General features: G+C 54.6%; 1 protein-coding gene and 1 non-coding gene across 2 annotated transcripts; one reads left to right on the top strand and one right to left on the bottom strand.

Annotated features, from left to right (window-relative positions):
• Positions 1–20455: 20455 nt before the first annotated feature.
• CD40 (CD40 molecule) lies at positions 20456–33007 on the top strand. Its single transcript, XM_056121811.1, has 9 exons — positions 20456–20506; positions 25790–25868; positions 26155–26280; positions 26508–26654; positions 26929–27022; positions 30491–30552; positions 32226–32312; positions 32405–32433; positions 32861–33007. Exons 1-9 carry the CDS (start codon positions 20456–20458, stop codon positions 33005–33007), a joined length of 822 nt encoding a protein of 273 aa, XP_055977786.1.
• A 19794-nt stretch (positions 33008–52801) lies between these two features.
• On the bottom strand, positions 52802–52921 carry LOC130030905 (small nucleolar RNA ACA64). The gene has a single exon (XR_008793564.1). It is a non-coding gene; the product is annotated as a small nucleolar RNA ACA64 (small nucleolar RNA).
• Between the last annotated feature and the right edge of the window lie 290 nt (positions 52922–53211).

The following is a 53211-nucleotide window of genomic DNA, read 5'->3' as shown; positions in this document are numbered from 1 at the left end:
GTCAGAGGAGCCAACAACACACACACACACACACACACACACACACACACACACGCGCACACGCGTACACACAGAGAATGGAAGAATCGCGCGTTAAAGAATACTCAGGAGCTGGAGTGATAGTACAGCAGGTAGGGTCCTTGCCTTGCATGTATCAGGCCTGGGTTTGACCCCCGGCACCTCATCTGGTCTCCCGAGCACGACCAGGAGTAATTCGGTGCAGAGCCAGGAGTAGCCCCTGAGCATTGCTGGGTGTGTGTCCCAAACAAAAACTAAACAAAATAAAGAACATAGTCAAGGGCTGGAGAGACAGGACAGTGGGTAGGGCACTTGCCTTGCACACGGATGATCCTGGTTTGATCCCCAACACCCCCTGTATTCTCCCGATCTCTGACAGGAGTAATCTCTGAGCACAGAGCCAAGAATAAGCCCAAGAGTAAGCCCTGAACACAGTGAGATGTGACCAAAAGAAAGAGAAAATTAAGAGTGTAGTCAGCTACTGGTAAGGTGCTTTTCTAAGGAGCACTGGGGGGTGAGCACATTCTGAACCAGTCTCAGACAGTCACTGTTGAGGTGAGGACTTTGTATATTTATTTAGTCCTCTCAACACGCTAGGAGATAGGTATTATTCATACCCCATTTTATAGATGTGAAAATTGAGGCTCAGAGGGGTGGTTAAATTTACCATGGTCACAGAGCGGTATACTAGTGGTGGAGTTAGCACTTTTTGTTATTGCTTGTTTTTTTGGGGGGTGGGGTGGGCTCACTTCCCACTCCTGGCAGTGCTCAGAGCTTACTTGGCTTTGTGCTCAGGAATCACTTCTGACGGGGCTTGGGGGACTGTATGGGGTGTTAGGGATCAAATCTGGGCCAACAGCATCATATCCTGTCCACTGTACTGTCTCTCTCTGGAGTTCGCACTTTTACTTTTTTTCCTTTGGGGTGTGGGGGTAGGGAGGCCACCTCCAGCATTGCTCAGGGCTTACTCCTGGCTCTGCACTCCTGAGTGCAGCCTGGGACCATGTGGGATGCTGGGGATCGAACCCCGGTCCGCCGTGTGCAAGGCCAGCACCCTCCCCTCTGTACTATCACTCCAGCCCGTGAAGTTAGCACTTTTTTTTTTTTGCTTTTTTTGGGTCACACCCGGCGATGCTCAGGGGTTCCTCCTGGCTCTGCACTCAGGAGTTACTCCTGGCGGTGCTCAGGGGACCATATGGGATGCTGGGAATCGAACCCAGGTTGGCCGCGTGCAAGGCAAGCGCCCTACCTGCTGTGCTATCTCTCCAGCCCCCGAAGTTAGCACTTTTAATGTGTGTCTTGCTTCCAGATAAAGCCCCTTCGCCTCTCCACCACCCTGCAATTAGGATCCCATGCTTTGTCCTCGTATGGATGCGGAGACTGAGATTTAGAAAGATTATAGTTATTTTCCCGCCCTTCGTTTCAGTGACATAGTCAGGATTCAAACCCATATCTGTCAGGCCCCCAGGTGACCTGCAGAGTTAATTAAAGGTTCTATGGTAGGTGATTTATGTGGAGTAGGGCGAAGAGAGAGGCAGCGTTGAGAAAGGCGTCTACCGTGAATCTCTCGACCCACCTCAGTCACCGGGGAACTGCCAGGGAACTGTCTGCTCTGAGCATCAGCACAGTGCCCAAATGACGGCTCACCAGCCAGGGCTCATTCATCTGCACCTCAGTTCCACTTGCTCTCCTCGGCATAGGAAATGATCCCTGCCACCCCTGCTTCTCAGGGAGCTGGAGAACCAGACTTGGAGCCATAGTACAGTGGATAGGGCACTTACCTTGCATGGCTCCCTGCTTACCCCCGACCAGCCTGCCAGGAGTGACCCCTGAGCACAGAGGCAGGAGTAAGCCCTGAGCGCCGCTGTGTGTGGCCCAAATAGCAGAAACAAAAACCAGAACTCAGGATGGAGTCAGGAGTTCATTGCAGGCCGGGTGTCTTTCTTCCCGGGAGTGCAGTCCTGCTCTGGGCCTTGGAATCTGCACCACAGAGATTTCCCGGGTTCCTTGGACGGGCCCCTTATTTCAAAGGCCTCCATGCCTTGGGCTGACTTAGACCCCAGCCTGGGCTTTTCCCAGTCCAGGTGAGCAGGGCCCATGTCTGTCTGTCCAGGCTCCTCTTCTGTGGAATGGACATATATCTCATATAGAGAATTAGATGGTTTACTCAAGTACTTTCTCGTAACAGCCAAAGTGGCATCATAGTCAAAGCAGGATCAGTCATTACTATAAGAAAAACAGTATTAAAACAGAGTCTTGAATGGGGCTGGAGCGATAGCACAGCGGGTAGGGCGTTTGCCTTGCACGCAGCCAACATGACCGACACAGGTTCGATTCCCAGCACCCCATATGGTCCCCTGAGCACCGCCAGGAGCAATTCCTGAGTGCATGAGCCAGGAGTAACCCCTGAGCATCGCTGGGTGTGACCCAAAAAGCAAAAACAAAAAACAAAAAACAAAAAAAAAAAACAGTCTTGAAGAGTGCAGGGAGCTCATCTGAGGCTGAGTGGGAACCTGGGTGCTCTCTGTCTCACTGTGTGTGTGTGTGTGTGTGTGTGTGTGTGTGTATGTGCGTGCACCCACCACATCGGAGGCAACCTACCCTGGGCTGGGATCCTTCTAGACTCACAGGTGGGATTGCAAGCCGAGTCGGGGCAACACAGTAGGACTTGCTGTGAGGGTAGAATCATCCTCCGTCCACCCAATACTGTAGCTGTAGCGACAGGATCCCACTAAAAATTTGGAAGGAAGTTCATGCAGCCAAGAAGTGGATATTCTGGTTTTTGTTTGTCACTCTTTTCCCTTGGGGTGTGGGCCCACCCAGCGGTGCTCAGGGGATACTCCTATCTCTGCACACAGGAATCGCTCCTGGCTGTGCTACGGGGGAGAACCCTCTAGAATGCCAGGAATGGCACCCTGGTTGACGGCGTGCCAGGCAAGCGCCCTATCCTCTTGTACTATCTCTCTGGCCCCTGTTATTTACTCTTTTTTTTTTAAAATTTTTATTTATTTATTTATTTTTGCTTTTTGGGTCACACCCGGCAATGCACAGGGGTTACTCCTGGCTCGTGCACTCAGGAATTACCCCTGGCGGTGCCCGGGGGACCAAATGGGATGCTGGGAGTCGAACCCAGGTCGGCTGCATGCAAGGCAAATACCCTACCCGCTGTGCTATTACTCCAGCTCCCTCTCTTCTTTTTTTTTTTTAAATAAATCTTTATTTCCTCAACCTGTGACCATATTTCATTTGATTGGCTCTTTTTTTGGGGGGGGGGGGTCACACCCAGCATTGCACAGGGATTAGTCCTGGCTCATGCACTCAGAAATTACCCCTGGTGATGTTCAGGAGACCACATGGGATGCTGGGAATCGAACCCGGGTCGGCTGCATGCAAGGCAAACACCCTACCTGCTGTGCTATTGCTCCAGCTCCCCTGTTATTTATTCTTAATAGTTTAAACCGAGGGCTGGAGCAATAGCACAGAGGGTAGGGCTTTTGCCTTGTAAGCGGCCAACATGGACGAGCCGAGTTCGATTCCTCCGCCCCTCTCGGAGAGCCCAGCAAGCTACCGAGAGTATCTCGCCGGCACGGCAAAGCCTGGCAAGATCCCCGTGTCGTATTCGATATGCCAAACACAGTAACAACAAAGTCTCACGATGGAGACGTTACTGGGCCCGCTCGAGCAAATCGATGAACAACGGGAGGACAGTGACAATTTAAACCGTTACACACAGCCAGTGCTTCCCACATTCAGACAGCTCAGGTCCAGAGAGGAGGTGGGACAGTGAAGGAAAGACGCTCCCAGGGCCCCTGTCCTCTCCCCTAACCCCTCTTTGCTCCTGGCTCCTCTCCAAGAGCTCAGCACTCCCTGTGGTTCTGTAGAAGGACAGGGCCTGTGACAAGCCCTGCATTTCCATGCACCCAACCAGGTAAAACCACCCCCTTCGTGATGCCCGACTGAAAGACAAGCAAGCATTCCCGCTATAAATAAAGCTGAATAGAGATCCCTTACCAGATAGCTCTCATTGTTCTCTATCCCCTTCTAAGGCTTCACGTTCATGCTGAGATAATTTCCAGCTTCTCAGATCCTCAATGCTTATAAAACACCCCATTGCCTCATTTTCATTTCATTAGATTCACAGGTCACAGGACAACTTTCATCCTTCCCAAGGTCCTCATTCATGGTTTCAGAATAACGACTCTCTCTCTTACAGCCCAACGTGGAACTTCCTACCTGTCTGTTCTTTTATCTTCTGCTTCCTATTTTTAACTCACTGTCTAAACAATAGCCATTAATGGAGTTTTCCCGAATGCAGTGTGTATTTCAGATTCTCAAAGCTGCTCTTTACCTCTCTGTAGCCCCACAGCAAAAGCAGTTCAAAGTGTTATTTCTCAGGGCTGGAGCGATAGCACAGCAGGTAGGGCGTTTGCCTTGCACACGGCTGACCCGGGTTCGATCCCCAGCATCCCATAGGGTCCCCTGAGCACCACCAGGAGTAATTCCTGAGTGCAGAGCCAGGAGTAACACCTGTGTATCACCGGGTGTAACCCAAAAAAGCAAAAAAAAAAGTGTTATTTCTTTCCAAACCATCTAATTCTGATGCATGGAAAGGGCTGATGGAAAGAGTTGCGTCTCTACGCATATGCTCACTCCAGGCTAGTTTTTGTGGTACTGTGGTGAACAGGGAGCCAGGACCCTTGTTATGTGGATTAGGAAAAGTGTTTTCTGAGCCCGAAACCAGCCCCAAAGCAGGAAAAAAGGCCTCTGAGACACAAGACCCACCTTGGAGGAATTTGAAGTCTTTGTGTTGCAGAATTCCATGTGCAGCAGCTGCATCCCTGGGAAGAGGGCCACCAGATCTCAGGGACAAAGGCTGAGATAAGAACTCAAGATGCGGGCCAGAGGGCCTGCACAGTGGACAAGGCTGTTGCCTTGCTCTGATTGTCCTGGCTTCAATGTCCTGGGCCTAGGTCACCCAGACCCCACCAGGAGTGATCCTTGAGCAAAGAGTAAGCACAAAACACCCAGCAATGCTCAGGGGTTACTCCTGCCTCTGCACTCAGCCATCACTCCTGGTCTTGCTTGGAGGACCATATGGGATGCTGGGGATCAAACCCAGGTCAGCTGCTTACAAGGCAAACGCCCTATCCACTGTACTATCGCTCCAGCCCCAGGGGTCACTTTTGGCTCTGCACTCAGAATCACTCTTGGCAGGGCTTGGGGGAATCCAGGGATCTAATCTAGGCTGACCGTGTACAAGGCAAGTGCCCTCCTGACTGTACTATTTCTCCAGCACCATGACACCTCTCTTCTCCCCATTCCACAGAAGTCACCTATAATATAACCAAGGATTAATGACTGATGTTAATCTTTTTTTTGGGGGGATAGGGTGGCTTGGATCATAGCTGCCTGTGATTCTCAGGGCTACTCCTGGCTCTGTGCAGTGCCAGAGATCAAATCAGGTTAACTGCATACGAGGCAAGTACCTTAGTCCAACTCAGGCAGCTTGATTTTTCTTTTCAGGGGTTGGGGGTTTGGCCAAACCTATCAATGCTCAGGGCATATTCTCGGCTCTGTGCTCTCTGGATCTTTGGTGGTGCTCAGGGGACCACACAGGGTGCTGTGCTATGTCTTTGTCTCCCCAGACAGTAGAACACCCACCTCTGAGTTATATCCCATAGGGGACTAGTAATTTTAGACTTGTGGGATTTGGGCCTTTGGGTGTTTTATTTGGGGGTTATAACATTCAGGTAATGACATTTGCAACTGTGTCTTTTGGGATTCCTGTTGGAACTTGGATTGCGCTTAAATGTTCTTTTTCTTGTTTGATTTTTGGGGGGCACTCCCGGTGGAGCTCAGGGGTTATTCCTGGGCCCGCTTAATGTTCTATAGCAGGAAACTAATGAATAGTGCCATATAGGGAATTTCCTGTTGCCAACCTGAACCCAGGATGGTTAGTCTTTAAAGCAGGTATGTGGGTGGCACCAGCAGGTACAATTGGGCAGCTAAGCTGATCTTCAACAAGCATGACAGATTAAAGAGTTAACTTCCAGGTGATCTAGAAGCTTCTCAGTAGGGTTGGTGCTTGGTCTAGTTTGACTCTAACCACAACACGACACACAGTAGGTGTTCAGTGGATATTTTCATTTTTCTATTAACCACAGCGCATGACACACAGTAGGAGTTCAGTGAAATATTTTCATTATTTATTTTTTAATATTGTTTTGGGGCCATAATGGCAGTACTCAGGGGGTTCCTCCTGGCTCTACAGAGGAATCACTCATGGCTTGCTCGGGGGACCATATGGGATACTGAGGATTAAAACTTGGTCAGTTGTGTGCAAGGCAAGTGCCCTACCTGTTGGAATATCTCTCCTGTTCCTCTATGAATATTTTTTAAATGAATTCATAAATGAATGAACTTGATGAGAATTCGGGGGAAATAAGCAATGGAAACAAGTATGTATGTATGTATATGTGGTTAGCTAATAGAAGAGGAAGTGCAAATGGTTGGTGAACGTTAATGGGATGTTCTATTTCACTAAAAATTGGGAAAATATAAATTAAACAGCAGTGAGTCATGTCTCCATGCATCGAATTAAAAAATAAGTGATATATCTAGCCATGAAAAGAAAACAAGAAAGATCCATTAATACATGCAGATTTTCCAAGTTTTTTTGGGAAAGGATCTTGAAGATTGCGGTTACCTTATGCTTATCTACAAATTCCACTTCTAGAAACTTCTTTTCTAGATGTAAATAGAAAATATTTATTTTCTGGGGCTGGAGAGACAGTCCAGGAAGTTGGGCACTTGCTTTGCTCTTCGCAGACCTGAGTTTGATCCCCAGCACCCTATATGGTTCTTGGAGCCCTGCCAGGAGAGGTCCCGAGTGCAGACCCAGGAGTAAGCTCTGAGCACTGCTGGGTGTGCCTCCCTCCCCAAACAACAAAAACAAAAGGAAAAATACCTGAATGTATGTATACATACATATATTTTGTGAAAACACACTTTGCAGTGGTAGAACTTGGATGCAGCCTGAAGCCTGAATAGAGTGGTCATGCCAAGTGTAGAATTTTGCACTATTACTAAAAATTGGGATGGAGCAATAGCACAGCGGTAGGGCGTTTGCCTTGCACGCAGCCGACATGGCCAACCAGAGTTCGATTCCTCTGCCCCTCTTGGAGAGCCTGGCAAGCTACTGAGAGTATCTCGCCCGCACGGCAAAGCCTGGCAAGCTCCCTGTGATGTATTCGATGAGCCAAACACAGTAACAAGTCTTACAATGTTACTGGGCCCACTTGAGCAAAATCGATGAACAGGGATAGTGACAGTGATAGTGACCACAATGACTGGGCTGGAGTGATAACACAGCGGGTAGAGCGTTTGCCTTGTACGCGGATAACCCGGGCCGACCCCGGTTCAATACCTCCACCGCTCTCGGAGAGCCAGGCAAGCTATTGAGAGTACTGCACCCGCAGGGCAAAGCCTGGCAAGCTCCCTGTGGTGTGTTCAATATGCCAAACACAGTAACAAGAAGTCTCACAGTGGAGATATTACTGGGCCCGCTCGAGCAAATCGATGAACAACGGGAGGACTGTGCTACAGTGCTACTAAAAATTACCATGTCAAGGCCAGGGAAATGACTTAAAGGGTGCCACGAAACAAAAATTGTTGTATCAGATCTGTGCCTAAAACCTACAATGGTATCTATAATAGATTATTGAGAAAAGTGCTGAACATTTACAGGTATTTATGAGTTGAACAAACATCCTTAAATTTGTAGGAGGAGTCTTACCCATTTGTTATGAGGAAAGAGAGATGTGAGGACTATAATAATATATATGGCATACCTAAAACAGGACATGAATAGTATTCCTGGGGGAAAAAATCTGAAAGTGTATAGGATATACTTTGGGATGAGAATATTAGGTGATAATACACTGATTTGATTTTGTGATAGAACCATGAATAATATTTGATCTTAAAACACATTCCAAGGCTGGAGAGATAGTACAGTGGGTAGGGCTCTTGCCTCACATGCAGCCCACCCAGGTTGGATCCCTGGCATCCCATATGGTCCCCCGAGCACCTCCAGGAGTCATTCCTGAATGCAGAGCCAGGAGTAACCCCTGCATATTGTCAGGTGCAGCCCCAAAACCAAAGAAAATAAAAGTAAAATAAAATAAAATGTACTCCACGTATGTGTATATACACCTGAGTGTATCCTCATGGTAGCAGCTGTCTTCCCCAGAAGGTTTGATGGGGGAGGGAGAGAGGGAGAGAGAGAGACAGAGACAGAGACAAAGACACAGAGAGAGACACAGAGAGAGAGAGATCCTTCCCAATAATATCCCGTTATATCATTTAAGGTCACCATCTTGTTAGGACAAGAAGAACCAGTAGAGCAGGTGCTACTTTAGAAAACAGCAGTGGGGAAGGTGACTTGGTAGTGGAGAAATTTATTTTATTTATTTTAAAACTTTAGTTATTTGAGTTTTGTTTGGGCTCCACCTGGTGGTGCTCAGGGCTTACTCCTGGCTCTGAGCTCGGGAATCGCTCCTGGTGGGGCTCCAGGGGTCCCTGTGGGGCTCCAGGGACCAAACGCAGGTGTCAAGACAAGCACCCAGCGATTGTGTTCTCTCTCCTGCCCAGAGGAATTCGCTTTAGATAAGCTGAGCAGCTTTGCCGACTTTAATTTGCTCAGAAACCGGAAGTGGTAAAGGAGAAGTAGCAGATTAGGGAGAATTTCTTAGTCCCCTTCGAGAAATTCCAAGCCAGCTCTGTGAAGCAGAAAGGAAAGATTTTCTTTTTCCGCCTTGGACCTGGAAAGTCCATCGAGAGAGGAGGGTCCGCTTGGGAGTGTGGGAATAAGTGGTCCTATGTGTGTGTGTATATATATATTTTTTTCTTTTTGGGCCACACCCAGCAATGCTCAGGGGTTACTCCTGGCTCTACACTCAGGAATCACTCCTGGCGGTACTTGGGGGACCATATGGGATGCTGGGGATCGAACCTATGTTGGCTGCGTGCAAGGCAAATGCCCTATCCATTGTGCTATCTCTCCTGGTCTTATGGATATATATATATTTTTTATCTCATTACTTCAACATTCCACATGGACTCACACACTCTTCTTGGCCATAGTTGACTGTGTCTGGGCTCCTTGTAGGCACCAGGCTCTAAAGACTTCCCTCTCTAGCAATCAAGTGAGGGGACAGGTCTGGCTGAGTCCAAAGGTTCATTGTGTGTTAGGAATTGGCATGGTGGTCAACAACCAGAACCAATAGGTCCTGCGGACCTTACATTCCAAAGGGGAATCCAACCTTTCCTTCCAAGGCTTACTGACGCCGGGCTGAGCTGATCCCATAGTCACCAGCTAGAATTTCAGTGTCCTTGTGTGGGAAATCATCCCCCTAACAAAAACTCTCAAGGTTGGCATATTCCCCTGGGCAAAACAGTTTAGTTCTTAGAAAACAAAGGATATGCAAGCGTGCACCTAAGAAAGGATAGTACTGTAGCACTGTCGTCCTGTTTTTCATCGATTTGCTCGAGCGGGCACCAGTCACGAACATCTCCATTGTGAGAAAGAATAGAATAGCAGGAAAGAATAAAATAAATGACAAATCTCTGCCAGTAGGCAAGCATAGAATAAAAAAAGTTATTGTTATTATTATTATTTATTATTGTTATTATTATTATTGTTTGGCTTTAGGGATACATGAGCAGGTGCTCAGGGCTTACTCCTTGCTTAGGAATTATTCCAGAGGCAAACACCCTAACCTACAGCCTTACCTGCTGTACTATCTCTCTAATCCAATTTAAGGTCTTTTTTTTTTTTGCTTTTTGAGTCACACCTGGCCATGCACAGGGGTTCCTCCTGGCTCTGCACTCAGGAATCATCCCTGGCGGTGCTCAGGGGACCATATGGGATGCTGGGAATCAAACCAGGGTCGGCCGCATGCAAGGCAGATGCCCTACCTGCTGTGCTATTGCTCCAGCCCCCAATTTAGGGTCTTTCCTTTCTTTCTTTTTTTTTTTTTAATTTTTGGGTCACACCCAGGGATGCTCAGGGTTTACTCCTGGCTCTGTACTCAGGAATTACTCCTGGCGGTAATTGGGGAGGGACCCTGTGGGTTGCTGGGAATTGAACCCGGGTCGGGCGCGTGCCAGGCAAACGCCCTACGTGCTGTGCTATCACTCCAGCCCCTACGGTCTTTTAGATGTAGAGGTCAACCTGGACAAAAATAGAATAGGATACTGGAAGGATTTTATACCTTAAGGGCGCCCCAGCAGGCTACAGGAAATACCCAACCTCTGCTCTTCATGTATTGATGTGCTCGGTAGCTGGCCTTCATGTCCCTGTGGGAGCCTGGGCTGTGGAGCGATATGACAATGAATCGATGGCCTGCCTGTGAAATCCCTGAGCACTGCCCAGGCGACCCTAAAGCTTGGACAGTCCTGCGTGTCTTTGTTAGTCTCATTCTCTGTGACCAGCCTTGTGGGCGGAGGCCGAAGGTGCCAACCTCTTTTCTTTTTTTTTTTTTTTTCTTTCTTGCCTGTAGGGCTGGAGCAATAGCACAGAGGCAGGGCATTTGCCTTGCACGCAGCCCACATGGCCGACCGGAGTTCGATGCCTCCGTCCCTCTCGGAGAGCCCGGCAAGCTACTGAGAGTATCTTGCCCTCACGGCAAAGCCTGGCAAGCTACCCGTGACATATTCATTATGCCAAACACAGTAACAATTAGTCTCACGATGGAGACGTTACTGGGCCCACTTGAGCAAAATCGATGAACAATGGGAGGACTGTGACTTGCCTGTAGGGTCACACCCAGAGATGCTCAAGGGTTGCTCCTGGCAGTGCTTGGGGACCATGAAGGTGCCAACCGCATTGACATTTGACAGCCTCGTCAGTCCTGAGATCCTCTAGGCTGGTCGGTTACTTCCTTTAATTGGGAAGTAGAATGTGTGTGGTGGAAGAAAATCTCACCCTCCCTCTTTAACTTGGGGACCCCGTGGAGGTTGAAGATCCTGGAGTGCTGTTGGCTAATGGGGGTCTGCTTAGCACTGGACTGATAGTCTTTCCCACCCCTAGCAGGATCCTAGTCTCGTCGTTACCTTTGGATCATGACAGCATTTGTCTATGATCAAACTCTTAACTTATAGTTAAGAATCGTGGCACTTTGGCCTGGCCCATTTCGCTGCCAGGGTAGCTCACCGCTTGCCCTGGGTCCATTCAGTCCCTCGTCGGGACCCTGCTTTTGGGGCGTTAGGAACTAAGGGCAACTGAGGCTTAAGTCGAGAAAGCAGATGCCCAGGAGTGAATAATATTCAAAGCCAATTAAATCCTAAATTACAAAGCATAATGTTAATGGTCTTCCTGTATCCATACAAAAAGGGCATTGCTTTAAAGTAAACTGTTCAGAAGACATAAGGAGAGGAGAAAGGCAATATAAACTTACAGTATAAGTTCAGTGTCCTAGAAGGATGAGACCTTACAAATTGGTTGGGGAAGAGAGCATTAAAGAAGTAGTTACAGACAAACAAAGGAATGGGAGTGACTTGGGAGCACTGTGATGGGTGCAACCTGATAAACCTAAGCTCCTTGTGCTCCAACAGGGACTCGCTAATATTCCTTTGCTATCAGAGCTAGGGAGACGTGAAGTGAGGAGAGGGAGAGGCTAGGGAGGTGTGGGTTCCTTTGGGCCAAGTGCACTGGCAGTAGATAGCCTGACCTTTTTTTTTTTTTTTTTTGCTTTTTTTGGCGGGGGGGGGGGGTGGGGTCACACCCAGCAATGCTCAGGGGTTCCTCCTGGCTCTGCACTCAGGAATCACTCCTGGCATTGCTTGGGGGACCATATGGGATGACAGGGATCGAACCTGGGTTGGCCACGTGCAAGGCAAATGCCCTACCTGCTGTGCTATCGCTCCAGACCCTAGCCTGGCGTTTTGATAGTCCAGCTCGGACTGAGCAAGAGGGAGCCTCCAGTGGCAGGGCCAGGAGGGAAAATTCAAGCTAGAACTGGGCTTTACTGTGATTTTTTTTGGGGGGGGAGGGAATTGGGGGTCATGCTCAGCTGTGCTCAGGACTCTACTCCTGACTTCGTGCTCTGGGATCAGTCCTGAATCAATCTTTGTGGTGCTTAAGGGACCACCTGGGGTTCCAGGGATGGAACCCAGGTCGGCCTCATGCAAGATGAGCACCTTACCTGCTGTCCTTCTCCTTCTGCTCCTAAAAGATGGCATGCAAAACAAGCATCCTACCCGATCTATTATCTCTCCGGCCTCAAGCTTGAGCTGGATATTTCCTGTTAGAGAGCGGTGCAGTAGAGAAGGCTCTAGAACCACAGGCCTGGGGGCCAGAGTCTTAGAACAGTGGGGAGGGTTTTTGCCTCGCACACGGCTGACCCAGGTTCGATCCCCAGCCCTCCCTATGGTCGCCTGAACCCTCCGTAAAGCTTGCAGCCTTGCATGCGACTGACCTGCGCAATCCCTGCACAGCCCCTGAGCACAGAGCCAGGAGTAAGCCCTAAACCCAGCTAGGTGTGGCCCCAAACAAAACAACAGAACCAAAGGTCCATGACCTCATGAGAAGCCGGTGCTGGAAGCAGGTTGAGCGGGGATGCAGAGTCACTTCCCAGGGAGGTGCAGGACAACAAAATCCGTGACGTTTGCTCTTCTTCTACTCGGTTTCATCAGGGGAGGTGCCGGGGCACGTGGTTCCCCCAGTCCCCCTCTGCCAATTCACCCAAGCAGGCAGCGCTCCTGCTGGGGTCAACCTTGACTGAGTCTGGGAGAAGATAAAAATGAGATCTAAATTGACTCTGGGAATAACGCTTTCAAGCATGGAGGTTGGGCAACGGAGAGTGATGGGAGCTAATGCAGTCTGCAGGGAGGGCTGTAAGGCACGGAAGGGGCCTTCTCCCAGCAGGCCTGAGGGCAGAGATTAGGGGGAGCTGCATAATTACACCCCCTCCTCTGGGGGCCTCCATAGGGATGCAGAGAATAATTGAAATCCGGAATGGCAGGGGTTGGAGGCTTGCTTAGGTGTGACCCAAGATGTGGGGGTGTGAGGGGGTTATTGGTTGAATGTTCGGGGGGGGGGGCTGTGAAAGAGGGCTTTGGGCGGTGGTGGGGGCGGGAGGGGGCACCTGAACTGAACCCTGATGGGTGAGAAGGAGCTAGACCAGATGAAAACGGTTTAGACAGGGGTTCCAGATGCAGGGGCCAGCAGGGTGCGTGGGGTGAGGTGGGTGCTGGGACACCGAGTGAAGGCCGGAAGGGAAGGCAGTAAGAAGGCAGGCCTGGGGCTGGAGGGATAACACGGCAGGTAGGGCGTTTGCCTTGTAAGCGGCCAACCTGGGTTCGATTCCCAGCATCCCATATGGTCCCCCGAGCACCGCCAGGAGTAATTCCTGAGTGCATGAGCTAGGAGTAACCCCTGTGCAATGCCAGATGTAACCCAAAAGGAAAAAAAAATAAAGGCCTTGAGGGTCAGTGTGATAATACAGCAGGTAGAGTAGGGAGCTTGCATGGGACCAACCTGGGTTCCATCCCCGGAACATCATATGGTTCCCTGAGCACCTCAAGGAGTTAATTCTCAAGAGCAGAGCCAGGAGTAACCTCTGAGCATCGGCTGGTGTTGCCCCCAAACAAAATGCAAACAAATAAAAAGAATTCAGGCCTTTAGAGCAAAGATAAAACCCTTTAAAAATCTGTTTTCGGGGACCAGAGAGATGAGTCAGGTAAGGTGTTTGCTTTGCATGAAGTGGACCTGATCCATTCCTGACACCCCAAAGGGTCCCCCAAGTCCTGCAAGAGTGATCCCTGAGCACTGAGCCAGGAATAAGCCCTGAGCACTGCAGGTGTGGGTCAAGAAACAGTGTGTGTGTGAAGAATTGATCTTGACATTCAGTTGTTTCAACACCATATGTTAAAAATTTCATTTTATTACACTGGGAAAAAAGGAAGGAAGGAAGGGAAGGAGGAAGGAAGGAAGGAAGGAAGGAAGGAAGGAAGGAAGGAAGGAAGGAGGGAGGGAGGGAGGGAGGGAGGAAGGAACTAAGGAAGGAGGGAGGAAGGGGGATGGAGGGAGGGAAGGAGAGAGAGACAGAAGGAGGAAGGGAGGGAAGAAGGAAGGAAGGAAGGTAAGAAAGAAGGAAGGGAGGAGGGAGGAAGGAAGGAAGGAAGGAAGGAAGGAGGGAGGAAGGAAGGAAGGAAGGAAGGAGGGAGGAAGGAAGGAAGGAGGGAGGGAGGGAGGAAGAGGGGATGGAGGGAGGGAAGGAAGGAAGGAAGGAAGGAAGGAAGGAAGGAAGGAGGGAGGAAGGGGGATGGAGGGAGGAAAGGAGAGAGAGACGGAAGGAGGAAGGAAGGAAGGTAAGAAAGAAGGAAGGGAGGAGGGAGGGAGGAAGGAAGGAAGGAAGGAAGGAGGGAGGAAGGAAGGAAGGAGGGAGGGAGGGAGGAAGAGGGGATGGAGGGAGGGAAGGAAGGAAGGAAGGAAGGAAGGAGGGAGGAAGGGGGATGGAGGGAGGGAAGGAGAGAGAGAGGGAAGGAGGAAGGGAGTGAAGAAGGAAGGAAGGTAAGGAAGGAGGAAGGAATGGAGGGAGGGAGGAAGGAAGGGAGGAAGGGAGAGAGGGAGGGAGAAGGAAGGGAGGGAGAGAGGGAGGAAGGAAAGAAATGAGGGAAGGAGGGAGAGGGAGGGAAGGAGGGAGAAGGGAGGGAGGGAGGAAGGAAGACCAGCTCGGCGGCCCTAGACCCGCAGCCTTCCGCACTCAAGGCATTGCTAACTCTGAGGAGCCGCTCCGAACCTGGGACTAACACAGCCTTTTGCGTCCTAGAACCACCTGGTCCCAAGGGCCGAGCACCGCTGTAGCTTTTCATTTTCACTTTTCATCTTCGAGGGAGGACGGGCGCAACCACGGCCGGCTCAGGAGACCAGATGCGGGACGGAAGGAATCTCGGTCTGCTGTACAATCTCTCCGGCCCCCTTAGGCCCTGCTCTGGACTTGACTGACGCCCAGGCAGGCTTCTCTCTAGAAACTTAGTCCTGAGACCACCCCCAGCCCCCAGCCCCCACCTCCCGCCAAGAACCCCTTTCCTCTGACTCCAAGTGCCTCCGAATATCCTTTGCTGTGCTCCCGGGGCTGAGCCCGCCACGGCTCCGGCTCCCTGTCTTAGCAGAGCGCTGGCATCGTGCCTCTCTTCCCATTGATCATCTTCCTGCTTCCAGCATCTTCTTCCAGCCCCGAGAAGATTCTGTGCCTTCCCTGGGTCTGTGCCCGCCTGCACACGTCTGCTCGGGATCCGCAGTTACTAAAATATCTTTCTTTTATCTTCTCTGGTCTTCGCCCCATGGGGCAACCCGAAGGCTACTATTTATTCGTTCACACATTAATTGAAGCGGCTTTAATTGCTGCTATGATATGTTTTATATAATATAATTAATGTTTTAATTCTGTGTACTTGCCTCCCAAGGCAGCTTTGTGAAGGGCCCAATTTTGGAATCAGGCAAATAAAGAATAAGTAACGGCCAAAATTATAATCGGCACGCCTCGCCCCTCCTCCCCGAGGGATGGAGACGGCGCTTGTTTTTTTTCAGAGGTGGGTGGAGAAGGAAGATGTTTTCATATGCACTTCGTCCCGGGTATGTTTCAGTGGTTTTCAGGAAATGCCCCGATTTCAAATGTTTCTGGGGTCTGACTCCAACTCCACGGCGGTGTTGGGAAGGCCTGCTGGTACCTCTTTCTCTCTCTCTATTCTTCCAGTGAAAAGGAGTTTCTGCTAAGAACGAGAAGTTACTGGGTGGGAGAGATAGTACAGGGGTTAAGGCAGGTGCCTTGCACATAGCTGACCCAGGATCAATTCCCAGCATCACGTGTGGTCTCCTGAGCGCCGCCATCAATGGCCACCATTAGCATCGCTGAGTGTGGTCCAAAGACCAAGAAGAAGAGAACCGTAAGTTACCCAAACATCCCATTTTATCTTTTGTCAGATGTGTCCTCCTATGTGCCCTGGGCTTGGAGAGACTCAGTCCTGCCTTCAAGAGCTGCACCGTGCCTTGGGCCAGGCCTGGGGAATCCAGCAGAGGAATGCTGTGGAACCAGAGGGGAAGCTTTGGAGGGTGCAGAGTCTTCCTCAGTCTCGAGAGAAAAGAGGAGGTTTCACTAAAGAAAGACTATGTGTCTGGAAGACCCACATATGAGAGAGATAATTCTGTACCTATCCTTCTTCTTCTGACTTCACTCAGCACAATATTCTCAAGATTCATCCATGCTGCAGCAAAATTATATGACTTTGTTCTTTTTTAGAGCTGCATAGTATTCCGTGGTGTATATATTCTACAACTTTTTTTTTTTTTTTTGCTTTTTGGGTAATACCCGGCAATGCACAGGGGTTACTCCTGGCTCTGCACACAGGAATTACTCTTGGTGGTGCTCGGGGGACCATATGGGATGCTGGGAATTGAACCCAGGTCTGCCGTGTGCAAAGCAAATGCCTGTGCGCTGTGCTATCACTCCAGTTCCCTACCACAACCTTCTGAACCACTTATTCGTAGTTGGGCCTTTGGGTTATTTCCATCTCTTGGCTAGTAACCTAAATAATGCGATGAATCTTGGTGTGCATATATATGTATATATACATATACATATATATATCTCCTTTTGAATTAACGTTTTTGTCTTTGGGGATAAATGCCAAGACGTGGTATTGCAACAAAGGGACCAAGGCAACACAACGGGAGAAATAATCCACACAAATGAGCTTGTAGTGATGCCATAAGTCACTGGTGACTTGTGTGAAGTGGGGAAGGAGAGGCGGCAGCTTCAAGAAAGGAATCTGCCATTTCCTCTCTATCCTCCTCTGCCATCCAGGAACAGCGGGGGTGGGGAGGCAGGAATCTAGGACTGATACGAGTCTGCCATGAGCCTTGTTCTTTGCAGGAAAGGACAGTCAGCCTGAGCCCTTACTCAGGCCTTTGGGAGGGGTTTGAAAGGGAGCAATGTCGGAGTCTTTGGGGGAGGGGGGTGGTTTGGTGTTAGAATTATTTGCATGGAAAACTATCATTAACAGTATTGTAAATCTCAGAAACTCAACCGACTTAAAAAGTTCTTAAATTTTATTCTCATAAGGTTGTTCACATTATTTACATTCACCATTTCAACACCAACCCCACCACCATTACACCTTCCTATCACCATTATTTCGAATTTTCCCACCACCACTCAAGCCTACCTGCCACCAGAAGATGCTAGATAATTTATTTTCTATTGCTTATATGAATATTCTGGAATTCTAAAAATTATAAACAGTTGGGGCTCAGAGACATCTCAGTCCAAAAACTCAACTGATTTTGGGGCTGGAGCAATAGCACAGTGGGGAGGGAGTTTCCTTTGCACGCGGCCTACCCGGATTCAATTCCCAGCATCCCATAGGGTCCCCCGAGCACTGCCAGGAGTGATTCCTGAGTGCAGAGTCAGGAGTAACCCCTGAGCATCTCTGGGTGTGACCCAAAAAGCAAAAAAAAAAAACCAAAAAAACAACAAAAAAAACCAACTTAACTGATTTTTTAAAAAAGTTAAAAAAGTAAAAAAAGAGACTGGTAGGGCTGGAGAGATAGTACAGCGGGTAAGGCTCTTGCATGTACCTGACACAGGTGCGATCCCCGGCATCCCAGATGTTACCCTGAGCACCACCAGGAATAATTCCTGAGTGCAGAGCCAAGAGTGAGCCTTGAGCATCATCAGGTGTGACCTCTCCCCCCGCCCCCTCCCATCTAAAAGGAGATTGAGTTTAAACTGATTTCATGGAAGGGAAAGGAAGAAGGAAGACAGGGAGACAGTGAGGGATGGAGTGTGTGGGAAGTGGGGAGCAGGTGATTGTGGCCACGTCAATGTTCCCTGGGGCAGCACAAAATTCAGGGTGCACGGAGACAGAGCTGGGCCTGAGCCCACCAAGGTTTGCTCACCCTGAACATCCTGAGAGGAACCCCAAGAGTTTGTTTGGGGGTCCACACCTGTGTTCCTGGCTCGGCTCATTGATCACTTCTGGTGGTGTCCGGGCTGGCAAGGGGATCAGTTGCAGCAAAGCGAGTTCCCAACCTGCTGGTCTATCTCTCCAGCCCTCAAAGAAGTTTTTTTTTCCTTCTCTTTTTTCCTTGGTTGGGTTTTTTTTTTTTTTTTGTGGAGATATATTCGGTGATGCTCAGGGGTTACTCCTGGCTCTGCCCTCAGGAATTACTCCTACTGGTGCTCAGGGACTATATGGGATGCTGGAGATTGAGCCCGGGTCGCCTGCATGCAAGGCAAATGCCCTACTCTCTGGACTATTGCTCTGGCCCCTCAAAGAGATTTTTTTTGGGGTCACACCCAGCAATGCACAGGGGTTACTCCTGGCTCTGCACTCAGGAATTACTCCTGGCGGTGCTCAGGGGACCCTATGGGATGCTGGGAATCGAACCTGGGTTGGCCGCGTGCAAGGCAAACGCCCTACCCACTGTGCTATCGCTCCAGCCCTCAAAGAGATTTTTAAGCAAGAAAGTGCCCTGAGCAGATCAGATCTAGGGTTTACAAAGAGAACTGCAAGGAAAGAGGTGGGGGCAGAGAGGGAGAGGAGCTAGGGCAGCTCAGAGAAGGAATGGGAACCTCTGAATTTAGAGTCACCGGGGAGGCGATGGCAAAGGGAATGGTTCCCAGAGAAACTCCACCAGACTGCAGAATGCTCTAGCAGCCGAAACCAGGAGGGCGGGTTTCCCCTGTCCTCTCCCCGTCAGCTTGGCCTTTTGACTGACTACAGCAATTCAGTAAAAAGTAAAAGTAAAGTAAAGGCCCTCCCGTTGATCATCGATTTGCTCGAGTGGGCCCAGTAACGTCTCCATTGGAGACTTCGTTGTTGCTGTGTCTGGCATATCGAATACTCTCGGTAGCTTGCCGGGCTCTCCGGGAGGGGCGGAGGAATCGAACTCGGGTCGGCCATGTTGGCTGCGTGCAAGGCAGACGCCCTACCCGCTGTGCTATCGCTACAGCAATTCAGAGGTGGGAATTTTCACTCCCACCATGTTGTAGTTCGAGTCACTGGGGTTTCATGGGTGGAATACTGCAGCTTAAGGGAGCCCAGGCAGAGCCTGGCTGGGGACACAGGTGTTGGGAGCAGGGGCACCACAGAGTGCTGACTTGGCTTTCGAGAACCCTGGTAGACCTGAAGCACGGAAATGTGTGCGCCGTTCAGTGGGATGGGAGGGTGTCCAGTCTCTCAAGATTCTCAGGGGGTCCTAGGACCAGCTCCCACAAAGGCTGCTGTGCTCTGAGTTTCTCTGTCCAGGCACTGGATGGGAACTGAGACAGAGCAGAATCTGATGGAAAGTCGCAGCTGCATGGATGGACAGATGGATGAGCGGATGGATAGGAAGATAGATGGATGGATGGATGAGTGGGTGGATGGATGGATGGGTAGATGGATGGATGGGTGGATGGGTGGATGGATGGATGGGTGGGTGGGTGGGTGGATGGATGGGTGGGTGGGTGGATGGATGGATGGATGGATGGGTGGGTGGGTGGGTGGGTGGATGAATGGATGGATGGATGGATGGATGGATGATGGATGGATGGATGGATGGGTGGGTAGATTGATGGATGGGTGGATGGGTGGATGGGTAGGTGGGTGGATGGATGGATGGGTGGATAGGTGGATGGGTGGGTGGGTGGGTGGATGGATGGATAGAATGGTGGGTGGATGGATGGATGGATGGATGAATGGAATGGTGGGTAGATGGGTGGATGGATGGACAGAAGGATAGGAGGATGGCTGGAGCTGATGAATGGGAGGGGCAGATGGATGGGGGGAGGGTCTGGCGCGCAGCATCTACTGGAGGGTATTTCTTTTGAAAGAGTGAAAATGAGCCCAGAAGCCTTTTTCTTGAAATGTCTTCCCAGATCTCTCCTCCCTCCCTAACTCAAAGGCGGCCTTCCCTTTTTCTGAGGTGCGGGGAACTTCCTTAGGCCTCCCCATCCTCGGTGGGGGCGTTTTCGGTTCTGCTGGGGTTCCCGGAGGCGGCGGGGGGGGGGCCGAGAAAAGTGGACGTCTTGGGGGTGCGTCCCAGCACCCTCGCGGGTCTCTGCTCCTTCCCTTCGCCCCCCATTCGGGAAGCGGGTCGCCTCGTCGCTTCCTTCAGCGTGGCTTCCCCAGTCCCAGGGAGGCGGAGGAGGAAGGGCTTTCCCCTTGGAGCGCGTCCCCTAAACTTCCCAGGGGAGAATCAGACGCCCCGGGAGGGTCCTGGGGGAATCCCCGGAGCCCAGGGCGGCCGGAGCCCCGCCCCCAAGCGGGCCGGGCTGCGATTGGTTCCTGGAGGCCACGCCCCTTTCCCGGGCGGGCCAGGCCCGGGGCGGCTGAGTGAGTGGCGGCGGCTCCCACGCGCTCTGCTCCCGCGCGCGCTTCCCACCTCGCCATGGTCCGTCTGCCGCTGCAGGGTCTCTTCTGGGGCTGCCTGCTGACCGCCGTGAGTTGTTGCTGCCCTGACCCGATGGGGAAAGTTGGGGACTTGAGGGCAGGGAGTGGGAAGAGCAGTCCGACTTGGGGCGAAGGGATGCTCTCCTCCCTAGCTGATTTGGAGTGGGGTGCGAGAAAGGGGGTGGAACTGGGTAACCCAGGGCCCGGGCCAAGGAGACCCTCCTTCCTTCCAGGTGGGGACTGCAGTGGGGGAAACGTGCCCAGTGGGCACCCGTGGGGCTGGAGTGTAGGGAACCCCGAGCCTTCTGTGGGTGAGTTTGGAGAGCGAGTTTGCTTGACTTCTGGCCAGTGCTGGACTCCCGGGAGTGGGGAGAGGCCGGGCCAGGCAAGGCTGGGGCTGGAGGGTTTCCTGTCTCTTTCCCACTGAGCACGCAGCCTGCCTCTGGGCCGATTATCATCCATCTCTCTGCCGGCCGGGTTTCCCTTTCTTACAGCGCATCACGTGGTGACAAGGAGTGGGTGCAGAGTCGCAGGTGCTTCTCTGGGAAGACAGGGGGGACTTTGAGCACCCCATCTGCCCCCGGATCTTTGATGAGCCAGCAGAGGAATCCCCAAGGCTGTGTCTGTGCCTCAGGGAAGCCCCCGGGGGACGTGAACAGTGGGTGGAAGGCTGGGAAGGAGAGGGGACCAGCTAGGGTATCTCCGGCACCAGCAGGACCCAGATATGCTCCACCGAGCGTGTCTCCGGGATTTTCAGAAGCTCACTCTTGACTCACTTTTTGCTGAAATGTATTCTTGTAGTTCCTCATTCTGGAGGATGGGAACCCCCTGTACCTGCCTGCCTGCCTCCCCCTCCTTTCTGGGGCTGCACCTTCTCAGTGGAGTTTGAACCGGAATGGCCTGTCCCGGGATGTGTGTGGAGTCAACAGCCATAGGGAGGCGGCGGGCGCCCAGAGCTTTCATTTTCACTCTAGGCAACTGGTCTCCGGGAGAAGGGAGGCAGGAAGAGGGTGGAGTCGCGGTGGGAGAAGAGGGCCCTTGTGGGAAGGGGTGGGCAGAGCCGGGAGCTGTCCTGCAGGCCAGAGGAGGCTTCCCAGGCACATACCTCTAATTTCGACTCCAGGTAGGGATGGGGGCAGTGTGACTGGACTGAAACGGGGCTATTTATGGAGAGCTCCTAGGCATCATGTGTGTTCTTGGTCTGCCTTATGTGTTTAGGTCAGCTTTCTCTCGCCTCCCCCATTACACAGAAGAGCAAACTGAGGCTCAGAGGGAAATGCCTTCCCATAGGGCTCCCTGTCGGGTGGAGCCTAAACAAATCTCTATCTGCCCGATTCCTGAGCTGGCTTCTTGGAGGGTGACAGTCTCCTGGGTTCAGAGCCCCTCGGCATGGATTGGAAGGACCGGAGCTTGGAGTGGGAGCAGGACCTTTGTGTTTGTGGGACAATGCACAGGATTGCAGGGAGAAGGTTGAAGGGGGTGGAGTGCATTGATGTGCTGTGTGTGTGTGTGCGTGTGCGTGTGTGTGCATGTGTGAGTGTTTTGTGCATATTTGTACAAGCGAGTATGCACGCAGGTGTGTACGTGCATGTGTGTATGCATGATTGTGCAGGTGTGTATGTGTGTGCGCATGCAGTTGTGAGCGTGTGTGCATGTGTGTGAGTGTGTGCGTGTGATTGTGCGTGTGTGCATGTATGTGTGTGTGTATGTGCGTGGCAACTTTTTCTGTTTCTTTGCCCTCTGGGGTAAGATCACTCCGTGCTTTGCCCTCCGGACCACATGAGAGGCCTCCGTGGGCAGGAAGCGGGCAGCCCGTTCCTCACAGGCGGGCTGGTGTTGCTGCTGCTGCAGCCGACACTGTCTAGACACACCGGCTCGTCTTCCCATCTTCACAGCAAAGCGGGCAGTAGCTCTCCCGGTGTGGAGGTGCGGAACTGAGGGTAGGAGAGATGAAGGAACCAGGCTGGGGTCTGAAGGCCAGGCTGTCGTCTTGTTGGACTCTCGGACCTGTGCTCTGCCCAGTTTGGGTGACCTTAGGGAGCACAGGGTATGTATGGTGACACCCATTCACTCTGCAGTTCTTGGGAAAATCCTTCTCATTTTTTTAAATAATTTTTTTATTTTATAAAGTAGTTCACAATATTTTATTACATTTAATGTTCAAACACCAATCCCACTACCATTACACCACCATACTTTGGGTGTTTCCACCCCAAACCCCAATCTCTGCCCCAAAGTGGAACCGAAATTATATGTTTTGTATTGTTTGTTATGAAAAACCACTGAAAATGCTACAAAAAGGTATCCTTAGAGGAAAAGGGTGAGGGGTGTTGTATTCCACACAGGGGCCATTAAGAGATAAGAGATATAGGAGATATGGTATAGGAGATCACTAACAGGTTGTTAGAAATTGAGCCTTGTGTGCACATATATATATATATATATATATATATATTTGTAAAAAAAACTTCCCTCCCACTCTACTTTGAACCCCATCAAATGTGGTGCGGTACTCTTGGAGTATGGGTGGGGTGTGTGGTGTGAAGTGTGTCCAGGAATAGGTTCACTCATGGGTGAGGCTTGGCCCAAGCGTGTGGGGAGCTGCCGTGAGCATGGCGGCGATTGAGTTCTGGGGGTTTTCAGCTGCCGGGGCTGGGTCCCTTGGGGCGGGGATAGGAAAAAGTCTCTGGTCCTAGAATACACAGCAAATGCCTCTCCAGGGCTCACTAATCCTTTTATTTATTTTTTAATAAATGGACCGTAGGAGTCATCAGGCCTACACCTGGTGGCGCCAGGGACCAAGCCTTTGCACATGCCATACTCCTGGTCCCCTAATCCTCCCTTTTAAATTAAATTAACTTTGGTGTTGGAGCCATACCCAGAGCACTGGGGGAGGGTGTGCTACTTCGTGCTGGGTCCTTGGGGGACCATGTGCTACCAGAAATCCAAACCAGGGTCTCACATGTAAAGCACGTGCTCTGGTCCTTTGAGTCCCTAACTGGTTTTTGTTTGTTTGATCTTGGACTCCTGACGGTGCTCAGGGCTCACTCCTGGCTCTGCACTCAGGAATCACTCCTGATGGGGCCCAGGGAACCACAGAGTGGCCAGGGAATCAGACGCAGCTGGACCATATGCTAGGCATATAGCGATCCTATCACTCTACTCCTCTGCACCCCGTCTTTTTTTCTTTTTGGGTCACACCCAGCGATGCACAGGGGTTCCTCCTACTCCTGGCGGTGCTTAGGGGACCCTATGGGATGCTGGGAATCGAACCCGGGTCAGCTGCGTGCAAGGAAAATGCCCTCCCCTCTGTGCTATCCCTCCAGCCCCCTCCACCCCATCTTTTAAAAACGAAAGTCGAGAGCAGGGCTGAGATGGCCCTTCAGTGAGCGAAACGACCAGTGGAGGGGTTAATACCTTTGCTTTGTTTCTAATTTATTTTTGAAGTTGCCTCTTATTAATGAGAAGTGATACTGCTTTTCTCACGCAGCCGTGACTTGGGCTGAGGTTGAAAATGAGCATGTCTCAGCGGCTTAGTGCAGGCCTTGCAGCCTTGCATGCATGCGATTCAATCCCCAGCACAGCAAAAAAAAAAAAAAGAAAAAAAAAGAAAGAAAAGAAAAGAGCTTAAACATGAGCAAAAAGTCATATTTAAGTGATGGGTAGTATCTGAAGTAGTAAAATTAGCGCAGACGGGAGGCTGGAGAGATAATCCAGCTGGAAGGGCACTTGCCCTACATGCAGCTGTCTTGGGTTCAATCCCTGGCACCTTAGAGGGTCTCTGAACACCATCAGGAGTAACCCCTGAGCATCTCTGGGTGTGGCCCCCCAAACAGAGCAAAACAAAACACAACAAAGTAGTGCAAGTGATAGTCAAGTTGACAGAGCGAAGGATGTTGAGATCGATTATTACTATTTTTTGTATATTAAGTTCATTTTATTGTTGCGTATATATATTTTTAAATTTTTATTAGTGAAACACCATGAGGTTCAGTTGTAGACTTACAAATTTTTGTGCTGGGGTTTCGATTATACAATGATCAAACACCCATCTCTCCACCAGTGCCCATTTTCCACCACCATGGATCCCAGCATCCCTCCCACCCCCATCCCCCCCATCCCACCCTGTCTCTGTGGCAGGGCATTCCCTTTTCTCTCTCTCCTCTTGGGTGTTGTGGTTTTCAAAAGAGGCATTGAGTGGCAATCATGTTCGAGATCGATTATTATTATTACTGTTTTAGCTTTTTGGGTCACACCCGGCGATGCTCAGGGGCTACTCCTGGCTCTGCACTCAGGAATGACTCCTGGCGGCGCTCAGAGGACCCTATGGGATGCTGGGGATCGAACCCAGGTTTGCCGTGGGCAAGGCAAACGCCCTCCCTGCTGTGCTGTTGCTGTTGCTCCAGCCCCGAGACCAATTTTTTTTGGTTGATCTTAGGCAGGTCTAAGCTCTGCCACCCTGTTTCTTTGTCTCGTTGGCATCATTCGTAAAGGGTGGGGGGGGGGAGTTAGACTTCACCCTCCTGGCTTCCCCAGGCTGGTATTTTGTGAGGGGGGGTCAGACGAAGGGATCTGGAGGGAGCAAACGTGATGAGGCTCAGGGAAGGGGAGGGAGGGGGGAGCAGAAGAATAGAAGGAAGAGGTGGTGCTAAATATAGCCCATCTAGGACTGGGGCCAGCTGAAGCCCGCCTGGACAGAATGAGTCCTCACGCGCACCCGGGTCTCTGGGAAGAGGAAAGGCTTCGGAGGAGAGCCAAAAGGGAGATCTGTTTAGCGCGGATTCCAGAGCAGTCCCTGTGTGTGTGTGTGTGTGTGTGTGTGTGTGTGTGTGTGTGTGTGTAGGGGTTTGGGCCACACCCTGGCACGCTCAGGGCCTATTCCTAGTTCCGTGCTCAGGCGTGACCCTTGTGGGTGCTCCAGGGGCCAGAACAATCCCTTTGTAAAACAACAGAGTGATGATCCTCTGGTTTTGTGGTTGGTTTTTTGATGCCATCATTGGCAGTTTGGTTATAACAAACACACCGAGTCATGTGCAGGTGCTGTCTTTCTGCCTTGGATTTCCATTTAACTTTTTTTTTTCTTTTTGGGTCACAACCTAGCGATGCTCAGGGGTTACTCCTGGCTCTGGGCCCAGGATTCACTCCTGGTGGTGCTTGGGGGACCCTATGCGATGCCGGGGATTAACCTGGGTCAGTTGAATGCAAGGCAAACGCCCTCCCCTCTGTGCTATCGCTCCAGCCCTCCCCCCATTTCAATTGGAGCCCCTGTCCCAACCAGCAGGCTCAAGCAGAGATGTTCGGCTCCCTTCACGCCACCCAATTCTGTTTTCAGGTTCACCCAGAACCTCTCACTGCGTGCAAAGAGAACCAGTACCTGATAGACGGTCGGTGCTGTGATTTGTGCCAGCCAGGTGAGACACTGATCCGCCTCTCAGGGTTTGACTGGCTGACGCTGAGCCCCCTTCCCTCTCTCATGTGTCCACTGTGAACTTGAGTCTGGACTACGACCCCCTGGGGCCGAAAAATGCCGGGTTCCCTCTGCCTCACCAGGCCTCTGATCCTCTTTGCGGGCTGGGAAGGCAGGAAGGCGAAATGGTCATCTCAGTGTCTCCTGCCGGCAGCCCCGGCTGAAGCGTTTGCAGGAAACGTCTGACTCACAGGCGCGCCGGAGTGGCCTCATTTCCTCACGTTTTCCAGGAAAGAAGCTGGTGAAGGACTGCTTGGAGGCAGCCGACACCGAATGTGTTTCTTGCGGGCGAGATGAATTCCTGAGCGCTTGGAACAGAGAGACCCGCTGTCACCAGCACCGCTACTGTGACCACAGTGTGTGCTCGGGAGCTGGGCTGTGGGGTCCACGTCACCTTTTCGTGTTCTGGTTTCAGCCGGGGACTCCTCTGATTGGAGTTGGGGCGGTCCTGCGGGTGCCCGTGGCCTCGCGGGGCCGGGGAGGCTAAGAGGCGGTGGGCAGGAAGGGGGTGAGGAACGGGGTCTCGAGTGGCGCCCTCCCCTCCCCCTCGCGTGTCCCAGCTTCCCTGCCTGCCTCTGCTCAGACCTAGGGCTCCGGGTCCTGAGGGAGGGGACGCCGGAAACGGACACCACCTGCGCATGTGTCGAAGGCCAGCACTGTACCAGCGAGGCCTGCGAAAGCTGTGTGACTCACAGCCCGTGTGCCCCGGGCTCTGGGGTCAAGCAGATGGGTAAGTGACCGGCCTGGGACAGCCCGGGGGCAGGAGAGGGACGGAGGGGAGGATGGCACCCACCATGGGCATTCGCTGGAGTGAGCAGGAGAAGCCTCAGGGTCGCTGCCTTAAGGGGCTGGGGTGGAGGAGAGACGCCTTCCCAGGGACCCCGGCACTTGGGGGGCGCTCTGCAGAGGACGCGTACTGAAGGCAGGAAGCCCTTTCAGCTCCGCCTGGCCACCAGGTCCCCTGGAGAGCTAATGTCCCCCAATGTCCCCTCCTTCCTTCCCAGCTACTGGGACGCGGGATACCGTCTGTGAAGCCTGTCCCAGCGGCTTCTTCTCCAATGTGTCGTCTGCTTTGGACAAGTGTCGCCCGTGGAGAAGGTATCGGGTCTCTGTTCCTGTGGGATCAGCCTCTCTGCTCTCTGCAGCTGTCTCCCCCCCACAGCTAGCCCCTCCCTACACACACACACACACACACACACACACACATTTACCACACACACACCACACAGACACGCGCACACACACGCACACACACCACACACACATGCACACACATATACCACACACACACCACACACCACACAAACACACACACATATACCTCACACACACCACACAGACACGCACACACACCACACAGACATGCACACACACACGCACACACATGCACACACATGCACACACACACCACACAGACACACGCACACACACATATACCACATGCATGCGCGTGCGCGCACACACACACACACACACCAGCCAGTGCGCCTGCTGCTCCTCTGGTGGTCGTGACCTCGGCGTGTCTCTGTGTCTCTCCTGCTTCCTGGGACTCTCACTGCTCCCCCTCCCCCCCCTCCCTTTTCCCCTCCCCCCTCCCCCCCCCCCTTCCCCGCGCTTTGCTGGGCTTCCTGTTTGGTCACTGGCCCATCTCAGCCACAGCCACAGCCCTGGCTCCCGCCACTGGCCCTCCCCATGGTCCTCCCCATGACTTTCCTTATCGTCCTCCCTGTGACTCTCCCCGTGATCCTCCTTATAGTGCTCCCGTAGCCCTCCTTATCCTCCCCATGGCCTCTCCGTGGCCCTTGGCTATCCCCATGGTCCTTCCCCTCGTCTTCCCCCACGTCCTCCTCTGTCCTCGCCCACTCTCCTCTGGCTCCCCCCCCCACCTCCTCCTGGTCTGCGAGGCCCTCTGTCGGCTGGAGGCTGCAGGCAGCACGGACCCCGCAGCACTGGCCTCCGGCTCTGCCTCCTGCCTCTCCCTCCCTTGGCGTTCCAGCCGCACCATCCACTCAGCTCATTCTGTCCCATCAAACTCTTCTGCCTCCAAGACCCTGAAACAACCCAGTAACTTTTTGCACTGAATTAAGTTGTAAGGGGCCTGAGGGATAGCACAGAGGCCCAGCACAGCTGGATGTCCAGCTCGGGTGGCCCTTAAGGCAGCGCTCAGTGTGGCCTGGAGCCCTCTCCCTGTACTCCCAGAGTGTCCGCTCAGCACACAGGCTCGGCCCATCCTACGGGCCCATCCCTGAGCACCTACTTCAGAGACCCCCAAATGAAACAAGGGTCAGACGGGCAGGTGGTCAGGAAGACGCAAAGGGCCTATGCTGACGGGTGTCCTTGTCACCTCCCTCTGCCACCCCGTCCTCCCAGAGGCCGCCACTGTGTCCTTGGGTCCCCCTGCTGGGCTTCTGTGCCGGCAAACACAGAAGGTAGCACCCGCTTGGTTTTCTTTTTCTTTTGTTTTTTGACTTTTTGGGTCACACCTGGCGATGCTCAGACTTACTCCTGGCTCTGCACTCAGAAATCTCTCCTGGCAGTGCTGGGGGGACGATGCCGGGGCTTGAACCCGGGTCGGCTGCGTGCAAGGCAAACACCCTCCCTGCTGTGCTATCGCTCCCTGCTGTCCTGTCGGCCTCTTCTTGGTTTTCTGTCTGCCTTTCCCCAGTTACCCGGCAGCTCCTGACACGTAGACTCCATCTTTTGTTTTTCCTCCCCTTCTATCTCCAGCTGTGCCAGCTGTGTTGTGACTTTATCTAGTAAATCCTTACTAATAAACGCGATTGGGCTCCAGAGGGGCCTTCACACAGATCCCTAGCTTCTGGTCTTCCTGCAGCCAAGAAAGGGCCCAGACTCCGGGGCGCAGGCAGGTGTCAGTGCTCCAAGCCAGGGTGCCCTCACCGGGGAATGGGAAACATTGGCACCTCCTGAGTCTTTTTTTTTTTTTTTTTTTTTTTTTTTGCTTTTTGGGTCACACCCGGCGATGCTCAGGGGTTACTCCTGGCTACTCATGCACTGAGGAATTACTCCTGGCAGTGCTCGGGGGACCATATGGGATGCTGGGGATCAAACCCAGGTCGGCCGCTTGCAAGGCAAGCGCCCTACCTACTGTGCTATCACTCCAGCCCCTCCTGAGTCTTAAGGAAGAGGCCGAGGCTCTCTGACACTGGGGATGGACTCGTGCTTCTGCAAGAGCCGGGTCCTTCCTGGGACCCTCTGGGGCCCCTGGGCTTCGGCCTCTCAGATTTCCAGTCCCGCCAGGGTTTGCCGGCCGCCCACCGCTGAGTCCTCCTCCCCTGATCCCTCTGTCTGTGGAGGTTTCTCAGCACTTAAAATCTCGGCTTTGGGACCGAGCGATAGCACAGCAGGGAGGGCGTTTGCCTTGCACGCGGCTGACCTGGGTTTGATTCCCAGCATCCCATATGGCCCCCCCAAGCACTGCCAGGAGTGATTCCTGAGTGCAGAGCCAGGAATGACCCCTGAGCATCGCCGGGTGTGGCCCCCAAAGCAATATATATATATATATATATATATATATATATATATATACACACTAGACTTGGAGGACACGGACTCACAGCCGAGCTCAGGGGAAACCTTCCTGCCGACTTATTGGTCATCTGCTTCTGTAAGAGGCAGCACCCCTGGCAGATCTCTTCCCCCGAGTGAGTTCCTCATCACTGTCACTGTCTGCCTGGCAGGCCGTACCCCCCCTCCACCCCCACCCCAGCACCGCATGGTCCTGCTGAGCTGCAGGGTAGGCACTGAGGCCCCCCCCACCCTTCCTCGTGGGTCAGACTTGGGGCCTATTCCGAATTGCTTCTGAATGACCCTTGACCCGGAATTTCTTCCTTGACCAGTTTCTCTCCAGGGCCTCTTTGCTAAAGTCATGGGACAGATGGGCTGTCCCTGCTGGGGTGGAGGACGGTGCTGGCAGAGGCCAGGGGTGCTGCCAAACGCTACATGCGCAGTCGAGGGTATTCTCACCCCGGTTCAGTTCCGGGGCTGAGCTGGAACTAGTCCTAGTGCTGAGATGGAAATTGGGCCCCAGCGCCCCTCAGGGAGCTTCTGGCCCTGGTGCATTTTGGTTTTTCTTTTCTTTTTGGGTCACACCCGGCGATGCACAGGGGTTACTCCTGGCTCTGCACTCAGGAATCACTCCTGGCAGTGCTCGGGGGACCATATGGGATGCTGGGACTCGAACCCGGGTCAGCGGCGTGCAAGGCAAGGCAAAGGCCCTACCCACGGTGCTATTGCTCCAGCCCCTCCCCCCGCCCCCATGCATTTTGCAGAGCAGCCCTTGTTTTTCACCAGCCTCTGTTATGAAGCTCGGCACACCACCAAAACCGCTAGTGTTACGCCTTCAGGACAGGCGACGAACTTTTCTCTGTCCCCCGAGACCCCCGCCCCCAGAACAGCCCGTGTCATTCCCACTATAACCCACATGGGGGGCGGGGCGCGGCTCTCGCTTCTGAGCCTGCTGGTTGGCGGGACCCATCTTGGGGGCTGGATGTCCCCTCACGGTGACACTCAGTGTCTCTTCCTGTCGGTGTGTGCGTCTGGATGCAGCTGTCAGACCCACGGGCTGGTGGAGCTTCGGGCAGGGACAAACGTGACAGACGCTGTCTGTGGTGAGTCTGGAGGTTAGTCTCGTGTGCGTGCGTGCATGCGTGTGCATGTGTGTGTGTGTGTGTGTGTGTGTTGGTGGTGGGGGGGAGGGGGGTGGTACTGAGGCATGCAGGAACACAGAAGCTGGGGAAAGGAGGAGGGGGGTGGAGAGAGGGGTCTTCTGGACTGTGGCACCTTGGCCCTGCTGTGGATCTGTGTGGCCAAGACAAGTGGCTGGCACTCTTCGAGCCTCAGTCGCTCCATCTGTAAAATGGGCTCATCAGAGCAGCTCCTTAGGCGGCGAGTGGGAGTGCCTGGTGGCAGGGATGCGAGTGCACTGTGCCTTGGGGGACCGCTGTGTGGCCCTCTGCCCCCTGCCTTTCAAGGAGCAGCTGGTGAGGGGTGATTCTCAGCCTTTGCTCCGAGGGGGAGCTGATGGGGTCTTCCCTGAGAGCTGCAGGAGGGGAGCGATTGGGGGTCGAGAAACACCCTTCCTTCCTTCCTTCCTTCCTTCCTTCCTTCCTTCCTTCCTTCCTTCCTTCCATCCTTCCTCCCTTCCTCTCTCTCCCTTGCTCCCTTCTTTCTTTCTTTCTTTCTTTCTTTCTTTCTTTCTTTCTCTCTCTCTCTCTCTCTCTCTCTCTTTCTTTCTTTCTCCCTCTTTCTTTCTTCCCCTCCCTCCCTTCCTCCCTTCCTTTGAGCCGGCTGAGAGGTCTGGGGCCAGTCCTGGTAATACTTTACCACCAGGCTGGTGGGTCCGTGTGGGGGCGCCAGGATGGGGGTCTGCCTTGGCCCTGTGGTGCCGGGGACCGCTAAGGCCAGGCTGTGGGGCTCAGGCCGCACTAGGCTCAGGGGCCATGTGGGGGACCGAAGCCAGGACTGTAACCCCGGCTCCTCTCCTCGTGAGGGCGAGGGCTGGAGGGAGGAGAGTGATCCCTCTGTTTGGGCACCTCGAAGGGGTCACCAGGCAAAGTGTAGCTACAAGATAAAAATTCAAGACAAAGAACATTTTGATCTAAGCTTTGAAGCAATTCAAAATTAATGTAAAATCCGCAGTGAACAAAACATCAAAATATCAACATTTTAACTCTGTTTGGGGGTGTGGCATTCATGCCTGGTGGTGCTCAGGGCTTGCCCTTTGCTCTGTGCTCAGGAATCGCTCCTGGTGGGGCTCTGGGGGACCGTTTGTGGTGCCGGGGATCAAACCTGGGTGGAGTGTGTGAAGGCAAATCGCTTCTTGTACTTTGCTTTTCGGATCACACCCAGCGATGCTCAGGGGTTACTCCTGGTGGTGTCAGGGCACCATATGGGATGCCGGGAATCGAACCCGGGTCGGTTGCATGCAAGGCAACTGCCCTCCCCGCTGTGCTATCGCTCCAGCCCCGCTTGTACTTTCTTTATGGCCCAATCTTTTGAATTTTAAATGTTGGCTCTGTGTGTGTGTGTGTGTGTGTGTGTGTGTGTGTGTGTGTGGTAAGGTGCTGGCCTTGCACACAGCTGGCTTGGATCCCAGCACCACATACGGTTCCCCGAGCACCGCAGGGAGCAATCCCTGAGCAGCAAGTTGGGTTGCTCCTGAGCACTGCTGGGCCCATTCTTGGGAAGGTTGGCCGAGACTTGGAAGGATCTTGGGCCCAGCCAGGGCAGGTGGCCTCCGGGGCTGGGGCGGGCGGCCATCTGGAGTTGTCTGCTCCTGCAGGTGTCCAGGACCGGACGAGGATGCTGGTGGCGCTCCCCATCGTGCTGGCCGTCTTGTGCGCGGCCCTGCTGCTGTCTGCCTATGTCTGTGAGTGCTAGCTGGGGAGGGGCGGCAGAGGGTGGGAGGGACCTGGAGAGCCGTACCCACCCTTGACCCGGGTCCCCTCACCCTCTCTCTAGGGAAGTGGAGCAAAAAGAAGCCGGAAGAGGTAGGTCCCCCCAGAACCGGACAGCATGGGCAAGCTGGAAAGAGGGTCTTCTTATTGCCTGCACTGTGGGGACCCTGGTTTGGGGGGTCTGACCTGGGGTCCACATCTGGCCATGGAGGACCGGACTGTCACATCCGCCCTCATCATCTCCTGCCTTTGCCCTGCGTGTTGGCGGAGTCTGATTGGTTTGCACTTCCCGCGGGGTCTGGCTACTGTGTCCATTCCTTGGACTCCGGCTCTGGAAGCCGTGTTGACTTCCGGCATGGCCAGCAGGGGGCAGGAGGCGCCCGTCCCATCCCCAGGCCCTGCGTCTGGGAATGGGGAAGGAGCTGGCGGTGGGGGGGTGGGGGGGGGTGGGGAAGGGTGGTGGGGTGGGAAGGGCACCTCGGAGTGCAGCTGGGCTGACCCCAGCGTCTCGTCTCCCCAGGGCACCAAGCTTCAAGATTTGCGGACCCCCCAGCCGGAAGAGTGGGAGGAGGACTTTTCCCCGGTGCAAGAGACGCTACTCGGGTGCCAGCCTGTCGCCCAGGAGGACGGCAAAGAGAGCCGCGTCTCTGTGCAGGAGAGGGTGTGAGGCCGCGGGGGGCGGGTGGTGGGCAGCCCAGCCACTGGACGGGTCCCCCACCCCCTGGCACACAGCACCCCACAAGCCTGGAGCTCCAGAGCCCACTCATGCTCCCGACTTGCTTTGAAAACAGGAGGCAGAACCTTATTTATTTTTTTAGGGAGGGGGGTGGATGGAGTCACACACCCGCCAAGGCCTCCGTGCCAACAGCTCTGTGCCAGGGACGGCTGCAGGGACAAGAGCCAGACAGCAGAGGGCCCTGGCAGCACTGCGGGTGACACAGTCCTTGGAAGTGACGGCGCCCGTCCACCCCCGGGGTGAATAAAGCGGGTCTATTTATACGAGATCTCTGAGATCTCCAAGGCTGCCATGGTGGGGGTGTGCGGGGTGGGGTGAACCGTGGGCCGCCGGCTGCCGGGTGGGTGCAGAGACTCCTTGGAAGCACAGACCCCCCCAAACACCGACCGCTTGCCCTGCACGGTGGTGTTGGAGATGTGGGTCAAAGGAAGGTTCTGGAAGGATCTCGAGAAAGTGCCCAACCCCGGGAAAGGTCTGACTTTCCCGAGCGCCTCATTCCTCTTCCCGCAGAAGGAGAGTGGAGTCACAGGATGATTATGTAATTAAAAAGCCACCAAACATGTAAAAAAGCAAGCCGGGGGCGGACACGCGAGGTGACATGAGCCGCTTAACTTGCTCCCGGGCGTAACACGCGCGTAGTTCGGGCGTCTTCCGAGGATAAATAGGAACGTCTGTGGGCTGCGCCCCCCCACCTTCTCCGTCTGCTCTTTATGTTTCTAAAACATGCTCCTCCTTGGAGGCGGCCCGGGGTGGGCTTGGGACCCTCCTCTCCTTAACGGAGTGGGGGAAGGAGGTCCAGAGAGGGCAAGGGGCTTGCCCGTGGTCACACAGCAGCGAGGAGGGGTGGGGTGCTCCTGCGTCTCCCAGCCCTGGCGGCTCTCTGGAACCCACACCTGAGCTCCTGGGTGGGTGGGTGGGAGGGGGGAGTCCTGCCGCCTTCTGACCTCCCAACTGTTTCAGAAGCTGCTCACGGTCAGATGGTGCCCTTCCTCCGCCCCGCGGCAGCGTCTCCGGATAAAAATAAACCATCCTGTTCTCTTTTCCTGCTGTGCCAACTGAGGGGGAGACCAGCCAGGAGGAGCGGCAGATGGAGTGGAGCAGAGGGGAAGAGGGGCGGTGGGCGGGAGGCGGCAGGACCAGGAGCCCCAGGGCCCGTGAGGCCGGGCGCCAAGGTGGGTTCCTGCCGTCCCACCCCAGGCATCTGCGCCGACTTCGCCCCTTTAAGAACCGGCTTTGAGCTTCCGCCCTGTGTCCTGTGGCAGGAGGGTGGATGTCGAGAGAGGGTTTGCCCCCCGCCCCACCGAGGCCAAGAGGGCATCTGGGGACTCAGATGGAACACCTGGCTTGGCAGGCTTCCCAGCGGAGCTTCCAGAAGCATTGGGATGCACCAGGTGGAGACATTTGCTGTGGAAAGTGGAGCAAAGTGGTGATTAGGGGAGGGGACGGGGGCGCTCAGCTACCGAGAATCCCGGTATGTCACTCTCAGAGAGGCAAGACCCACCGGAACGCTCCTGGGACGTGGGGGGGATGGGGCGGGGTGGTGGCTTCCCTCTTTCCTCTTAGCATCTCCGCTTTCCTGGGGCCAGTGCAGAGGATACTTGCACACCTGTGGTCTCGAGGCGGCCGGGAGGTGATCGATGCCACATTGGAGATTCTTCGCCTTTTTCGTGGATCGGAGCCTCCCAGAAGAGGTTCAAAACCCTACGGCTAGCGCCAGTGAGAGTCAGTCTGGACCGGTGGGTCCGTGAGGGAGCAAGAGTGTGCTCTCTGGGGGCTGGAGTGATAGAACAGTGTTTGTCTTGCACACGCTGGAGCCTGATTTAATCTCCTGAATCCCATATGGATCCCCGAGCACCACCAGGAGAGATCCCTGAGTTCAGATCCAGGAGTCAGCCCTGAGCATCACAAGCTGTGGCCCCAAATCAAACCAAACCGAGTTGGTTTTCTGCCTGGATGCCAGAGAGGTAGCACTGGGCTAAGGTGCCTTCCTTGTATGTGGCTGACCCAAGTTCCCTCCCTGGCCCCCCACGGGGTCCCTTAAAACCCTTTAGGAAATGATCTCTGTGCACAGAGCCAGGAGCGATCCCTGAGCAGAGTCAGGTGTGGCCCCAATACTAAAAAATAAAAACCAAAGGGTTTGCCTCACGAACGAGCTACAGAGTTGATCGAGACCTAGGGCAGGATCGGGGGTCAGCCGGAGAACAGCCACTCGCGGCATTTGTGTTTGGACACGAGCAGTATTTCCCGTCGCTTGCCTCGGCAGGCACTTGGTCTTGAGGCCGCGTGTGTGGCAGGTGTGCTGGGGACAGTCCCCAGAAGTGCCAGCTCGCTGGGAATAAAGATCTGTGCTCGCCTTCTGAACGGTCGCGCTCACCCTCCGTTCCCGTCCTGCCTGGGATCAGTTTCGGAATAAAACACCTGCGGCCAGTGCGGGCCACAGCCTGCTCCTGGCGGGCAGTGGCCCCCCTGGGGTCAGCGGGACCCTGCCCGAGTCGGCGGCGGTGGGCTTCTGTAAATAGTCGGGTCCCTGCCAGAGAGGGTCTTCCCTCTGGGAGCAGGATTCTGGATTCTAAACGGAGCTGAGTCAGCGACTGCCTCTGTGGCCTGTGTGTCCCCTTACAATCTGGGGTGAAGGCCCAGGGTCCTACCAGCTCTCAGGGGTCCAGCCACTCTGGAAAAGAAAAGCTTCCGTTCACTGACGGTCCTTTCGTGGCCGGTGGATGGAGGGGCCGGATGCAAGGCTCGGCTCAGCCAGAAGGTGGCACCGACGTATCATCTGAGAACCCTCGCGGCGCCCTGGACCCCAGGGGAAGGGGCCATCCCGCGCTCCCACGACATCCCGCCCTTTGTGTGGTTTTTGTTTGTTTGTTTGTTTGGGGCCCACGCCCGGGAGTGTTCAGGGGGTCTGGCTCTGCATTCAGGAATTACTCCGGGTGGGGCTTAGGGCACCAGAGGGGAAGCTGGGGATTGAACCCTGGCCCACTGCGTGCAGAGCAAACCCCGCCCGCTGTGCTATCGCTAAACCCCCATCCTGGCCTTTGGAGATGAAGCCTTTGCCCCCTGAGCCCCACCAGCTGGACCCTCTGCAGCCAACAACAGCTTCCTACCCTCCCCCATCTGTGTCCCTCTGATGCCCCTACCCCAGTTTTTTCTTTCTTTCTTTCTTTCTTTCTTTCTTTCTTTCTTTCTTTCTTCCTTCCTTCCTTCCTTCCTTCCTTTCTTCTTTTCTTTCTTTTTTTTTTGCTTTTGGGTCACACCCAGTGATGCACAGGGATTCCTCCTGGCTCACACACTCAGGAATTACTCCTGGCGGTGCTCCGGGGACCCTATGGGATGCTTGAATCGAACCCGGGTTGGTCGCGCGCAAGGCACTGTGCTATTGCTCCAGACCCCCCCCACTCCAGTTTCTTGGAACCCCACCTTATATCTGAGGCCCTAGGGCTGACTGACTCGAAGGTCTGTGGGGTTTGAGTTGGGAATGACACTCTTCTGGGTTGACCCCAGCCCCTGGGCTGTGTCCTCCGCTCCTGTCAGCTGAGAGTGTCCAGGGCAGGAGAAGGGGGAAGGCAGGGTCTGTGGCAGAGTGGAGGCACAGCCCCGTGGGCTCCCCTGTGGGCTCCCCCAGACTCGCCCAGTGTGGTCGGGACCCAGGTTTCCACTAGAAGCCTCGTCACGCTCAGATGCTCCTCCGTTCTCCAAACCAAGACGCTTGGTGAAGGCCCAAGAGCGTGTGCTGGGGGCTGGAGCGATAGCACAGCGGGGAGGGTGTTGGCCTTGCACGTGGCCGACCCGGGTTCGATTCCCATTCCCTGAGCACCGCCAGGAGTAATTCCTGAGTGAAGAGCCAGGAGGAACCCCTGAGCATGGCCAGGTGTGACCCCCTCCCTGCCCCCGAAAAATCAGCATGTGCTGGAGGGTTGGTGTCCAAAGAGATGTGGGCTATCAGTAATGGGGGCGGGGTGGTGGTGGCAGGCTTTTGTTTTCCACGGGGGGGGGGGAACTGAGGCTACCAGGAGTGCCAGGCACCAGCAGGCAATGCCCGGCTCCTTCCTTGACTCCCGGTCAGGTGGCTGGCGGGAGCTTCCTGGGGGCGCGGCCGCTGCAGAGCTGGGCAGTCCCCAGCCCACGTGTGTCCCCTCCAAGCTGCATTCGAGTCCCGGGGAACTGAAGTTATTAAAGAGTCTGCCCGGAGGAGCTTCTCTCCCCTAGAGTGATTCTGGCACAGAAAATCACAAACCCGCCTGCAGGGCTGGGAGATACAGTTTTAATTTGTTAAAAAAAAAAAAAGGAAAAGAAACAGAAAAACCCACGCTTGGTCTGGGAGTCTGGAGGAGGGGGTGCTCAGGGGGGCGGGGGCTCTGCTGGGACAGGCAGTGTGGTTTGGGGGGCTTAGGGGGGGCGCGTGCTTACTCCTTGGCCAGCTCTGGGATCTGTGAGATGCCCCCTGCCTGCCCCCCCACGGCCAGTCTCCAGGGCTCTGGCCATCCCCCCCTCCCCCTCTGACTGGCACATCCCCCTGCAAGTCCCCCTGCTAGCCCAGCCCTGTTCCCTCCCCCCCAAGTCGGGTTCCCATAGCCCATCCCTGCACCCCAGTTCTCAGGGTGCACGTGTCACTGTGACGAGGACAGTCGTACCTGTCTCGCCCTGCACACCCCACTCGCAAACGGGGACCCAGACCTTGCGTGTCCCGCACACGCGCCTCCACGTGTGGGGGCCCTGCCGAGCGGCCCTGGAAGCCCCCGACGATGCTTCTCGGCGCCTTCAGAAAGCAGCTGCCGGGCTCCGCGGCAGACACGGCGGCCGTCTCCACGCCAATAAATATAGATCTGGAGCCTGCTTTTTAATTGCTGCATAGGGCTCCGCCGGCAGCTCCGCGGGCGGCCCGAGGCCCCATTGACGGGCCTGGGGGCTTCGCTCTCCTTCCTGCCTCTCTCCCCAGCTGCTCCCGCCCCTCTCCCCTTCCTTCCTCCCCAGAGTCCTGCCTCAGTTTCTCCCTGTTTCCCAGACCTCTCCGCCCTCCTTCACACTCCCTTGCAGCTCGCGGCCCCCTGCGGAAGGGGCGCGGGTCAGTGGTGTCCGGCTCCTGCTCCTGTGTCAGACACGGCTCGTTAGCGTGCCTGTCCCCCCAAGTCGGCGGGCAGGAGCCGCGGCCGCTGCGAGGCCTAATTGAATGTAACTAATTATTCACTCCCTTAACCGGGCCTGGGAGGGACGGCGCTATTCACTGTGAACTGGGGAGACGGGAGCGGCCTGCTGGGGGAGGAACCGAGGAACCGGCCTCAGGGCCGGGGGTGGTGGGGTGAGAAGCCCACGCTCTGGGCCCCTCGCTGGGGGTCCTGGCGGAGAAGAGGAGCTTGCTGGGGACCCCACGGGCTGCTCCCGGGGCCTGGGGCCCAGGTGGGAGCCTTTGGCTTAGGAAGATGGGGGCTCAGGAGTCCTGAGCCGGATGGGCCGGGAGGGTCGGGGCCTGCTCATGGGAGGACGAGGGGGGCTGCTGCAGGCCGACCCCCCGGAGGGGCTTGGTGCACGAAAGGGGGTGCCGTGCAGCCTTCTCCTACAGCGGACTTGCTCCCTTCTAAGCAGCTGCCCCCGGCCCAGGGCAGGCAGAGGCCTCTGGGTCTTTGTCTCTTCGTAGGGGCCACACCTGGTTGTGGGGGACGAACTCAGGGCCTCAGCGTGCTAGAGCCTCCCTGGCCGCCCCGTCCCCAGGGTGTGTTCCTGGCCCCCCAGGACCCTAAAGCACTCCCAGAAACCCCCGGTCTGGCCCTCAGCTCGTCTCTGCTCCGAATCCTCGACTTGGAACCCTCTTCTTTCCTTTGCATGCGAGTGTAGTGTGTGTCTGCATGCAAACGTGTGTGTATATCTATGTGTCAGTGTGTGTCTGCATAGGGATGTCTGCATGTAAGTGGCTGTATATGTGTGTGTGTGTGTATGGTTGTAAGTCCGTGTATGTGCATGTGTGTATCAGTGTGTCTGTGTGTATAAGTATGTGTCTGTATGTGTCTAAATGCGTGTGTGTCTGTTCGTGCATCTGTGTCTGTATAAGTGTGTCCATATGTGTATATGTCCATGTATGCATGTGTCCATGTATGCCCGTGTATGCATGTATGTCCATTCATGTGTGCATATCTGTGTATAAGTGTGTTCATAATATGTATGTGTGTTTGTGCATGTGTGTGTTCATGTATATCTGTGTATGTGTGTATATTCATGTCCGTCTATGTGTATATGTCCATGTATATGTGTCCGTGTGTGTATGCATGTGTTCGTGAAAGTCCATGTACATGTGTGTCCATGTATGTTTGTGTCTGTCCATGTATGTGTGCATGTCCATGTTTGTGTGTCCGTATGTGTGCATGTGTGTGTATGTCTGTGTATGTGTGTATGTCCGTGTATATCCATGTATATGTGTCTATGCATGTTCGTGTATGTGTGTATTTGTGTATGTTTCTATGTGTGTCTGTGCATGTGTATATGTTGGTGTGTGTTTCCATGTGTGCACTGTGTGTGTGTGCATGTGTGTCGGGGGGTGATCTGCCCACCATTTCTCACATGTTTCCCCCTTGGGTCCTGACACTCTCCGTGTGGCTGGGAGCAGGGCAGTTGTAGGAAGGCCGAGTGAGTGCCCGGGGACACGGCAGGTACCCATTTTTGCCTCCTCTGGAGGGGCTGGCGCATGCCAGCATTGGGCTGGGCAGGGCAGCAGTGCAGTGGCCCTGGCTACCCGTTTCCTTTTGTTCCTGGTTGGGGGGTGATTGTGCCCAAAGATTCAAGCTTATTTATTTCATTTTGCTTCTGGGGGACCCCCCGTGGTGTTGAGGGCTTACTCCTGGCTCTGTACTCAGGGATCACTCCTGGCAGCCTGAGGAACCCTGGGAGGGGCTGGGGACTCTGCAAGGCCCCTCCCGGCTGCACTGTCTCTCTGGCTCTGTGAGCTTTTGGGGGGCTGGGAAATGGGAGTGGACCACACTGGCTGTGCCTCGAACTGACCCCTGGCTCTGTACTCGGGTCACTCCTGGAGGAGCTTGGGGGACGCTCTGTGGGGCCATGGCTGGGCCCGCTGCAGCTGTGTGCAGGACGAGGGCCCTCCTGGCTAGATTATCCCCAGCTCCCGTCAAGCGTTTTTGCTGCAGACTTTGGCTTCTAGGTTCCCTTGAAGTACCTCCCTCCTGCTCAGGGAACTCGCCCTTTTCCATGACCCAATCCAGCCAAAGCCCACCCTGTCCGCAAGGCTGATGGAGCCCCCAGGATGCACAAACAGGCAGTGGGGAGGGGATTCGGCTCAATGATGGAGAGAGGCACCGGCTGCCCCTGCGTGCTAGGGGCCGGAGGGACAGTGGGCACATCAGCTGCCCACAGCAGCCGGGACCTGAGGTCAGAGCAGCCTGGGGGTTCCCCAGCCCAGCACCCCTTCCCACGGCCACCATCCTGAGCTGCCCCGTGCAGAGTGAGGTTTGCGACCTTCTTCCAGCTGAACAGCTTAGCCTGATGCCGGCAGCCACTGAGGATCGGGGCGGGCGGTGGGCGTGAGCACGTGCGGGAAGCCTCTGAGGTCCCGTGCAGAAGCTGCATGCAGCCCCCGGAGTCCAGGGCAGGGCCAAGCCAGCCGGGAGAGCTGCGGACTCCCAGCCAGGGTGGGTGGTGGTGGCACCGTCATCCATGCAGAGTCTCTGTGCCTGGGGAGGGGGCTCCTAGACTGTGCGGGGGATGGGTGGGCTGCGGTATGGGGGCCCAAGGAGCCCACGCCAGACAGGTGCATACGGCACAGGTGGCCACCCCAGGGGACAAGCCCTATGCCAAGGTCCACGTGCCAGCGCCCTCCCGCCTCCCCTCCCGCCGCAGACAGCTGGCAAGGCCCCCACCCACCCCGTCCCGTCACGGCACCGGAAGTGGACGCGGCCAGCAGCTGGGATGAGATCATTCGGCCAGAGGACCCGGGAGCCCGGACTGCAGGAGGCCCCAGGACAGGCTCTCCCCTGTCTGGAACCCGGGCACCGGGGAGGGAGAGGAGGCCGGGCAGCGCCCGGAGCTGGTGCAGGCGGGATGGATGGCGGCAGCTGCCCTGGGCCACACACAGCGGGTGTGCGGGAGCCAGATCGAGACGCGCTGGAAATGAGATTTGCCGCGTTATCTGTGCTTGCTCAGGCCCAGGGCCCAGGGCACTAAGCCGGCCAAGGAGCTGAGGGGAGCGGAGGGGCTGGGGGCAGGGAGGGGGTGGGCTGGAGCGAGCGTTTGCTGGAGCATGTGCACGTGTGCACGTGTGTGCGTGTGTGTGCACGTGTGTGGGTGCATGTGCATGTGTCTATGCAGTCGTGTGTGTGTATGGTTGCATGTACACATGTACGTGTGTGTATGTGTGTGTGCACGTGTGCGTGTGTGTATTATGGGTGCATGGCACGTGTGCCTGTGTGTGTGTGGTGTGTGTGCATGCTTGTGTATGTGCGTGTATGTGCATGTGGGTGCACGTGTGGGTGTAGGTGTCTGTGTGTGTGCTTGTGTGTGTGTATGGGGCATGTGCACATGTGTGTGGTGTGTGTGTGTACAGGCATGTGTGTATGGTGCATGTGCACATGTGAGTGTGGGTGGGGTGTGTGTGTGGGGGGGGATGGTGCATGTGTGTGTACATGCGTGTGCGGGTAGGTGTCAGGATCACTTGGGTGCATGTGGTTTTACCTCCAGAAGAGAGCGTGTATATTTTCTGGCTTAGTCCTTTAGAATGCCTGGAACGGTTTTGCTTTCCGCTCACACATCTCGTGTGTGTGTGTGTGTGTGTGTGTGTGTGTGTGTGTACGACACCCTGTGATTTTTCTGTGTACATGCCCCTGTTGCCCCAGGGGGCAGAGTGGGGCTGGGGGCGTTCAGGGCCCTGGTGGGGCAGATCTGGGCATCTTCCAGGAGCCCCGGCCTGGCAGGGAACAAAGGGGCAATCAACCGAGAGGCAGGAGAGCGCGGGCTGATTGAGGAAGAGCGATTAGCAAGGAGCCCCCTGGGGCCGGCAGGGGGGGCGCAGGGGGCTTCCTGATTGGGGAGCAGGTGCAGCTGGGCCTACCTGAGCGGCAGGAGGGCAGGCGGGGCGGGCGGGGGCAGGGGGCCCTCGCACAGGGACTGGGGCAGTGGCGGCGGAGGGCAGCAGGTCCTGGGCACGGCTGGCCGGAGTCTGCGGCCGTGCCCGCCTACCCCCTGCGGCCTCTGTGGCCCCAAGGCCTCACCCCCTGAGCCTCACCTCCCTTAGGACTCACCTCCCGGTGGGGCCCTCACTTGCCCCGTGGTCTCACCTGCCCGCTGGTCTCACCTCCTCCTGGGCTCACTTCCCTATGCTCTCACCTACCCCATGGTCCCGGAAGCATCTGCGCCCTCAGCCAGGGTGAGCACTGAGGAACCGAGGGGCTGGCGAAAGTGCGGCCCCTCTCAGTGGGGGCGGGCAGGGGTCTCCACAGCACTGGGGCAGGGACGGAAGCTGCAGAAAGACCCTTGGTGGGGACCAGAGGCTCCAAATGTATTTAGCCTGCCGTCCCCCTTTTCAGAAAAATAAATAGATAAATAAATAAATCGAAACCCATCATTCAGCAGCCTTCTGGAAATCTACCTCCTCCCAATCTCCACGCAGAAAGCAGCCCTGCCTCCTGGCTTTGGGACAGAGAGGCAGGGACAGAAGGGGCTTCCTGGGGATGGGGGTGGGGGGAGGAGATGAAATGCCCATCACGGGGCGTTCAAGGGAGGGGCTTTTGTGTGGGCAGGGGCTGAGTCAGACCCCCGGCGTTCCCAGCCCCCTGTTCGCACACTGTGCGGCCTTGGACTGCATCCTGATCTCCCTGTAAGATGCAGGGGTGGGGGCCGGAGGGATAGCACAGCGGGGAGGGCGTTTGCCTTGCATGCGGCCGCCCCCGGTTCGATTCCCAGCATCCCATATGGTCCCCCGAGCACTGCCAGGAGTGATTCCTGAGTTCAGAGCCAGGAGGAACCCCTGAGCATCACTAGTGTGACCCAAAAAGCAAAAAAAAAAAAAGAAACGGGGTGGATGGGCGACAGGGGTGAGGTGTCATGATGGCAAGACCCACTCCCATCTGAGTCCGTGCATTGGGGGCACAAAGCTGGAGTGACGGGGGTGAGGGTCTGTGCCTGGATGGGGTCACTGGAGAGGAGGCAGAGACATGCTGGAAGGTCCAGCGTTGGCTTGAGTCCCCTCCAGGGCTCTCTCTGCTTCCGTCCCCAGCAGGCTCTGGGGGTCACTGCTCATCCCTCTGGACTGTCCGTCTGTCCCCCCCCCGGCCCCTCATCAGGCCACGTCACCTCCCCCTGCTCCCCCTTCGCCCACGGAAGTGGCTCGTCAGGTTCCCAGGTGGACGGGGTAGGGAGTCCAGGGCCGGTGTCTCTGGGGCATGTCCCTGTTCTCCCAAGGGAGTCATCTCCGGTGGGGGCCGGACTGCCCTGCACACGTCAGGCTAAGGGGACGCAGTGCAGACTGGAGGCATGAGTGAGGGTCGCTCCCGGGCACCCGGATGGTCCTCTGAGCCGTGAGCCCTGGACCAGCAGTGACAACAGCGGTGGACAGAGCTCAGCTGGCGGCCTCCAGACAGGCTCTCCCCTCCGTGTCCCTCTGCAAGCCCCTTCTTCCCGCAGCCCCTCAACCTCACCCTCCCTTCCTCCCCTGCCTCCTGGGTTGCCCCTTCCTCCCAGCCCCGCCCCTGGGGTTGCGTCTTCTCTGGGGCTGGTCCCAGCCCGTCTGGTTCCCGGGATGCCCCATCCATCCACCACTCAAGGGTCCCAGATGCGTTTCTCCAGGCTCTGAATGCTTCCAGCTGTCTGTGGAGAACCCTCCACCTGCTCTCTCCCTTGAGTCCACCATGGGGCCGCGGTTAGCCTGCCTCTACCTCCGCTCTTGTCCGTCTGTCTCAGTCTATGGTCAGAACTTGTCCCTTTTTTGGGAGGTCACAACCAGTGATGCTCAGGGGTTACTTCTGGCTCATGCACTCAGGAATCTCTCCTGGTGGTGCTCAAGGGACCATATGAGATGCTGGAGATCAACTGGGTCGGCCACGTGCAAGGCAAACGCCTTCTCTGCTGTGCTATGGCTCCAAGATCCAGGACTTGTCCTTGATGCTGCTCTGCCCTGCCTGCCCCATCAGTGTGTCTGAGGTCACTATCCTCTCCATGCTTCCAGCCTGGTCCAGCCATGGTCTCCCGGCCTTCACCTGCGTGTGCCAGTGACCTCAGTACTGGTGCCCTGGGCACCCTGCCTCAGACCCCCTGTAGCAACTGCAGGGGCCTTTAAAACATGAATCAGATTCCATCAACTCCACTCCTTAAGCCTCAAGGAGGTGAGTGTACGCATCCCATCCTGTATGCTGTTCCACTCCCCTCCCCTCCCCCTCCCTCCCCTCCCCCCTTCCCTCCCCTCCCCCCCTCCCCTTCCCTCTCCTCCCCTTCCTTTCTCTTCCCCTTTTTTTAGGTGGTGGCCTCACCAGGCAATGCTCAGGGGTCAGTCCTGGCTCTGCACTCAGGACTCCTGGTGATGGTCAGGAGACCATCTGGGATGCCAGGGATCAAACCCAGGTCAACCACATGCCAGGCAAACACCCTCCCCGCTGTCCTGTCGTTTCAGCCCGCCGCCCTTTCTTCTCTTGGATGTTCACTGGCCTCTTCATGTTCTCAGCATGATGTGACTTTTTTGATTTGTTTGTTTGTTTGGGGGCCGCACTCAACGATGCTCAGGGGTTCCTCCTGGCTCTGCCCTCAGGAATCACTCCTGGCGGGGCTCAGGGGACCATATAGGATGTCGGGGACTCAACCTGGCTGGCCGTGTGAAGGCAATTCCCAACCCCGCTGTGCTATGGCTCCAATGTCCTGAATGTGACATTTTTATTGGCTTCATTTGTTAGGTTGTTGCTTTCCCTGTATAGTTAGTTATAAATCAGAAAATTGAGTTAGTAGCGAGTTTTGCAGTGTTGTTACCTGTCTTGATCCTGGCTCTATTCCTGGTGCTGAGAGTCATACGTGGGACTTTGAGGATTGTTAAGTGTTTGCTGTTTGAGTTGACGCTTTGTACTTTTTCCTGGTTATTTATTTTTTTATAAGTATTTCTGGTTTATGACAGGTGTCACTGCTTTTTCCATTTTTAGATAATGATACAAGATTTTCTTCTAAGGATACAGAAAAAAGTATCATATGATTTCTATCCAGAATATATAAAGAAGTCTGTATGTGTCTATGTGTGTCTGTATGTCTCTGTGTGTCTGTGTGTGTCTGTGTGTGTCGTCTGTATGTCTGTGTGTGTCTGTATGTCTGTGTATGTCTGTGTGTTTGTGTGTCTGTGTGTGTCTGTGTGTCTGTATGTCTGTGTGTTTGTGTGTGTCTGTATGTCTGTGTGTGTCTGTGTGCGTCTGTTTGTGTCTGTATGTCTGTATGTGTCTGTGTGTGTCTGTATGTCTGTGTATGTCTGTGTGTGTCTGTGTGTCTGTGTGTGTCTGTATGTCTGTGTGTGTCTGTGTGTGTCTGTGTATCTGTGTGTCTGTGTGTGTCTGTGTGTGTCTCTGTGTTTCTGTGTCTTTGTGTGTATCTGTATGTGTCTGTGTGTGTCTGCATGTGTCTGTGTGTGTGTGCATGTGTCTGTGTGTGTTTGTGCATGTGTCTGTGTGTGTCTGCGTGTGTCTGTGTCTGTGGTGCTGGCCATCCAGGGCAGCAGGGCAAGAGTCTCGCTGCTGAGTGGGGCAAGGAGTGGCTCTCCGGCCGACGGCACCTGCCTTGCCAGTGTGAGTCTGCCCCTCTGGGGTGCTTCCGTGCGCTGGGCACAGTTCCAGTGACCCTCGCGTGCTACACTAAGAGTGTGATCTCCGCGCAGTCAGGCGTGTGAGTCCCATGCAGAAGTGTCCTGCCCCGCACGCATTCCCGGTGTGTGAGCCTTTGCAGGCATCACAGCAGCCCCCGGAAGGGGAACAGTCTAGAGCTCCACAAGGAGAGCAAAACCCCCAGGAAGCTCCAGGCCAAGCTCTACAGCCTGGGCCGTGATCCCCGCCCAGAGCACCACAACCAAATGTGTGTGTCTGGGTCGTGGCAACCACTGTGAACGAAAGGGGAGGGAAGGGGAGCTGGAGAGATGTACAGAGGCAGGGCGCTTGCCTTGCACGCGACTGGCCCAGGTTTGATGCCCGGCACCCCACACGGTCCCAAGAGCACTGAGTGAGACCATACGGGCGGGGTTCCTGAGCACAGAGCTAGGAGTAGGCCCTGAGCACCGCTGAGTGTGGCACCAAAACAAAAAAAAACAAAAAAGGTGTGTGTATGTGGGGGAATGAGAACAAAAAAAAAAACGAGTTAAGGATTCGAAGAGATGCTTCTTAAAGACATGGAAATGGTCCAGAAACACACACAAAAGTGTCGAACATTATTAGTCATTAGGGAAACGCAAATCAAAATCACTACAAAAGACTATTTAAAATCCATTAAAATTTAGCGTCTAGGATAGTTAGGAGAAAATGAAAAAGACAATAACCACTGTTGACCAGGATATAGAGAAATTGGAGCACTTAGACATTCTGATGGGGCTTGCCTGGGGCGGGGAGAAGCAGAATCAGACAGACACTTGGAAAAGAATCTAGAAGCTCCTTAAAACAGTTTTCATGGAGGCCCAGAGAGATAATCCAGAGGGTAAGGTGCGGGGTTTGATCCCTGGGGCCCCCATGTGGTCTCTTGAACCCCGCCAGAAGTCATCCCTGATCACAGAGCCAGGAGTAAGCCCTGAGCACTGCCAGGTGGATCCCCTCCAGCCCCCAAACAAATAAACAAACAAGTTTGTCAGACACAGCCAAGCATTTCCACTCCTAGGTAAGTGACCAAGAGAACGGAAATTGTGTTCATAAAAAAAACATGTACATGAAGTTCAACAGCTGCATTCGAAAGAGCCAATAAGGAGAAGTGAAATGTTTCCAGCTGAGGACTGAAGATCCCTGGTCTCCCTGCCAACGGACGATCACTCAGCAGCCCAGAGGAAGAAGCGTTATGGGCAAGCGGCACCTCGGGTGAATCTTGAAACCAGCTTCTCCCTGGGAGAAGCTAGACAGGGGCTGGGGTATAGTCAGAGGTCTTGCATGAGGCCGACCCCAGCTTAATCCCAAACACCACATACATTCCTCCAAGCGCCTCTAGGGGTCACTCCTGAGCACTCCCAGGTATGGCCCAACCCTTAACCCCCAACCTCACTCCTGGGGGGGGTGGGGAAGGGAAAAACCAAATGCAAAGGCATTTGCGATAAGCTTATTTTTCTTTTTTCTTTTCTTTTTTTCCAATTTATTTCACTTTTTCTTTTTTTTTTTTTGGGTCACACCCAGCAATGCTCAGGGGTTACTCCTGGCTTTGCACTCAGGAATTATTCCTGGCGGTGCTTGGGGGACCATATGGGATGCTGGGGATTGAACCTGGGTCGGCCGTGTGCAAGGCAAACACCTTACCCGCTGTGCTATCGCTCTGGCCCAATAAGCTTATCTTTCATGAAGTATCCCAAATAGACACATACACAGCAAGAAGTAGATGAGTGATGGCCAGGTGTGGTGGTGGGTGGGTGTGGGGGGGGACAGGAAGTGGCCGATAACCAATGCAGGATTCTTTTCTGGGTGATGAAAATGCTCAGAAATTAGGTGCTGGGATGGGAAACGGAGTGACGGTATAGCGGATAGGATGCTTACCTTTCACGTGGCCCCTGGGTTCGATCCTCTGCATCACATTTGTAGGTCCCTGAGACCACCAAGGGTGCTCCCTGAGTGCAGAGTCAGGAGTAAGTCCTGAGCATTGCTGGGCACGACCCAAAAATTAAAAAAAAAATAGATAATGGGAATGTTCGTTTATCACTATAAATAGGCTTTAAAAAACCCATCACACATTGCAATGCATACTTTGAATTCTTTACTTATTTATTAGGGTGTTTGGGCTATAAGGTGGTGCTCAGGGAGCACTTCTGGCTCCTATGCAGTGCCAGGAATCGAACCAGGGTCTGCAACATGCAAGGCAAGTGCCTTAATCCCTGTATTATTTCTCCCTCCCCTGAAATGTACATTTAATTTTTTTTTCTTTTTGGGTCACACCCGTCGATGCTCAGGGTTTCCTCCTGGCTCTGCACTCAGGAATCAGCCCCGGCAGTGCTCGGGGAACCCTACGGGATGCTGGGAATTGAACCCCAGTTGGCCGCGTGCAAGGCAAATGCCTTACCTGCTATGCTATTGCTCCAGCCCTGAAATGCACATTTTAAAAGGATGGATATTATGCTACATGACTGTATCTCACTGATGGTGTGAAGAAAATACAGTGAAAAGTGATCATGAAAAGAAAAAGCGTATTTAAGTGCGTCAATGGTTTTGATCCAGAGACTCAGCAGTGAATCTCAGAAGACAGCAGCTTATTGGAAATTTCTCTGGACTCTGTGCTGAGCTGATTTCACCAGGGCACCTCAGATGGAGTGGGCATCCCCTCTCCACCCACTCCAGATGAACCCCTGGTGGCCACAAACTTGCAGAAGAAAAACCCAGGTACGTGGGGCCAGGGACTGAAGACTCCAGGCCACATGGTGGCAGCTGGGGCAGGCCATTCATTCCTATCTCCCTGCCCCGTTGAGGTCCTGGCTGTCACGCCCACGAACTGCCTCTGGGCACCATCTCAGCACGTTAGCAGCCTTGATCCAGAGACTCACAAATGAATCTCAGAATGAACTAGAAATGTCTCTGGACCGCAATGATTTACAATTTTAGAATTCCAGGACTGTGTGGCCACAAAAGCGGCCATGCAGCCTCTCATGATATTCATAATAAGGTAAAGTTAAAAGGTAAAGGCCCTCCCGTTGATCGTCGATTTGCTCGAGCGGGCCCAGTAACGTCTCCATTGGAGACTTTGTTGTTACTGTGTCTGGCATCTCGAATACGTCACGGGGAGCTTGCCAGGCCCTGCCGTGCGGGCGAGATACTCTCGGTAGCTTGCTGGGCTCTCTGAGAGGGGCAGAGGAATCGAACTCGGGTCGGCCATGTTGGCCGATTGTAAGGCGAACGCCCTACCACTGTGCTATCGCTTTAGCCCATTCATAATAAACAATAGAAAATAAAGTAACTAAAGTATCTAGCTTCTGCCTGTGGCAGGCAGGCTTGAATGGTGTGTGTGTGTGGTGGGGGGGGGGGTGGAATTTGAAATAATGGTTATGGGAAGGTGTTGAATGGTGGGGGGATTGGTGTTGAAATCTTGAATGTAATCAATTAATGTCAACAACCTTATGAAAATACAATTTTAAAATTAAAAAGAAAAGATAAAGCCAGTGGCCAAAGGGAGAGGACAGGGGTGCGGGTGGAGGTGCTGGCCTTGCCCACAGCCTACCTGGGTGTGACTCCGCCACCACCGATGGCTCCTCTGAGCCCTGCCGGAGTGACCCCTGAGCTCAGAGCTGGAGTAAGGCTGAGCACTGCCGGGGTGAAAAGCAAACACGAACAACGAAGGAGAGAAGTCCAGGATGGGGGAGGAAAGCGGGAAGGCGGAGCCGAGGAGTGGAAGGGTCACAGCGGGCAGGCGTGGGGGGAAGACGAGACGGTGTGAGCTTCACAACTTCGAGGTCACACTCAGCCTCACGCCCACGTCACACTCAGTCTCACACCACGTCACACTGAGCCTTATGTCCAAGTCACACTCAGCCTCATGCCCACGTCACACTCAGCCTCACGCCCACGTCACACTCATTCTTACACCCAGGTCACACTCGGCCTGCGCCCAGGCTAGACGTGCCGTCTCCTCCCGCAGCAGCAAAGGCCCCTCTTGGGCGGGTGGGGAAACGGATTATGTGGCCTGGGGACAGGCAGCCGGGAGCAGCGGCCTCATGAGGGGGCTAGGCCAGGACTGGAGTTTTCCAGGCCTCAGTTAGGGCCCATAACACACACACATGTGCACGTGCGCACACACACATGCACACATGTGCACACACATGCACACACTCTCACATGCACACACGCACACGGCACACATATACTTGTACACACACATGCACACACATGCACATACTCATGCATACTCCCCTTGTGTGTGCGGATACACACACGCACACACACACACACACACACACGCAAACACACACACGCACCCCTGGTTACTTTGTTTTCAGACGGCTGGTCAGCCCTGGTGATGGTCCAGGATGGCCGTGTGCGTGGGCTGTCCGCGCCTGTCCCCAGCACGGGAGCACGGCTTGGCTCCTGGAGCCGCTCAATAAGTGCTTATCGAACGCGGGGATTTATGGGTCTGTCTCCTTTGCTTAACGGAGTTATTTAAAGTTGGGGAATGGCCGGATTCATCACCGGGTCCTCAGGGCCTAGCACGGAGCTTGGCGTGCACAAGCTGCTTGTAAATATTTTAAGAATAAGTGAGGGAATGAATGAACGCTCTCCCCAGCGGAGGACACGTTCCTGAAAGCGGTGGTTGTCTGTTGGGGGTCCCCAGGGCCCCACACATCGCCTGGAAGAGACCAGACACTACATTGAGGTCAGTCAGGCGAGCGTGACCTCAGCCTGGGCCCCAGCTGGCCCCTGGAGGAGGCTAAAGCCGGCTAACGCCAGCATTCTGTCTGTGACCGCGGCCCCGGGGTGGGCCGGCCAAGCGGCTCCGGTTCTAGACTCAGGCTGTGCCAACAGGGTCCACTGGCTGTGTGGGGTCCTGGGAGAGCGGGACCAGCCTGGCAGGCGGCAGGAGGGTCAGAGACCACGCCCCTTCGCACCAGGCCCACCCTTCTTTGGACACTGGCAGGCAGTTCCTCCAATGAGGTCTGGGCACAGCTGGGGGGGGGGGACGGGACAGATGGTGGAAGCCGAGGAAACCCCCATGTTCTCCTCCATCTGTTAGGTTTAATTGACTTCCTGCAGAAATTAAAAAAGAAAAAAAAACACAGTTGCAGGGATGCAATTGCTAGCTAAAAGGCCCTCTGATTAGATAGACAAATATTTACCAATTATGCCTGACCCTGTCCCTCTTATGTCTGCAAACTCCCGTCACCATGACACCCAGCTGGTGGCTCTGCCACCCAACGCTGTCCTGGAGCTCAGACCCTCTGAGGCAGCCCGGGAAGGAGCAAACACAGTCGTTCAGCAAACGCTCACCTGAGCGGGTGGTTCAGCCTCAGTTCTGGGAGCTGGAGCAGGCGTTTCCAGGGCTGGTGGTTCAGGCTGTGAGCTGACAACGGTTCTCTCCTTAGGGCAGGGGTGCCTGTCCTCTGGCCCCTGGTGCGGGTGCACAGGGGGCGTTCGCTAACCAAACCGTGTCCTGAGCCGGCACCTGTGGGGGGGGGGGGGGCGCCTTCCACCCCCATCCATGCGGGTGGACTAGTGACGGCTCTGTAGACACGAACAGGATTTTGTTCTGAGCTTTTAAACTCAAGGGGGAGAAAAATAGATCTCTGATGAGAAAACAGTTCCTTGGAAGCATTTATTGGGCACTCAGTGTTTGCCCAGCTTGGAGATAAGTGCTGAGGAGGGAGAGACAAGTAACAAAGTAACATCCATTTCTGCCCTCCGGGAGCCCGTCTGGTCAGGAGATGGAGGTGTGCTCCCCCTCTACCTCCCCACCCCTCCGCCCCCTGGCCCCCACCTTCTCTGCTCAGAGCTCTCCTGTGCAGTACCTACCTGGGAGGGAAGAGCCACCGGCTGCATCGACTTCCTGGCTCGCCGATGTCCTGGCTGTACCACCTAGAGCCAGCTACCTCACCTCTCTGTGCCTTGGGTTTCCTTCTGTGAATTAGAGCAAGCGATGCATCTTAAAGGTATAATTAAATGAGTTTATGCAATGTACTCAGGTGTGGCAGGGAGTATTTTTTTTTCTTTTTGGGTCACACCCGGAGATGCACAGGGGTTACTCCTGGCTTTGCACTCAGGAATTACTCCTGGCGGTGCTCAGGGGACCCTATGGGATGCTGGGAATCGAACCTGGGTCGGCTGTGTGCAAGGCAAAGGCCCTCCCTGCTGTGCTATCGCTCCAGCCCCCAGGGAGTGTTTTTTAAAAATGTTTTTGGGGTGATACTTAGGAGCGGATGTGCAGTTTTTTGTTTTTTTTTGGGGGGGGGCCACACCTGGCGGCGTTCAGCAGGGCTTATTCTTGAGTTCGGTGCTCAGGGATCACTCTTGGCAGTGCTCAGAAGACTCTCTGGGTTGCCAGCGATCAAGTTCAGGTTGGGCACTTACCAGGCGAGCTCCTTCCTCAATGTTCTCTCTCTCCAGCCCCTATTCTCAGTTTTTGGAGAAATCTCATCTTCATCCTGGCCCCACAGAGCCTGAGCCAGTTCACATTCCCACCACAGTGAACGATCAAGTCCAGTGAATGAGTTTGGGGTGGGGTTGTCCTCATTCTAGCTCCGTCTTACTTGACCAACCACTTCATTGAAAATCTCAGCTTCGGGGCTGGAGCGATAGCACAGTGGGGAGGGCGTTTGTCTGCCTTGCACGGGGCCGACCCAGGTTCGAATCTCAGCATCCCATAGGGTCCTTTGAGCACCGCCAGGAGTCATTCCTGAGTGCATGAGCCAGGAGGAACCCCTGAGCATCGTCAGGTGTGACCCAAAAAGGCAAAAAGCAAAAAAAAAAAAAAAAAAACCCACAAAAAATAAAAAAAAAAAGAAAATCCCAGCTTTGCTCTTCCTGGGGCTCAGGCTGGGGTTCTCGGGGCCTGCTGTGGGCAGTAGAGGGTTGGGGGGCATGGTGGCAGGAGGTTATTGGCATTACGGTGTCACTTTGGCACCCAGGTTTCACCTCACCAGAGCGTGCGTGGTGAGCCAAGGCCCCCCGGCTCTGGGTGCTAAGTCTCGTCCCCTGCCACAGCCAAAGCTGTGGGTGGTTCTCAAGCAGCGTGGGAGGCTGGGGGTGTTTGAAGCCCGGGCGGGGCCCCGGCCTGCTCTCCCTGTCCAGGAAGCGAGGTAGTGAGTCCCCCGACACTGGAGGTATGCGCAGGGGTGGGGCTGACTCCGAGGGGTCAGTTCTGACAGCCAGACTCTGGCGGTGAAGGCGGGTGACCTCCCTCTGGGGACAAGTTTCCCAGGTCAACTGGACAGGCCTAAGGAAGACAGGCTGGCCCATCACAGCACTGGGGGTCAGGATCACTGGGGACAGAAGAGACACCCCCATCCCCTCCCTGCCCAG

The sequence above is a fragment of the Sorex fumeus genome, unplaced genomic scaffold, assembly GCF_029834395.1.
Source record: "Sorex fumeus unplaced genomic scaffold, SorFum_2.1 ptg000044l, whole genome shotgun sequence".
NCBI classification, from domain to species: Eukaryota; Metazoa; Chordata; class Mammalia; order Eulipotyphla; family Soricidae; genus Sorex; species Sorex fumeus.
Note: the sequence above shows the minus strand (reverse complement) of the source record. Positions and strands in the feature narration are given on the sequence as shown.

Bases quoted from the DNA above. Each gene is read 5' to 3' on its own strand.
- CD40 (XM_056121811.1), top strand. From the start codon at position 20,456: ATGGTCCGTCTGCCGCTGCAGGGTCTCTTCTGGGGCTGCCTGCTGACC. The intron at 25,869-26,154 runs GTGAGACACTGA...CACGTTTTCCAG, and splicing joins CTGTGATTTGTGCCAGCCAG to GAAAGAAGCTGGTGAAGGAC. The intron at 26,655-26,928 runs GTAAGTGACCGG...CTTCCTTCCCAG, and splicing joins CTCTGGGGTCAAGCAGATGG to CTACTGGGACGCGGGATACC.